The 59,304-nt window shown below is 41.1% G+C and overlaps 1 protein-coding gene across 1 annotated transcript; it reads right to left on the bottom strand.

Annotated features, from left to right (window-relative positions):
• Nucleotides 1-11,802: 11,802 nt before the first annotated feature.
• On the bottom strand, nt 11,803-55,798 carry ENOX1 (ecto-NOX disulfide-thiol exchanger 1; the record flags this gene model as incomplete). The annotated part of the gene is made up of 6 exons (XM_009574144.1): nt 11,803-12,756; nt 15,908-15,993; nt 18,979-19,081; nt 35,228-35,284; nt 40,016-40,123; nt 55,614-55,798. Coding segments are annotated over 6 exons (671 nt in total), but the record flags the coding sequence as incomplete, so codon positions are not given.
• Nucleotides 55,799-59,304: the final 3,506 nt, after the last annotated feature.

Genomic DNA, 59,304 nt, shown 5'->3' with positions numbered 1-59,304 from the left:
TGTGAATGTGAGTCTGCTCCTATCTGTCTTAGATGAAATCTAAGGAATGGGAGGGAGTTTACGTGATATGAGCTAGCACAGCGCTGTATAGGGTCATTAAACAACTATTTTTAGAAACTATTTTCTTTTAAGATGCATTTATGATATGTATCTATACAGCTTTCTCCCCTAAGTGTCTGGGATTGGAAGCAGTATGAAAAGTCATTTCATGTTTAAAATACCATCACAGTCTCCTGGCTGGTGATAAATAGGGAATTTGACACTAGGAAATGCTCCTCTATTAATCTGATCAGCTTTTTTGTTTGTTTTTTAATTTGTCCCTTTAGAAATGTTCTCGTAACCCCTTGGACACAATTTTTTCTTTTTCCTCCTCAGAGATCCTGAGATGATATTGAGTTACTTGGGAAATTAGATTTGTCAGCTTTATTTCTGGTTGCTGTCTACATTAATTTTATAATTAAAACCCAAAGATGTGTGTCTAATATGTATGAATCTACAAAAAGCAGAAAGAGGAAGTATGCTTAAGCCCATACAAAAGAAGCAGTTTGACACGTGTCAGTGTTACGTTTCAGTGCAAGAAAGGAAATATTTTTTTTGGCACAGAGCTCAAAGAACATGTAGGCAAACCAAGCAAAAACTCATGAATCTGAAAATTAGTCTGTGAAGTGTTTGTAGTCACAGTCAGTTTTTGCTAAAACATTCAAATACAAATTATTGGATTGCAGATTTGGTATGCATTAAGGGGTTTGCTCATTTATACATCTATTACATATGTTACATTTTGTATTTAAAGCTGGGATAGGGAAGGAGAAAAAAGTTTAATCAGGGAACTCCTCTCCTACCCACATCCTCTCAGCTACATTTTCCCCCTGATTCTGATCATTCAATAAATTTTAAGCAAGGGGAAATACATGTTTTCCCCTCCTCTCCTCTATTCTAGAATATCTGGCATTATTATTCAGCACATACATTATAACAAGCTATTTGCTTTGTCTGCAGCACCACGACCTTTGTGTGACTTGCTTCTTTCGGAGGTGGTGTGAATAAATCACTACCTGCGAGTGTTGGCAGTGGCAGCGTTCTCTGCTGACTGATACCTACCCAGAGCGGCATTGCTTTCACGGGGAAGCAGCAGCAAGGTGGTGCTCTGCAGATTTAGGAGCATCCTGGGCAACAGCAGTCGTGGTCCCCATCACTGAAAACCCTGCTTCAAGTGGCAACATTTACCAGCTGTTCCCTTGTTTCACTAAAATTGGAAGGCTCTAGGGAGGCTGACAAGCTGTGGTCTGGCATTTCCAGTGAGCCACAGCTGAAGTTGGGTCCATAAATTCAGTACCCCCTTAACGAGGTGGTAGTGCAGAATCCTGGACTGGATTGAACAGTAGATCTGTCTGCTTGAAAACCTAAACTGGGGTGAGATAAAGTCATTGCCACAGACATGCTCTGTGTTTTGAATAAAGTAATCATTGGCTGGATATTGTAACCTTTGATTTTCTACCAGCTACCTGTGGGGGAAGACAAAGTGCACTTTCCCCATTCTTGTTCCCCTTCCGATAACTGCAGTATCATGCACCTTGTCATGATGCCTGAAAAGCAGAGCATCCTGAGGGAAAGGTGGGAGCTATTTCTCCTTTTCCAGCATGGTTGGACTGTGAAGGCAAGGACCAGCCCTGTTTGCACGGGACCTGTTGAGCCAAGGCTGGATTCTGCCCCTACCTGCCAAACGCCAGACTGAAGTTTTGTAGCTACTTCCCCAGTCATATGGCAGGAGCCTTGAGTCACACTTGCTGTCTTGAATTGAGGTGCTGTAGTGGTGTCAGTGCCTGAAACTAGGTACTGGTAATCCATGGTCTAAGTCAGGCACTACAGTTTGGGTTTCTTCTTTCTCATATTTGAACTAAAATTTAAGTAACTGGTAGCTTTTTGGTCTGTCAGGACAAAATGACTCTGAGTAGGTAGCCTTTCATCTTTCAAGACTAATTAATATTGTGCATTTATATAAATCTTTATAGGTTCTCAGTTGCAATTGCTGGTTCCTTGCTTCTTTGTAAATTGGACAGGTTGCCATTTACATGTAGATTTGCCCTAGGTATGAGATTGTCATTATATGTATTTTATTATGTGGCTTGGTAGACATTTTTCCTTTGCAATTCCCCTCTACCCGTATGACTTCCAGTAAAATAAACAGAAATTATATAATGAACAAATTAAAAGGTGTGATGTGCTGAGGAGATAAGCTATAGTCCACTTGAATGGTCTTGATACCTCACACAGATACGTATACAAACCCACATCAATCTGTAGACAAGATGAGAGGTGATAAGGGCTGGATTAAGAAGACCTGAAGAGAGGTCTCCTCAGAAGCCTCCTCCTTAGGAAGAATGTCCTACCCGTCCATGTCCTCTGCTTCAAGGCCTGGAATTCCTGTGTTTCCATATGTTATGCAGAATGCAGGTGAGTGATTCCCAGACTTTGAATTCAGAGGACCATGGTTATCAATCATGGCTACACAAAGGTATGCCACAAAAAGATATCTGAGGACTAGCTGAAAACCCAGCGGTGGCCTTAAGGGTGCTGAGCAGTGAGGTGTGTACCTACAGCTGCAGCTAGAGGATCAGTCTGGCAGGTGTCCTCAGAACATGCTGGATGGATAAAACCTTGCACAAAGTGATGGAAACTGGGGCAGTGTGACAACTTGCTTATCCAACAGTTCAGCAGATAAAGTGCTCACCTGGACAAGGAAAAATCGGGCTCTGCTCTCCGGACTATGGCATGAAGTGGTGAGTGCCTCCAGTCACAGGATATTCTGTGAAGTTAGTCGAGTGGCTAAAATCTCTCACATCCTTAGCTCTATGTCCACATTCCAGTGAAAATCCTGATATCGATGGCTTTTAAAAGCAAATTCTTGGTAGGAAACATGCACTGTCTGGCTGGGTTTTGGAGTGTTGCTGAATAGCTTTAAAATTGGTTTCAGTCACAGATTCCCTCGCTCGTGTATTTGTTTGGTGACAGCTCTCAGACACTCAGTAGTTCAGAAAGTGAAGGGGCTGTGGCTTAGCCCAAGTCTGTATTGTCATGTAACCCATCTGTGATTGACAAGAACTTTTTAGTAGTGAGTTATACTTCTATGACATGGCACAAAGTGCTAATTTCCCAACACCTCTGCTGGGAGAAGAGCCTTGGTATTCATGTATAGCTTTAAACTTGTCCATCTCAGCTGCAAAACTGAGACTTTGTGTATCAAGAGTTATTTTCTTTGTTACTCAGCTCTTGATGTGTGCCGTTTAGCTGGGCTCTTGTGGGATTTTGTGTTGCTTTTTTTGCCAGCCTAAACATTCTCATTTGGTTTGTTTCACAATGCATCAAATAAAGAGAGTTAATGAAAACCTTACTTTAGATTAGTTACACAGAAGAACAGTAGCATTGATCTTGGGATTGCCCGCAAGGGACCTCTTTGTAACCTTCCCAAAGCTTTGAATTACCCACATGACTTAAACTCTGGAACAGCTTTTGCTTTCCTCTGAACGTTGTTGCATGCCTGGATTGGGGAACCTGGGACAGGTACAAGCCAAATGGGTCTGGGAGCTGAAACCTTATTCTGGTTATTTCTGGAAACCTTTTTGCTGCTCCACCTCCTTTGGAAATTGGCAAATAAAGTCATTTCAAGGCTTTTAGCAAATTTAGGAAGAAGGTGTCCAGGTTCTTTTTTCAATTAGGATCCACCCATTCTTGCTGCAGATAATTCATAGTGTTCTGTTGACAATACAGCTTGTTAACTGCCTGAAACAAGGCTTGAACTACTTCAAAATAAACTTTTCAGAAGAAGAAACCACATAGAAAGAAGAAGTCCAGAAGAAGAGAGCCCAGACGGTAGCATATCCCTTAATCTGGGAGCAGTAAGTAGAGTATATTGAGCTGGACAGAGGCTGTACAAACACAGCTATGATGTCTCCTGTGGCCAAACTAGCCTGTTCATGGCTAGCGTGGATATCTCTGCACAGTACTGTGTGACAGTCACATCACTAGTTAGCCTTTGATTAGGGCTCTTTGCCCAGATCCATCCAGTTTACTTTCCATTGTCTTTCTCAAGGCTGTGTATGACAGAAATCTCATTGTTCTTGAAAGACAAACAAAAATTTGAAGTCTGAATCCTGAACATGTACAGATTTCTTGCTGGTTGCACGACCAATATACATCATTGAACTTCTGACCATCTGCCCGTGTTCTATTGCTGTAAATAAAAAGCTCTGCACTGCAGAAAAGCAACAGTTCTGAGTTGCATAAACGAGGGCCCAGTTGCCTTTCACCCGGACACGCACCTCCATGTTTTTCTTTAGACGTTTGAACTGCAGGGACCACAAAAATCAAAGAAAGGCTGTAAATCCTGCTCTTGACTGTAAGGATTTGAAACAATAGGGATTTCAGCCTCCACATTGAAATCTCTTCAAAGAGGAAGTGAAGTGCTTATAAAAGATAATACTTTTTTTCATTGCTGCTCCATTTCCCCATACTAACTTTTGCTTTAAGAGCATCTCATGGCTATAAACTACAGAGGGTTTTCTTTAGACTTAAAAATCATCGCAAAACATTCTGTGTGAACATAACATGAGCTCTTTTTCTGTCTTTCTAATAGGATAAACCTCTTCACCAGCTACGTACTTGCGAATCTTCTTGCTCATTGTGAAGGTTGAGGGGTAGAAGGGGGTCATCAGGGCATGCTTCTTCATTTGTACTTCAAGAAAGGCTGCCTTCCCCTCCTCAGACATTGGATAACTTCCTACTAGGACAGCAGGATATCCATTTTATAGATCAGAGATTTGAATCCAGCCCTGAAACCGAACTTTTAACTAGCAGAAGTTCTGTGGCCTCAAATCAGGGTCAAATGTGCATCCTGCAGATGTCTCCTTCCTCTGCAGTTTGCACAGATGAGGCAAGGACTTCATAGGGATGGAAATGAAATGGCAGGTGATTTCTGTACACCTCTGCTGGGACAATATTAGATGTCTTCCCTGTCCTGCCCTGTGGACAAATAAAACATCTGTTTCCACAGTTGTCAATCAAGAACCTCTCAGGGTAGGAAACTTGTTTTAGAAAACTTCTGCTGTTGAGCTACCACCTGGCTTCCTTCTCTGTCGATATGTTTTATTGTGCAAAACGGGCTTCCAGTATCATCCTGCAAAGCAGTTCCTGCCTTGCAATTCTTTATTAGACAAATCAGCCTTGAACTGGTGGCATGATGTTTATCCATGGCTGTTCATCTTCTGAAGACAAAAGTGTAGATTCTGCTCTGATGAGACTTTAGCTTTTTTGTCTCCATCTAACCACGTGACAAGTTCCACCAAGGTGACAGCCAGTCAGAGTAGAGGTGTAGAAATGACATCCTGAAATGAGTTTTGACTGCCTGGCAAATATTCACTTTCCATGAGTAATATGTGTCCTGGTTAGCCTTCAAGGACAAGAAAAATTTTTTTGCTAACATCACCATTCTCTATCAACCAGTGAACTGTAGAGCTAGAGATGCAGATTTCTCTTCCTGGGGGGCTCCTCTGCCATTGGAAGTTAGTATTATTTGAGTCGCTTATTTCTGGGACAGGGCCAACTGCAGAGTGGTTTTGGAAGGTTCCTCTTTAGAGAGTGTCAGACACAACACCCGCCTGAGCTGACTCCATGGGCACAACCAGCTAAGGAAACACACAAACTCTCATGCATTCAATAGCACCATACTTTGCAATGATTTTTACCATGAAATCTTATCTCTTTTTCTTCCCTGTTGCCCCTCTTACTTTATAAAAGGCTTCTGGGATGTCTTGGGATTTGTGTGGGTTTTCTGATGGAACGCCAGGTTCTAACAAAATCCCTCCAGTCTCTATTTTTAATCCTATTTTATGGTCTTCTGTTGCTCCACTCCCCTCTGTGAAATGCAAGTCAGCTTTTAACGTCAGCAACCCGATCTGCAGAGTGTACAAGTTTTCCAACCTCCTCCCCAGACACGAACAGGCTAATCAGCTGTATTCATGAAGGAGCAGTGGTGAAAACAGAAATGCACCAGAGGGTTAATTTTTAAATATAACACCTCTCATATGGGAACATTTTTCTGGGGAAGGTTAAAAAAAAAAGAGAAAACTTACCTATTTAAGTGTATAATACTATTATACAGAGCTATTTCACAGCAACTGCTTGAGAAAGAATCTCTTTCTGGTCTTAGAGTCCTGGAATAGCCCTTTAAATTCACAGCCTATCGTCTTCCAAATTAACTGGTCTTTGCAGACAAGCCCTTGGCTAACTTATTCTAAAACTCTAAAATAGACAAACCAGTGTCAACGCCAATGCCCAAGGGCCTGACTCAGCCATCTTTTCACATTAAAGGCATTATGCCTTGACTGCATCAGACCTTTAAAATGTATCAGCTAATATGTGCTAATGACACGCATTTAAACCCTAGTCTAGACAAAGCCTGTGCAATTGCCCTCTGAATGCTTGATGCCATCAGCTAACATCCTGACAGCACATCTGATTACCCCATTTTAATCACGCAAGGCTATAAACATCATAGAATTATCCAGACTTTCCCCGTAGCAAAGAACAAACCCTGGAGGCCGTGCATGGGCTCTAAGCCCCAAAATACCCTCATGGGGTGAGACCTTTGCCCTTGCACAAACAAGCCTACCAGTGGGGATGGAAAAGCCAGGCTTTAGCATACAGAAACACATCTATGCAGAGGAATCTGTTACACCAGAAGGATGAAGAATATGACCTAACAGCGATTTACTTGGACTACTGCTTTGACATTTATGATTAGCTAATAGTCTGATAGGAATAGGAGGCAAAGAGCTGAATGGGAGCAGAGATGTGACTTCATGTCTGTACACCGAGTCGATCAAACTAATTCATGTAACAGCTTTTCTCTGCACATTTTAAAACAGGTGTTGAAAAATTGGAAAGGATATTAAAAAAAAGGATGCAATGATTTGAGGAAGAGAAGAAAAATGTTTTATAGCAAAACACTTAAAAGCTCAATCTGTTTAGTTTATGAGAAAGAATACTGAGAAGTAAATAGACTACAATATCTTCACGGGGAGAAAATATGCAATACTAAAGGATTATTTAATCTTGCAGAGAAAAGCAAAACTGGCTAGAAGAAGCCAGAAAAAATCAAGTTAGGAAGTAAGGACACAATTTTGACAATGCCAATCTCTTCTAACAAACCATCAAGCAAAAAAATACCTTTTCCATCGCTTGATAACTTTGATTACGGTTGGATGCTTTTATGGGAGATGTATTTTAATCCACCATATGCTATTGGGATCACTACAGAATTAACTGTGACAGGGGTAAGATACAAGCAGTCCAAGTGGATGATTTTTTTTTTAGGCTTCTATGTTATGTATATAAAAGTACATAAATTGGCAAGAAGTACTTACCAGCCAGAAGTCTGAGCAAATGGTTATAATATGGCTGTGGTAGGATTGCAGGAGTGCTCCCTGCTAGGTTTAAAGGAACACATATTTTTTTCCTCTTGCTGCCCCCCAAATATTCCTATTGAGAGGGAGCATGACATTGGAGTCAGCCCATTAAGTCTGAACAGGCACAATATTTATTACCCAGTGTGAGGCAAAACACTTAATCAAAGGTACTCCTGAGCGTATCCATTTGATTTTGTTTACAAATTAGGATTTGCACGTATTCAATGTAATGGGTTTATGCAGTCAGAGGATCTGCAGCTTGTAAGCATAATTTCCTGATTCGGCTGCTTGTTCAGTTGACTTACTTGTTTTTGAAACATTCAGTTTTAACTCAGTAAGTAAAGATTCACCCTCGGCAGTCCAAGCAGTCACACTGACTGTGCTCTGGAAGAAGGAATGGCTTCCTCCAGATCGTGTCCTGCCTTATAGGCACTTAATACCAATAAATGTAGGAAGATTTCTTTTTTCCTGATCATCTCAGCAGTTGCTGCCAGAGGAGATTGACTACAGAACAGAACCAGAATGAATTTGCTGCTGTTTCTACTTTCTTTTTGAGGGAAAAGTTAGGGTAAAAGAGCTGCAGATCTTATCAGGATAACCAGAGTGACAAGTCAGGGGACAACTTGTACCCTTTCACAGGAAAAAGAAGATAAAAGCTTCGCACTTCAAATGCTGAACTCTGAGATGCATTTGTTAAGTGGACAAAGTGGACATCAGTCCTGTGTCAGACCTGGTGACGACCGCTACTGGAGGCACAAAAAGAATCTATCTCCCAAACCAACCAATTCCTTTCCCTCTTCCTCTCCCCAAACCTCGTTCCCCAAATCAACTCACATCAGTGCAGACCATTTTTGTCATACTGAGTGTCAAAGCCACTCTGATTTTAAATAAAACAATGCTTGCAAGAGCAGAATTTTGACTTAAACAAACCACCCAGAATGCTCTTACAACAAATTTTCTAGCTTTAGATTCCACAGCATTTACTGTACATGATCTGTAGCTAAATGTAGCATAGCTTGATACAGGATTTTCTCTAACTTTCAGTATAGCTGTTCCTTAAGTGAATGTGATGCTCTGGCAGTCGTGAACATGCAAGTTTAGCCTGAAACACGCACACTTCAATAAACAATTAGACTCCACTATGTGCAACAGCACAAGGAGATATTAGAAATTTCCTTTTTAGTAATGGGGATAATGCAGTCTTCATCAAACATTGCTATCTCTTGTGGGCATAAAATGCAGTTTAGCAGAGAGGTTACACTCATCTCCCTTGAATGTGCATGGTGAAATGCACATTTGTCCAAGAGGTTTTGCACAGCGTATCTCTTAAGCCTTCAAGTGGGAATCAAATGCAGTGCAGTAAGAGGCTGATCCTCTAAACTGATGGAAGTCAACCCTGCCACCACTCCAAGACAATTCAAAGCCAAGGATGAGCTAAGAAGCATTCCTGGGAGGAGTTCAGGCCAATTGAGCTTACAATTCCCTGAAAAATACCCTCAGCGTGTTTGGGCAGTTAGAAATCAAATCTTTTCCTGCTCCACTAGTCCCTATATGAGAAGAGGGGACACTGCTATAACTTTCTGCCATGATGTGCAGTTGCATGTCAGGCTATTGCACAGTCTCACCTCTTGAGCTCGTGGTTAGCCTGATGATGTGGTGTCTCTTTGGCCTTTCCTTCCCCTCTTTTCTTTCCCACTACCGTTGTGAGGATCCTGCTAACTGTAAATGGCTTTGAGTCTTTGCCAAATATGCATCCTCCTTCAACCTGACTCAGCTGGAGAAATTTGCTTTAGGTCTTGCACTGCCTCATTTCACTAAGTACCACTTGGCCACCTCAACATCTTCCTTTTTCTGGGGGAGAGTACGCCGACTCCTGCTGCAGCTGACCAAGCCTCTGTTCTGGTCATCAGGATAAAGTGACATAGAGAAAGACTAGTTGTCTTTTCCACCATACTGACTTCTTCTTTTATCATAGTTAATTGGCATCACCTCACGCCATTTTCACAAGTTGCTTTGCTGCAATCCCCAACAGTGCTAAGAAGAGCACCATCACCCACAGCCACGGCTCCAGGGGCTTACAGCCATCCTCCAGTGATACACTTCATATGGAGTACGTCTTTCTGGGCTACGATGGCATCAGATTGACTGACACTACTGCTCAGACAAGCTGCTAAAGGGTGCTTTGCCAGAATTTAACGTTGGCTTGCAGAACATCACTATCTTCTCCATATATCAGTAACATAACTGCAAGAGATAGAATAGACTGTAGATTATAGACTATTTCAGTTGGAAGGGTCCTATAACGATCATCTGGTCCAAGTGCCTGACCAATTCAGGACTGACCAAGTTAAAGCATGTTATTAAGGGCATTGTCTAAATGCCCACTAAATGCTGACAGGCTTGGGGCATCGACCACCTCTCTAGGAAGCCTGTTCCAGTGTTTGACCACCCTCTCGGTAAAGAAATGCTTCCTAATGTCCAGTCTAGATGTCTTTCAAAGGTGGCTTCCTTGATATTCATCCCATTGTATCACTTCAGGACCCCTAGCTGGATCCCCCAACGTTATTATAAGGACATTTCAGCAGCTAAGTGATGGAGCTGAGCATTTCAAGCCAGTTTCCGCCAAAGCCACAAGCACACAATGTTAAAGCCAATTCTGGGGCCCAACCTAATCCTCATGAGGATCCCCCTGAGTTTCAAGGTCTCAGCTGATATATTACAATATTGCAGGATGCCTACATGCTATTTATACTTAAAGTTTAGATCTTCTATGGTGGTATCTAAAGGCCAGTGAAGGAGGTTCCCTTTTAGCTGGTATACACAAGGACTAAAAAGTCACTCTCCTAAAGCACTTAGGATCTAGACAGACGTGAAAAACCCAGGAAGGAAAAAGGAAGAGAAAACACATGCAGAACAAATATGGTGACTAGGTTACAAGATCCTGTCAGTTTTAAGATGTTTTGTGGCTATCTGGGATTGGAGTTGTTTTGTGGGAGAGGAGAGAAGCTGAAGGGAAAAAAAAGGAGGACACAAGAGAAAAGAGAGGACAGAATATAGTGAATAAGTATGGCACGAAGAAAGCTGAGGTGAAAGTTTTCTCACATGTCTTTTCCCCAGCCTAAGTGCCATCCATACACATTTATGTTACAGTACTTAAATAAGAGCTGTCAGACCTAACACACTTTTGCCTGAATTATTCATAAATCTGTATGATGACAAGAGAAGAAAGAATTGTTATTTGGATTAAACTAGTTAATTTTGATTAACATAACTGGCATATAATTACTAGTTTCACCCAACTAACTTATCTTAACACAGGTTCTGTAGTAACCATAATAGAGATGTATGTTCTTTAAAAAAATTTTTGTGTGTACTGGCTGAAAGCAGAATTGTCTCCAATCATAGACCTGCTAAGCCTCTTTCTTTTTCCCTTTTGTACACAACTAACATTTCATTTAATATTTCTATATTCCAGGTAGATACCAGAAGAGAAATAGGTCCTAAAGCAGTAATCACTAACAGCCATGTAGGAGAGTTCCTTCATGACTAATTGCATTTGACATTAATTGCTGTTTATTGAAGAACCTGAGCGAAACATCACTCTGACATGTATCTGAATACTCCCTGCATCTGTTGCAATTTGCCATATTTCCTGCTGTTGGTGCCCCACTTTATAGGGCCAGCTCTCTTGTGCCTGGCTCCTCTGCCTACATAGAGGTGTGACTTGGAGGGGGCTGCTGTTTCTTATCCAGCACCATGCTACATGCTGTACTGATGCAGTTCTTTGAAGTAGGGCTCTGGGAGGAGCGATTCCTTCCATGCTCTCCTGGCTTGGTTGATACGCACACTTCTGCTTTCACTGGCTTTTACAGGAGTGCTGGAGTACTGTGTGTTTGACAGTAAATCCTAAATGATAATTTACATCGATGTCCCTACTTAAAGGACACCACCAAAAGTGAGTTATTCCTTTCCTCGGCTGGCCAAAGGCCAGAAGCATTAGCTGGGAGTTACAAGGAGTAACTAATTGGATGCATCGCGACTGCCCAACACCACACTGAAAATGAGAAATCTGAAGGTTCATTTTTAACCTGACTGCTTGTCTGAAAAAACAAATTAAATCTGTTCAGCTAAACAAAGGTCCACGCTGGTACTTCCTCTCACTGATATTTGTAATTATTTTAATCTTAGCTAATATTGCAAGCTCTTTTTTGATTCCTAATTAATTTAACCAAGTTATCTGCAATTAATAGCTTAGGTAGGAGAAAGATAAGTGCCAAGAGACTCTTGCTGGATTGATAAAAATTCAAAAACATCAGAAGAAAAACTTGCACAAACAATATGGTAGAAGTCATATTTATTGATAAAAATTAATATATCTGCTATAAAATTTGTAACAGTAATGCAACTGAATATTTATTTTGATGCATAAACCTGAATGTTACATACCAAATACAATACAGTAACACTGGTTTCCTCCTTATTTACATGTTTATGAAAATTGATATGCAATCCATGTTAAAAGAACTTGTAATGGAGAATAGTTACATTAGAAAAATAATATTCTTGATAAAGCATTCTTGAGGACTCCAATCACATTTTCAGGCCTCTTTCAATAAGGCAAAAATCCCTGGTACAGCATATAACTTAATTTACAAAATACAATAACTTCAGACGCATCTTCAAGTTTTCTTTTGGTATGCTTTTCCTCACTGTAAAATTACTCAATTTTCTCACTAAACAGAAAGAACTTTCAATAACAAAACTTAATGAGTTCTACTACATATTACATATACATCGCTGTAGCTTAGCGACCGTAACTGGGCAATCTTTCTCCTTAACTGTTTGCTCAATGAGCTTTTCTTAGATGTAGGACATGTAGTATCTTGAAATCATTATGACTGTGGTATCTTTCTTCAGTTTTCATAGGAAACAGATCTGTCACATTTTGAAACTTTTTTTTTTTAAATTTTATTTTATTTTAGGAACTGGTGCACAACTACATTTCCACTCACAAGAGAACGTCACAAATGTAACTAAAATTAGGCTTGGATAACTTTGAAAACATACTACTATGTGCCCAAACCCAAATTTCTTACTTTAATACTTTATAACCCTGCCATGCTCTAGGAATTCTTCTGCATAGCTTCATTACTAGTCACAGTCAGATAGTTTTAATTCCTTCAAAGGCACAAAACTTCCACCTCTTTTCCAGTGTTGCTCCTACACCAGTGAATTCTTGTTTAAACATGCGTGGCAGTCTCATCAAAAGCATTTCTATCTCATTTGCAGAGATCTGAGAAAGAAATAAAGGTAAAATTAAAGTGAGAAAGCCGCCCTGTAGATTGGAACGAGGAAATATGAAGAACAGAAATAAGAGGGGGGGCAGGGGGTGGAGAGGGAATCGAGGCCAGAGGAAAACAAGCAACCATTACTATTTTTTTTAAACTTAGCCTGACATGAATTTCCAGACTCCAAAGCAAGTGTAGATTCCTTGCAGGAATGATTCTGCTTTTGTAAGTGGCATCGCACCATAAAAGAATGACAACTGCTATGTTGGGGCTGCTGCCACAGAGTGTGGTATGAAATCCATCTAAGAACTACAGCTGCAGGTATACTTGTGAGGAGGAGGAAGCAAATGGGACCTTATTCTTCCTTCTCAACCCACGAGCTCTTGAATCCTTCTCCCAGCTCCATCAGTTTTCCTCTTGCAAAAAAATTAACACAGGGACTTTATTTTTAATCAGTATACTTTTGTTACATAGGGCTGACTATCCATGGAGCCATCTTCTCCCAGTTTGGCCCAGTTCAGCAGCCCCAGATAACTAAGCGGTAAAGTTCCTGACTCGGCATTGCTCAGGATGTTTTTATGGTTAATGACCTCAATGACTGGTCACCTTCCTAATGGGAAGGGTGCTCTCATTGCAGAAAACACTTTCACAAAAGCAACCTTTCTTGTATAATCAGTAGGGAAGTCAAGAAATGAACAGTCATGGAAAATGAACCATTTTATCTTACTGCTACTTCTTCTAAAGTGGTGGTCATGAAAGGAACAGTAAAGAAATCTGTGGGTGCTGCCTGTTATCCACAGGTATCTCCATGGTTTGATAGGCTTCTCTGGCAATTATGATATTTCTGTTTATTCATATTAGTAGGAACCTTCCATGGTGAAAAGTTTTCTTTTTAAAACAGTATGCTAATTATACCTCATTCCACCCAAGGGAGGTGAGAAAACATCTATCACCTCTTATTTTCCTGAAGAGGTTAGTGCAGCAGAAAGATTAAATGATTCGTTAAAGGTGGTGCCGAAAATCAGTGCTGGAGGCAGTCTAAAGCCCCAGAGTAATCAGGTCCATCTTTTACGTATTCTCATGGCAGTAACGGATAGCTGGTTACCTTTGGGTAATGTATCTGAGCTCTATACCGAGCCCTCAGCCCGCACGAGTATGCTGACCTTATCATTCCTGTTCAGGTGAGGAATGACAGGCTAACCATGGAAAGTAATTGAAATTCATCTCTGAGATTGCATCTCTGGATTGCGCTATTAAAAAGTAATTTGTTGCTACAAGCAGTTACTTCCAAAATAAACCAGCGAGGTCAAATTTTGCGGCTTGTGTTTATTATGCAGCAGGTAGGTCCCGTGGTAGCTGCAGGGGCTGGTATGTTGGCACCTCGGAGAGATGGAGATGATGCTCCTTCCACGAAGGCTGTGTTTGCAAGTTAAGGGTTTGATCCTGGCAGCCTCACAGAAGCCAACACGTTACTCACGTGAGTAGAAATTCAAGGACAGAGCTCACAGACATGCAGAAGAAGGGACCGCAGCAATGAAGGAGAAGAAAGTTGAAGAGCTCAGTGGGCAGAAGCAATGAGCAGCAGGGCTGGAGCCCAAGGAGCGGGTATTTTAGATGATTGCTGTTGTCACTCAAGAGATACAGAGCTGGAGGGGTCAGCCAGGGGAAAAAGCAGTTGAAACTTAGCCAAACGCTGTGTGTTAAGGAAGGACTTAAAAGATGAGATTGGGCAGACTGGGTGCTGCAGGAACTGGGGACAAGATGAAGGTGTACATGTGGCAGAGGCAGCGAATAGAGAAGCCGAAGAGGAATGCTTGCAGATGTGAAGCTCTGGATGTATCAGGTCTTGATAAAATCAGATTTAAAAAAAAAAAAATTGAAATTCACCAGTTTCTCACCTCTTTCTACCATCCTCATCCCTTACTCACTTTTCATTGTGGGTAGCAGTGGACTGTAAAGCACTAGCAAATGTGAGCTGCTGTGGCCTGAAGCTAGTGCCTAAGAACTTCATCATCCTTCCTCACTCATCCATGCAACCTGTCTTATTTCCAGTGGGCTTCTAGCTCAGGATCTCCTCTGCTTAACTATACACTTTTTCATAGAAACAGAGGAAGGATCCTCCAGAGGCATGAAGAAGCCCATCAAAGCAGCTGGAAGGTGATCTTGGCTATGAGTGGCATGGCTGGAGAGAGTGTTCAGGAACAAAATATTAGCAGGATCAAAGGAGTTGTGTCTAACGACTGCCACACAAGGAGTGCCGCTCACATTCTGAGTCTAGGTGCACACCATAGCTACATCCTGACTCCGTGTTGCAAGAAGATCTAGGCAAGCACCATCATCCCCATGTCCAGAGGAAGTATTGGCAGACGTGGATCAGAGCTTTGGCTAACTGCAGGGTGACCCCTGCATGTGCTAAGTACCTCATGCAGTCTAGCATCCTGCAGGCCATTGTTTAGCACTTAGAGTAGCATTCACCTGATCAAAGGTGGCTATTTCACAGCTGCGCTTCTCACCCTTGACTTGCTTAATACTCAGTGGAGAGGAATAGGCCCTTTTGGGGCTTGATTTCATCTCATTCATACAGTAGGGATTTAAAAGCAAGTCAAAGAATCTTACCCTACAAGCATTGGCCTTACTTTTGCATTGGCCACACCTTCTCTGAATTTAGCAATAGGGTCAGCCAATTCCTTTATGAGGCCCTCTCCGCTTCCATATGGAGAAGAAGGGTACACTTCATGGTCCATTCATGGATTCATGAAAGTTCATGTTCAGTATGACCCACGGCTAACAACTTTTAGAAGAATAAGGAATCATCTCCTAAAACTCTGCATAGTTTGATGGCCATGGCTACACCTGCCTCTTGTTCTGCTTTCTTTCTCCTCAGCTGTATTTCAGGATCATGTATCATAAAATCAGTTGCTAGTCTTTGCCATTTAAAGCTCTGCTCTTCTTTGCCACAAAGAATAGCTGAGCAGCGCGAGGCAAAGACCTCAACACAAGCACGTGCACTGTAATTTGCGAATGAATAAAGACTGCAAACCCCCAAGCCCCATATCCCATTACCTTTCTAATGGAAACGCACAAAGAGTTTAACCTGCAGTAAAGAATAATACAATATTTCTATAGAGAAAACAGATTTTGATTAAATTTTTTTACCCTAGAGTCCAACTGCTGCATATAAGACCAAAGATATTCTATATTGGCTCCAAAAGGGTGGACATGAAGAAATGTGGATATGATACCTGTGTTAAAAACAAATGCACACAAAGTATTGAAATTACCTCAGGCAATATATCATTAAAATAAGCAAAATAATTCTGAATAGTCTGTTCTTGCAGGTTTTTCAGTATGAATTATGATTCTTATTTTTCTTACACAACCCAATAAACATAACAAAATGGCACATTTTTAATACAGTCATAATAACATGGTAAACACAATAGCTCATCTTCAGGAATGACAGCAGTTAGCAAGTAAGTGACCAAGATAATATACTGATGAATAAAGGAATTTCTAAACAAAGACTTGCTGGAAGCATTTCAACTACCAATTTTATGCTTGATTTACCAATATAAAATTGTGGATATTGTAATGGTAAAATTATTGCTTTTTTCCCCTTCACAGGATGCTCTGTTGTGAAAACGTTTCACATAATTGTGTCAGAAACCTCACTCCCTCAATTTTTTCTCGTAATTATGCTGATGCTGGTTATGAAAAGTGTTCAATCCGTATTACCCCTAACTGCTGCTGAAGAAAACACAAATCCTTTATGACATATTTACTTATTTACTTTCTCTTAAAAGAGAGCCAGTTCTGTCTATCTTCATTGTTACTTGCAGGATCGTTGTAAAAGGTATGGGAATAAAAGTGGCTTAGGAGGAGTCAGGATCTAAGTCTAGAGATTTTTTCTGCAGTGAAAATCAAGTGACAGCATAATAACGATGACTAGAGAAAACAAGATTTGTGGCACCAGAGTTACTATTAAAAGCACTATCCAATTTCTCCTCTTCTAAACAAACAGTGAAAATACAAAATGCATGTGTGTTACTTACTGTTTGGGAAGAGTTGAACTGTAAGAATCAGAGCAAATATTTTCAACTCTGTTTGGATGGGTTTCTTAGCTGAACCACCCTAGGGGAAGTTCCTTATATTTAAAGCATAAACACCAGGATTAAAAATGCTTACAAATGACAAAAATGGGTCACTGTATCTTGTGTACTGCAGGCCATACTGCTTTCTTGATGCTGAATGAATTAGGATAATCTTGGATTTCATTTTTCCCCAAATACTGGCCATGGTTGAAAATGATAAGTAAAATTTAACTCATTTTAGACTGGCTTTGCAAAGAACACCTTTTTTCCTCCCTCATTTTTCCAATACCATTTACAAACTTCTGATTCTGCAAAGGGAGGGGCATGTATTTAATTTTATACTATGGCGAGTCCTAGCTGCAGTTGCCTTTTTTGTGCTGTGCGTGACCGTAAGCACACACACAAGAGCTCTTGAAGCAAAAGCCAAGACCACCACACTTGGATGGGTTGACTGGAAATCCAATTTGTATTCAGATCATGTTTTACCAACGGCTTTGTGTTTGTTATGTGTGTTCCCAAGGCTTTTCAGTTCAGGATGTTCAAAGCTAGGTCTTTCATATGATGTAAATAAAAAGTCATTTGAAAATATTTTGTAGTTATTGACTGGAGTTCCATGATAACTTTTTAGTATTTTTTTTTCTTTTATGCTCTTTTCCTTTAAGACAGTATTGAATTTTATAAAACATAGACAAACTTAGTGAATGGATGGAGGTAAGGCCCGTTTTTCCCTGCCACACCTGAACATGCCTCAGAGGAAAAGATAACATGAAATCCATCTTGAGAAATCTTTTGCCTTTGAACTGTAACAATGAGCCAGTTGTGGGGATATTATGACCAGTAATATCTGGACTGAGATTATACTGTCTATCTGAGTGGGCCACTGGACAGCTGGTGGATGGGACCCACTTTGGGACACTGCCACCACTTGTTACAGTCAAATGAGTGACCTAGAAAAAAAAATTTCATTAGTCTGTTCTTAAAATTCCATCCTTGCTACCCTTCTCACAGAAGTTATCTTTCAACAGGTCAAATACTGTCCATTGCAATTAAAAGTTCCAAATTTTATTATAACAAGCAAAATTAAATCGATTCTTACATTTTTGTACATCCCACTGTTCCACCTCTCACCAGTCACAGGAAGTTTGTGTACTAAGCCCTTTAAACATTTAAATACATTCTTCACTTTTAAATGACCTTTTTCATCTGAACTGTCTGAATCCGTGCCCCAGCAATAAACCAGCAACTTTCCTGGTGCTTAGCAGATGCAAATGAGTTGCATTTAAACAAATTAAAGTAGTTTTGGAACTATCACCTACCAGGGTACCGCTGATTCTGTAAAAAGGCCAAATCAAAGAAATGAAACCTGATTTTTCAGGTCAGCATTCCTGTGAATGGCAACCATGCCATAGGGAGCACTTTGGACTGTGGGCCTTTAGGGTCCATGAAAACCTGCCCCACTGAAACCAAATGCAAAGCATGCACGGATATAAATGGGGCACGTTCCCTCCAAGGGTAGATTGGGTACAGCCAGCATTCCTCTGTGGCTAAATGCTAGGTACCAGTTACCACTGCCTATAAGCTTTAGCTTTTAGGCACTCTTTAAGAGTTTATTTTAAAGATTTTACTCTAGGTAAAGGATATGATAGTCCTTGTGGTATTCTTTATAAATATTCATATTGCTAATTCCCTCACCTAATGTCAAAAGCATAAATCTGGCTTGCTTAATACATCCAGTATACATATATTTTGCTTGGTAGTTTGCTAATATTATTTCCATCCCCTTCTCCTTCACCATTTTGTCTAATAATCAAATAACAAGTTATACAATTCCAGCCTGCTAAATCTTGATGTAAATAAAGTCTTCATACATTCATGCTGCAAGTCTAAATGCAGATCCTGCAATTTTCTTCATACCTGAAATCCTTTCATTAAACTCTGCAGAATTTTTCAGAAAGGAAAAGTTCACTTGTTTTTAGGATTTCTCTTATTAAAACCCATTATGAATACAGATGAAAACTAAAAAACATCTTCTTTTTTCACTTTTATTAGCACAAAGATGCATGTAAACACATATGCAAAACAAAAACTTGTTAAAAGGCATTTTGTTCTCAGAAATCTTCTTTGGGGTTATCTTACCTATTAATAGTGCCTCTTTCTCTGATTTTAGACCTGGGCTTCGTTTTTCTGAATTTTTTTCTCTGTCTTGGTTGACCAATGCTACTGTCAATACGTTGATTTCCTATAAAGTTTAAAAAAAACAACAGGTGGTCACGTAGATTTCATTTACTTCAATTAAACCTGTCTGCTTCCTTTCAACTCTATAAAAAAGATCGTTACTTTAATTCACATCTAAAGACAAGACAATTATAAATAATTGATTTGTTTGCAGAATATTAAGACACCTTTTGAAGTACCATTATGCCAAGAGCTGCCAAGACGAGAAATTTTGCTTGTGGAGTAAGTAATAACTTTGTTGCTAGTGCTTCTTCATTATAACAGCTTGAAAGATGTGCCATAAAGTGTAGGGATGGTCAGAAAACTCACATTTTCTAGCTATTAAAGCTGTAAACAAAGACCGCCTCTAGGGAACATGGATGGAAACATTCAGCTATAGCTATAAGAGTAAATCCAACAGTCACTAGCAATGTTTCTAGCTACTAGAGCACAGTCATCTACCCTGTTATAGTCTTTGACCAGTACTTGGCAGGGTGTTGGCCCCTGCCCCAAACAATTCCCAGGCATGTTTTGGGGGTCAGCACATTTCAGGGACCATTCCTAATGTGGTTTGCATAAAGCTACCTTGTTTTGAGGACTGAAAGAGAGCCAGCCTTAAGGGCAAACAAGTCAAGGGTCCTGGTTTGAGCTCCTTTTTCTGCAACCAGGTGGCCTGAACCATCCAAATCTCAGCCAAGCTATCACATGTTAGATGCTCCATCAGAAGTACCCAGGCAGTGTGTGACACAGATTGCTCTTCTCCTGGGCATATGTGAAGTAAACAAATTATCTCTATTTCTGAGGCATGTAAGTGGCCTCAAAGTGCATTGCACAATATTCAAGCATATATACACGGGCTGTTTCCATGGAGCAACTGATATGCAGTAACTCATTCCTTGGTGAAGCAGTGACTCACGCTGCTGCATCTGCTTTGTGAAATGCTCAGCAGTTTCATGCAAAACCTTGGAGGCAGAGAGCATGGGGCTGGAAATATGGTGGTGTGACGTGGGACTGTGCAGGAATGGTGCTCTTGTTCTGGTTGGGGGAGTCAAGGTAAGCAGCTGGAGGTTGCATGGGACTGGGCAGCCTTAAATGCAAGCAAATTTGTACTATTCAGTGTAATGTGAATCTAGAACATGCACTGGGGTGGTGCCTTGCTCCAAAATTCTTGGCAAGCATTTTTGGCAATAAAAGAGAGACACTGGGCTTGGGTCGCTCTAGGGAATTTCTGAAGGTGTGAATAAGGCAAAAACTCCAAAATATGTCAAATGTGCCTCTTTATAGATGACTAAAGGCTCCACAGTCTGTGAGATTGGTAAAAAGAGTCAGGCACTTCCGCATTCTCAATTAAAAAAAAAAAAAAGCAACACAAAAAACCCCAGCAGTGTACTTTGTGCTCTTTATAGGCTGGCTCCAAGGAGCAGCTGCCCGATGGCTCAGATGCATCATGGGTTCAAACGTTCCCTCGTGTTGTGAAGAGGAACAAGTTGGCATGTGTCAGCTAAGAAACTGTATGTGCATTTGAGTGACATACACGCATATGTGTATCCTTAGCCCCCAGCAACAAGGGGCTCTGACAGACTTTAGCCCACAGTGACGGAGGAGTGAGATGCACTGAGTCACCTGTGGTTTGCTGCAGTTGTAGTGGCCAACTGAGGCATGTCTCCTGGACAGAGATCTATGTGTAGTTGTGTACATGTAAGCTAGTCAGCCTTTGCTGCCTTTTTAGTCAGTAGAAATGAAATACCTCTTTAGTCACATATTTTAGTTATTTACTTTAGGTTGAAATCAATTGGATCTTAGAGCTGCCTATTTTATATTCTTCAATGGCTGCAAAGAGAAACTTATAGTGTAGATTTAGACACCTACAGGTAGGAGGGAATCTGCAGTTCAAGAGTTGCAGTGATCCCTTCTTAAAATAATGGTGTGCCTGAGTGCTCTGGCAGCTACATCACCTTGACGCTAACACTCCTGTAGTGTTGTAATGCACAGGGCACATTATAGCAGCAGGAGTATGCTCTAAGTTGTCCAGTAGTGTTGATTCCCCTCCTGATAGAGCCAAAGGCTAATGCAAATACTCATCTGCTGCCGGCCATGACATCTAAGAACAGTGAAAGGAAAGCCAGGCAAGAAGCAGAAATAAGAGACGTGTTCACATGAATTTCTCCATAAGGGCAGTAATGACAAGGGGGTTACAGATCCGAAGAAAGAGCTGGATGACAGATTTCATGATACTGCAGCAGAAGAGCAGAGCAGCATATGCCACCAGAGCTTGTATAGGTTAAGATGTAACTTTTGACTCCATCAGAGAGAGAAAAGCAGTCTAAAAATAACAATTCCTGAGAGGGGAAGGAGAGAGCAGAGAGATGTGTATTTGATATAACGGCCCCAAACACAACACACTAGCAGTTTCAGATGGGATTAGAAGTTTTGTCAAGCAGTGATGCAGAGAAAGAAACTATATTCCCATTGGGAGCAACGAACAGATGGATTCTCATTTAATGCCTAGATTTGAGCCTGTGCAGAACATTTTGTATGATTTATAGGACAGTGTAAATGGATGCTAAAGGAAGTCACATCAAGTCTTCCTTAACTGTGTGTTGGTACAGAGGATAAAAGAGGAAAAAACTGGTTACGGGCGAGCCTGAGGAAACTAAGAGTGGCAAAAATAGCTACTCAGCAAACGACTAGCTTTAGAAGAAGGTTGCAGGTTCTTGGGGGTTTGGAAAGGAGGGGTTTCTGCCACCCAAAACTGCCCGCCTCACAGAAGATAGTAAATTAGACAACTCTGATGTACTCAGCTGCCAAAATAAGCTTGCACAGGCCATGTGAAAATCCGGGGTGCCCATGGTCACATAAAGGATTCAGTAGCAATGCTGCTAGGAATTAATAGTCATTTAAGAGAAATGGGCATAATTGTGTCTAAAAAATGAGTGTGAAATTCACCCAGAAACCAGGCTAATTATAGTGTAAGTGAAAACCTTAAGTATCTGACTACACACTGCAGATACAAATCTGGTACCTATGAAGCCTCTACAACAAATCCTCATGCGGTTCATTTGCACATTTTTAGAGGCACTACTTATGCCAACCCACAGAAACAAGACTTTTAAGAGTACAAAGGTGAATGAGGGAATAACTAATTGGAAACAAGTTATTGGGTCACCTCTCTGACATGAGAAAAAGCTACTGATCACCAGATGCCTGAGGAAAATTATTTAATATATACTACATTACAGTATTTCCTTTCTTTCCTGGAGACCATCCTTTATTTGGCAAATTGTATTTTCTGAGGCCCTAAGCAGTCTCCTTCAGCGGGTTTCATTATAAAAGGAATATTTTGTTACCATCTGTCAGTTACTGCATTAAAGGACAAGAACACAGCTGAGCATGTGCAAACCAGTACTTATTAGAAGCAAAACGACCTTGCAAGAACTAAATACAGCATGTGGAAGGCTTAATCCAGGTTAAATCACACCTGGAGATCATTAGGGACCTGGCCCTATTCATTATTCACAAATTATGTCAGGTATCGGAGAACATGGAGGCCCAATTTGATGATGACATCTCCAGAGCTGCTCAGCATGAACGCAACCATTCTGTGTGATGCTCTCACCATTGCCAGTTTGGAGCTTTTCCCCACAAATGACACTTTCATCCATCAGCAGATGATGAAAATACATGAATTTCCCTTGCGGGCTTGATAAGCCCTATGATTCTGCAGACACTCCTTGGGACCAGCATTTTGATTCGGGGCTCCCTGCTTTTGAACCACAGAGGGAAAGACAGAGAGAGAGTCCTTCTGGAAAACTTTCAGGAGAACTTGGTGGATAAAAGAGAGGATGGCAAATAACAATTTTCTCACACGGACTATTCATTTCCACAGACAGATCTCCAACACCACCACTGACATGGAGCTGATGGCTGTGGAGAGTCATACATGGCAGTTTTCGCACATGGATGCATACCTTAGCCATGTCCTGGCTGTAAGGTGGGACAGAAGTTGGGTTTGTGTTGTTCTTTTATGTACCCTGGCTTCTTGTGGAAGCAAAAGCAGAGGCATGGGCAAGCGGATTGCTCCAAAAGGTGCCTGATCTCACTGTCCACCATGGCCCACCACAGAGCAGCTGGGTCCCACGCTGTAGACACAGCAAATAAAGGCATGACTCCTGAGAGAGCTGCATTTGTCAGAGAGAGACACAGAAGTCCTGAAGAGTAGAAGAGATGTGGTGACTTTCTACAGAGGATAGTCGCGGTACTATCCTAAGAACAAAACGCTAGCTCTGCACTCCAGGGGACTAGCAGATCAGAAAGCCCCAGATATTTAGGCTGGATGACTTGGGTCTTTCAGTCCTTCATTGGTTTCTTTTTCCCCCCTATGGGAAAGTATGATATTAAATAAAAAGTTCTCAATCCAGACATCACACATCCTCTACAGGCCAGCCTTGCACCAGTGCAAAAAACGAAGACAGAATATAAAATGTCTGCTCTTGCCTGCAGCTTCTCTCTTTAGCAAAAATGGTTCTCTTTAGCCTAAAAAGTTCTGTGATCCTGAAAACATATGCTAACCACCGTCCCTAAAAATGGGGGGGACTGAGGACTTGCCATTCCCCATAAATGCTGACCAAGCAGGGCTTGAACAGTAGCTGCCTGGAAACTACTCCTGCCAGAGTGCAGTTCCACATCACCCATTGTTCAGGACTCTGCTAGAAAGGCAGAATATGGGATTTAATGAATGTGACATTGAAGACACCTGGCATGTGATCAGGATGCAAATGACAAATATCCAAAGAGCTGAAATACTTCATCCGCTATCTGGGTAATCCAAATATTTGATAATTACCTTTAAATCTAGGGGAAATGATGACTGCTTGCATATTGTCTTCAAAGACCTCATTCCCTTTGTTGTAGTATATGGCATTCTGCAGAATTGTGTGGTGAGGGGGTGAAAATAATATTCTGAAAGACCTGGTAAAAAAAAATCCTACCAGACTCTCGAATAGTTTGCAGGATATATTGGTGTTTGTACTACATGTACAAAGCCAATTGTCTGAGGCATTAAAACAGTAGCAGAAGAAGGAAAGACTAGATGTTGGAAACAGCAGGCATATGACAGAGCCACTGCTGAATGTTGTTAGACGTAACTAACTTTCTGATCAGCCAGGGGATTTATGAGAGAAAATGAGTAAGAGGAGAAAAAACTATGTATCTGAAATATAAGCAAAAATCTTGCAGGCTATTAACAGCAGTGCAGAGAAATGCTGTAAGCTTGAAAAGAAAAGGTAATTTTATGATTTTGATAGAAGAAAGAACCATGCACGTGTGATACCAAATCTGCAGTCCTTAAGCTCTTGAAAGATATCCGTGTACCTGCCCTGAGTCCACAGAACTGGGCTTAGACTTCAGATGTGCTTGCCCAAACTCCTTATTGATGGCCAGGCAGGTTTGATGATTCTACTGCAAACATAGGTAGAAACTGGCCTGCGACATGAAGACCGCACGTTTAAAATTTATTTTCATTTACCTGGGGATCTCTTAAAGTCTGGTATAGTTGTGTTTGCTTTGCTGGTCTTTCTTTAAATGTACTTCAGACCCACATCTGAAAATTTAATCTTGCTGTTTTAACCTGAATGAAGCCTAATTCAATTTCCAATCAAGCGAATGGAAGCCTTGCAATAGTTTCAATGCACATCAAGTCAGGCATCTTACATTTGTGGGGACATGCAAGGTTGAGGTATAGGACAACTTCTGACAGCTTAACATGGTTGTCAGTTGAGAATGGGCTACTGTCCTTGTCTATGTTCTTATCCATGGTGAATACAAAATGATTCAATCCAAGTTTAGCTAAACTACAATGAAAGAGCTTATTTAAATTTAACTTAAATCAAATTTCCTTGCAAATGTGGCAATGTATGAGTACACTCACAGACAATGATCGTGACTCAGATGATCACAGAATCGCAAAATCACGCAGGTGACGTTGGGAGGTCCTTAGTCCCACCTCCTGCTAAAAGCAGGATCAGCTGGGGGGTCAGAGCACATGGATGTGCAACAAGGGGTAGTAGTCCAATGGCTGGATAAGCCTCAGCAGTTTCTCTGCAACATCCCAGTTCTGCACCCTCATCAAACAACATGTGGGATGTGTCATCAACAGATGGGTGCCTCCGTCCCCTGCAGAAGGGATTTTCCATCACTTGCTGCTTCCTCCCGATCCTTGTGATTAAAGTCTTATCTCCACGAGCACAAAGAAGGACAGAGGCACCATCACAGATGGGGAAAGCCCAATAACCTAATCAGAGAAAATAGCGTCCCCTGACACAGTTCCTCCCAGGGCTGTCACAGGAGAGCATCAGCCCCAGGGGTTGAGCGTGACACCTAACAAGACCAGTCAATGGAAATGCTCTCTGGATCATCTTACAGACTGAGGGGGGCACTGCCTACAGAGGTATGGGACTTGTTATAGGATGTAGGGGAAGAGCATCTTGGGATTGTACAAAACTTAGTTGAGGGTCCTTAGCAGGAAAAGGGAGGGATCATGGTGGTTTGGGAAGGGGATAAAAGGGACTGGTCGCATGTAAACAGGTTGCTGGTCAGTATACTTGTCTGGCCATGCCATACCCTGATCAGTGCATTACACTCATTAAACTCAATTTCTAACTCTTTTCCTGGGTGAGGGACTCTCTATTCTGTGTGCATGGGGGGGTGTAAGGGGGTCCGAGCACAGCAGCTGGAATGGCACCAGGGGTCAGACAGACGTGTGTCTGGGGTGCCGCAGTTAGAGAGACCAGAGTGTGTGCGTATGCTGCTCTGTGATCACTGGTGAGCATCAAGCCAGACCAGCCACTGAGTAGGATTACAAGCTTGGGAGCCACGTATTGAAGTGGCCATAGGTCTGGGATGAATCCAGGAGAGACCAGAGAGATTGTGCATGACCAACTGCAGGGACCAGGGGGTCCAAGCCAGCGACTGGGGACGTCATAGGATCTGGGGAATGACTAAAAGACCTGTTTGTGTGTGTGTGTGTATGTGTGAGGGAGGGGCCAGCTACGGGATAGACTGAGTCAAAGGCCAGTTACTGGAGGGATACACATTGTAAATATGTGTAAGTCTGCATATATATTTCCCACTAATGGACCTTTATCCTGATCAGCCAGAAAGGGGAGCAAGATGAGGCCATCAGTGCTGTTTGTGTTTATGAATGCTGAGTTTGTGTTGATCTGTGTGGCCAGCCATGTGTATACGTACGCATGTCATGCATGTGTTGTATATGTGTGTTTGTGCACATGCTCAGCCGCGCTGCAGGTTGGTCGCACGGAGCTATGACCACCTTGCCTCTGTCGGGCTGCAGGATTCAGCAACTCCCGACAGCAGCAATGCTTAGTTTGGGTCAAATGGCTCTAATTCTTCCCTTAATGGAGCTTGTTCCTCTTCACAGTCTGCTACGGCACTGTGCTGTGATGTGACGTGTGGAAATCTGGTTGAGTGTCTGAACTCTGAAAGTAACTCAAAATTCTCCAGGAACATTGCATGTGTTACACAGCTCTTCTTTCAGCATGTCCTCTTACAGTGACTGTTTCTGACTGCTTCTTTAAAAAAACTTTAATGACTAGAAAATTTCTCATAATCTTTGATTAATATAATTCCTTTGTTGCTGCAAATGAATTGATCTTGTGCTAGCAAATTAACTACTTCCTAGAAATATTGTATTTTACACGGTCCTGGTTCCTCACAGCCTAAGAGCTGATTTCAGTAAAGTGGCTGACATTAAGTTAGGTGGTCTTGCTGACACACGGTCTATATGTAGAGAGGTTTCTTGGCCTTTTCTATGTGCGCTGGGATAACTCAGTTTACGGTAACAAATTACAGTGTTGCATCACGTATAAAAAGAATGAGGCAAGAAATGAGGCATGCAACCATCTGCCCAAAACCAGAGCTCTCACAAGCAGCCTGCGCTACTTTTAGACTTAGCATCATGTCACCAATAGAGTAAAAAACCCTTTGGTTTTCAGTGTTTTTTTTCCAGGGTCTCAGAGGATCCCTCTCCTTCTACTATCTACCTAGTGATGCAGAAGTACGTATTTGCCATAAGCTACACTGCTGGTGAATGTTGTAAGAGTTTTTGCTTGTGACTGGTCTATCATTAGAAATGATACAGACCAGGTGTCACGTTTTCATTCAGGTCAAGCCTAAACTTGATAACTTATTTTGTGCTATGCAAGAAACCAGCGTTGGTTTTGTCAACCACAGCACATTGTAATTACTTTTAAAGTACACTAATACAGAAATTTACTTTTAAAGTAGACTAATATAGAATTTACCAGAACTGTAAATTTAAGAGTGCACTGGCATTAACAAATAAACAGTTGACAACTGGGTTGAAAAATTATCTGGCATTAAAATTATAGGAACAACAATGAAGAAAAATTAGAACAGCGAATATAAGACCTTGCAAACGAGGTACTTCAAACGCACCTCTATGCATCTAAGATTAGTTTGTTTGATTTATCCTACATGATAGAAGTGTTTTCAGGAGTGAAGATTAATCGTATTATGTTGCTTTTGACATCCTATTTTTCCGATCCATTTGCCAGAGAGATGCTTTTAACTTTTTCATTACAAAGCTTTTACTACTATAACTTTCACCTGCTGAGTTTAGACAACTAGCAATAATCTGAAAATGCTTTTCTCATTGAAACTATCTCCTTATACTGTTCTCATTGTATTTGAGCACATCTATTTTATGGGAATGTACATATGCAAAATACAGATGACTAATACGAAAGTTACTTCATGCTTATTTTTGAAAGTATGATCAGGTTGCTTCACTTTCTAAAGCTGGATTTATGTGTAGGTTCCTGATGACTTAACACAGATGTTTTATGTGATGTGAAGGTGGTTGTTTTGCAAGGGAAAAGGTAATTGTCAGTTTGCACACTTTGTGTTAGGGAATTGCAGCAAACCAATGATTGGCTGAACAAAAGCATTGCCTGCCCACCAGCTCTGCTGAAGTCATTGTAGGAGGCGATACTTCGTGTTTACTTGAGACTAAGAACTTATGAAAGCCCTTTCAAATGGTCTTTAACACAAATATTGCTCTAGCAATCTCCTCGACAATGATGCACTTCTAAAAAAAAGTTAAAACGAGAAAAAAAAGGCAATTCGTTTCCTTTCTGGGTTGTGTAGAATTGTTTTGAAAGTGTCTTTGTTGAAATAAAAGGAAGTAATTGGGGGAAAGAAACCAACCTTAAATGTTTTATGAGAGTGAATGGTTTTCAGCATGGATTTGTATTTGAAAAATATTAATTTTAGGTATCTGAAAACCCAGGGCAACCCCCATATTCACAGGAATCTCCACATCTGAATATATGAAAAGTAATTGAAACAAACATTTTGGAGCTCTCATTCCTTTGGATTGGATCTTGATTAGGATGATGAACTCTTCTTCCAAGAAGAGTGTCTCCTAGGGATATTCAAGTTCCTTTCCTGCTTCTGTCACTTTTTGCTGTCTATTCCTTGAAGGACTTCAGCATGTTGGAGGGAACGTGAATGTGATGTACAACCCCTAGGACTACAATAGCAGGCTTGTGGCTGAAGCAGAGGTGGCCCATCATCCTTCACGTGGTTGTGGGGGAGCCTGAGTGCTCTGACAAGTCAATCTGCCTTGTGCACTGTGTGTGGGTTAAGCACACAGCTGCATATGTATAAGGCTGAAATGATGGTCCTCACTAGATGATCCTCACTAGAAATGATGGGATGACTCCTGTATATGTGTGCAGTATAAATACTTGGGGAAAATGCTTTGGGATGAAAGGCTGCACATAATGATCAGATATTATTAAAATGTCAGGTAGCTCTGGGCGCTGAAGAACTGTCTCCCTGTGGAGCTTATATGAAATTTAAAGTCAAAAAACTTTTGTGATTTGCTGAGTGGGTGGCTGAATGGGTTTTATCATTGTTTCTCAGAGTTCTCTCTTCTCCTCCCTCAGATGATGGGAATTCACTCCAATCAAAAGCCAAGATATTATGCCACTCTGACACTTTTAATTAGGGAAGTGGTGTGATTTCTTGCTGCATGTTAACAAAGGGGTTATTGCTACAGCCAAGATCTGCTTCAGGTAGCACCGTCCATGTCAGAATATACCTCGGTCTGCTGTAGCCATTTGCTCCCTGTAGGGTTAGATCGTGGCTGAAACCGCAGAGACCGTGATACAGCCAGCAGAGAGATCTGCACCACACTAATGAAACTCTAGTGCTGTCCTCTAATGTGCCGAGCGATGGCTGTGGTGGGAAAGGGGGGACCTCAGGGGGACTTGATCTATCAGTGTGTAAGAACTTCTGAAGGCTGAGCAGGCTTTTCAATAACATGGTCCTAAACAGCCAGTTAAACTCCCGTTATTTTTCAGGCCTCACGGTATTGAATTTATGAGGTGGTCATTCCTCATGCCTGCCATGGTAAGTAGGAAATCTGCTGATCTGCGAACGGTCATAGCTGCTTGAATTTATCATACTCCCATGCCTTAAATTGAAGGAAATGAGAAGAAATGAGTGATGGAAGGGCTACAAATAAATGCCTGGAATGGAAAAAGCAGGGAGTAGAAAGAGGCACAGCCATTCCTCACCCCGTGGTCCTGGCCCTACCAGGACGGAAGAACTTGAATACAGACAGTAAATGGGTCTCTCTAATCCCTGGGGGCTTTACGCCTCGCTTCAGTCAGGGTGCAGCGTTCTTGCACCTTCTTCTAACAACATAACACACCCATGACGAGAAACCAAACCCCACATCTCTCTCTCCTCAAGGGGCTATCCTCATCCTTGCATTGCACCATTACTCTTGCTTGTTCTCTTTAGGCAATTAACTACATTTGTTAAATGAATTAGTCGACCGAATACATCTTGCAAAGGGGAGCAGTTACAACGGAGGGGCTGGAGAGTGCACGTAGCTCATGCTCGTCTCAGGGAATGCAGCTTTGAACCTTCTTGGGTGGAGGAGAGAAGCAAACCCCAGCTTCTGTCATCCCTTGTGAGGGACATAACCCTTGAGCTCTCAGATACGGAAAGGCTGCCAGCACCCTCTCCCTACCATCAAACGCACCCAGCTGTTATCACTTCACTTTTTGCAGCACCCACCTGCTCCTGTGTGCTCCAGAAATGCCTGCTGCAAGGCCAGAGGACCCCAGCCAAGCCGAGGCAGCTACTCCCTGACTCACGTCAGCTTGCTGAGGCTGAGGTTCACAGCTTACAAAGCCAGGAAGCTCAGATAGAAAAGAAACACACATTTCCTGACATGTGCATGCCCTACACTGCGGTTTTCTGGCCTATAACTTTAGGCCTAAATTGCTTTTATATTAGCCATGTAGAGCACATTTTTTTGTCACAAACCTGTGTTGGTCTGCGAAGAGCAAGCCTTTTGAAGAGTGGGCTAGCCAGGAAATGGCTGTTGCACTCACAAGGAAGTGAAGCAAAAGCATCAGCAATTACTTGGGATCTTCACCAATAAAGGCGACCAACTTCTGTCCCGTAGTCCCGAACCACTGGGAGGATTTGAGCAGGCCTTGCACTTTTCTAGCTCCCTCTCCTCTCCCTGTATTCAAGGGCCTTTTTCATCTCACTTGGCTTGATGTGAGGCAGCCACACAGCACGGAGGTGCCCCATCCTATGGCAGGTGTGTACTAATACATACACTGACATGGAACGTTCACAGCAGGTACCCTTGGGTGCTTCTATTAAAGGTTTGCATAGTGAAGTACAAGAATTGAACTCTGATGAGGTTGATGGAATTACAGACTTCTCCAAAAATTTAAATCTTTGCCCAGCTTGTTGCAAAAATGAACCTCATTTAAGAGCTGTCTTTACTTGTCTTTGGTAAAGATCATCAGTGATTAACCATACTATGTGAAAAGAAAAGACTAGGGTATAGTCAGGAATAACATCACTTTCAGTGTAGCATAAAGTGAGCAATTTAGTAAAATGGTTGAAATATTTCACCCTGGGTATACTACTCCTCAGAATCAGGGATCATCTGGTAACTGCTTGAAAAGCAGATACAGAGGGGAAAAATTAAAGAAAGAATCAACATCAAATGTAAGATGCTTGGTTGAACTTGAGAAATGCTCTGATAACAGCTTCAAACATTCAAATGGAAAAATGCATCCCTACTTAATATTATTGATTTCATGTCTGGAGAAAAACCCACAGACTATTGTGTCCAAGCTGCTGGAGATGCTAACTGGAGGCAGACAGACAAATGAGGTCAAAGTCATTACTTTGTTCAAACAATGAAACTCAAACGGAACAAAAAGCTGGTAAAAAAACTTGTGGTGAAATCAGTTTCACTCTCACTCTCTGAAATACATTCGTTTTATTATGCCTTAGTGATAATGAAGTCACCCTAAAAGTCTTTTGGTGAAATCCTGGCTTTTTAACCCACCAAGAATTTAATTATTGACTTCAACAGAGTCAGGACTTTACCATGCAATTGCAATCTGGGCATTCAAAATGATTCTGCGACCATGACCCGTCTCTTGCTTTGGTCTGAACTTGGAGGACTGATACTCTTGACTACCATTTTATGGCACTTTTACAAAGGGTAGGAGTCATTCACAGGAGCTATCCTCCATCTAAGGAAGGCAGATAGCTGTCAAAGGAGAGTGCCAAACTCCTGGAAGAAGATCACTGAGCACTTCTAAAATGAGGCTTGTCTAAAAAAATCTCCCTTTCGCCATTAACAATAGATGGATACCATGGATGTTAACCTTCCCACCCTCAAAACAGGGATATATTCACCAAGGCTATATAACTGTATTTGCATGCAGTGCCCTATGTATACTGAACGCAGCAGTGAGCAAAAGGAGATCTTTGAACAAAACACAAAATTAACCTATATACAAGAGGCTCCACAGAAAGCCACTGAACTTACAGAAACAGTGGAAGAATAAATTGGCTTTACAGAGTTAGCCACAAAACATGTGATTAACATTTTCAGTTTGCAAAAGGTTCTCTATTCGAGCACACCTCCCAGGCAAGATTTTTTTTCATGTTGGGACTAATCAGGTCCCAAGAGTCTGGGAACATCCTGGAAGAGGATTATATCTGAAATTATAATTATCCATTGGCCATTATTTTCTCTTCAGTTAAGACAGAGATGTGAATTAAATATCATTATATGCAGCAATGAAGAGGAAATTAAAAGGGGGGCAGATCAGAAGCAAGAACCAATCTTTTCCTAACTGCAGGGCTGAAGGAAAAGAACGCTCAGTGACAGCACCTCTGGCAGTCCTGGGTGTTGAAGTCTCTCTTAACACCAGGCCAGGATCCCGGGCTCTATGTGCTGCTTGAGCCTGACATTTGGCCTTTCTGGCCACAGAGTATAGCTGGGAAATGTCACCAGCTATAACAAATATTACTGTACCTGGCAAGTCATGAAACACTCTTATGACTGTTTACAGAGCCTTGTAAGATGGTTTTGCTTTCTGGAAATAACAGATGTACTGGCAATACACTAACATTTCTACTTTTTTTCCCCCAGATTTGTGTGTGAACTGCCATGGCAGGGAGGGTAACATTGCAATTGCTCCAGCCTCTTAGTTAACTGTGCTCAATTCTCCTGCAAAAACAAGAGAAAAAAATGAAGATTGGTCCCTTTATAGGTTGGGCATATTTCAGAAGGATGTTGGTTTTTTTTCCAAAGTGTCCAGATCCTTGTTTCCCTTTCAGGATCGTCTCACATAATGGAAATGTAGAAGACACACCAGGATAGGTCTATGTATATATTTCCATCTGTATCTGCTTTTGCTAAGAAAAATATTTCCAAGTTTTATTTTAAGAAACAATATTTTCTGATGTAAAATATGATGCAGACCAGTGCCATCAGCAGAAAGGATGAGGACTGCAGAAAATAATCTTTTTAAGATTACAGTATGGGCTTTCTTGATGTGTATGCGGTGTGCCTAAAGTTTCTACTGTCCTTTCTAGGAGCCTGATTTTCTGCAGAGTAACTAATCTAAATATGCCATAGTGTGAAGATTAGATTGTGTGTTCAGCGTATAGACATACGTTGCCATTTTTCCTTACCAACACCTCCCACTATTGCTCTGCATGCAAAGGTATTTCATTTGCTGAATTCAACCTGTCAACTGTAACAAATATGTCCTAATCCCATTATATGCATCACAGTTCACTAACAACCACGTAGGAGCCACCAAGCCTTTTTCTCTTTGATCATCCCAGATTTGCACACTGGCCAAGGGCAAGAACCATGAAGTCTGCTGAGAATAGATGTGGAGAGACAACCTGCAAGGCACAACACCTGAGCACTACATATTTGATGTAGACGACAATTGTTTAAAAGGTACCTCAACTTCCATTTTACAAAGTTCATTACGGTAGCAAATGCATTAACATCCATTCTTTCCCTCTGTTTCTCCATTTCCATTTGTGCTGCTATGCCTTCTCTGATTTCATGGTGGCATAATTGTTGAATACATGGCTGCAACTGTGACTCAATAATTGTAGCTGTCTGGTTTCCCTCTTCACCATTAATTTAGGTATTGACTTCTTTTCTTAGGAGTCTAATATTGCTGTGAGATCATCATGGGAAGAGCTCATGGCAAAGAGGGGCAGAAAATAGAGTTTCTATCCTATGGAAAATTCAGGCATTTAAACAATTCCTGCAATTACAAACTGGAACAAAACATTACATTTTGAAAAATTTCCCATTAACAAAAGATTCTGAAATATTTTGTTTTAGATATCTGGGAATGCTGTACTGAAAGACTCTCTTTATACAATTGAAATGTTTCATTTCAATGCTATTTCAATCTTTATATTATATAAAAATAAAACTTTCAGGCTCTTCAGTTTTATCCAGTTACATATGAGCCAGAATGATAAAAGTTGAAGCATTTAGATAATTTTCCTTTAAAACATTTCACTCTTGCAAAACATTGCTTCATCCGCATTCTTGGAGAGGAAGCAAATTCCTTTAGAAAGTTTCTAAGTCTTACATTTCTAAATTCCTTTAGGAAACCTGCAACCAGCTGTTGAACAAGGAGAAGTTTTTAGGTAGCAAATGTGTGCATTTCAAGATCACGAGTGGATTAACGTCTTTATTTTGGTTTGCAAACAGAGTCTTTCAAAGGGGCAATGAGATGCTGTGCAGACAGACTGCAGTTGCAGATTTGTTGGAGCTGTGAGACAATATTGAATGTCTCCTATCCAAATGCTGAGAGCTATGAGGCTCTATCGACTTCACTGCAGAAACAGACCACAATGAACGAGATTCAGGAAAGGATTAAAAAAGAGAGGATAACATTTCCTTATCACAAAGCAGTTCACAAAATTTGAGCCTTCCATTCAGGTTTAAAATAAAACTGCTTTCCTGGCTGTGCCATTAGACAAACAGATGTTAAAATATATCAGTGTTGAGACTGTTGCTAGTTCTCTTGGCTAGGAGAAAGATATCATATATAATCAGATTTAATTTTCATATGTTTATGATAAAGCGCAAAGCTGCATGGTTTGGATGACAAACATCACAGGAAAGTTTTTCTTTTTTCTCTCTCCCCTTATCCAAATTGCTGTTTTGACTGCAATCATTAAGGGAATAACAGAAGCATTTTTTTGCCAGCGGGTTTTAAAAAACATGACCTTAACAAGTCCTTTAACAATTTTGGACAAAATAATGACTCAATGAATTAATTTAGTCCTCTTGTGCAAATTAACTGTTTTCAAATTATATGCATGTATATGAATCACTTCACTCAGAAGTGAAATATGGCCAGACTTGCTCAGCTGCAAGGTGGCAGCCACAGAGACAAACGGTGTAACTTTGTAGCTTGAGTAATCCTGGACAGGACACTAAGGCAAAGCACTTTTCTTGCAGTCGTTTCCATGGTATCTCTAACACCTACATACAGCAAGTAGGACATTGGTTGTTAAAGTCTCATCCAAATAAATCCTACAAAGTAAATTGCATGGAACCCAATTTATCTACCTCGAAATGAAGTTTGCTGGGATTTGAACCTGTGGCTTCAGGAAAAAAACCAGGCACTTCAAACCTCATGTGCAAATCATTCAGCCATTCTATCAGCTTTAAGACATAAATAGTAAATTTGAGACCATACGCATGCACATATATATCTCTCTAAATCTATACATAGATAGCTGTACCTACATTTGCCTGAGATTCGTCATGCCCATTGATTTCTGCTAATTCCTTGGCGCTTTTTAACTGCAAAGAGTAAACAAAAAACAAAACAGAACAAAACAAGCACATTACTTGAGTATTTCACACACTTACCTTTGATTCATTTGAAGGAGCATTTTATAAAGCTTCCAATGAGAAAAACAGATGGAGCATATAATTCTAATGAGTTTTTGCTCAAACCATTTTGAAACCAACATACTTAAGGCTTGATAGGTTGGCAAAAAAAAAAAAAGGAAAATAATAAGACTGGGTCATTATTTTTTAAATAATAAGATTAGAAAGTAGTTTCAAGGCATAAAAAGTGTACAGAATTGGCTCTCAAGAATAATAAACGATTTCATTTCCCATTCTTGTTGCTAATAATTGAAACTTTACAATATTTGCAAGTTGCCACTAGCTAAATAGTGTTTTGCTAATGATTACTTTTGAATGATATATTTTGAGCTGTTTAAGATGCTAAAGTGCTACTGTATGTTTCCTTCCTGAGGAAGCCTCTAAATAACTGACATGGCTCCTGGGTATGACGGAAAAGGAGGTGAAGAGAAGAACAGCTCTTTTATTTAACCAGTGGCAGGAAGAACTGAGGAGACACTGCCAATTCCAAATACATGAACCAAAACTTTTTTTTCCCTCCTGAATTAGCTTTTTGGGGAAAATCCATGATTACATTGGGGATTGTAAAAATCGTTCCCAAGAGATTTAAGGAATGTCCTAGCTCATGTCTCGAGCCACAGTGAAATATGCAGTCGTTCACGCTGTGATTGAGCAAACACAGAAAGGAAGAGACACCGCAGCTCTCCTGAGCCTATAAGCCGTGGAGGTTTGTACACTTAAATGAAGCACTTAGAATCATTTACTCTTTAGGTAAATCTCTGAAGAGTCATGCTTTTATTCTAGCTTAATTCAGAGTAGATATCTGGGGTGGGGGGAGATGGGGAACAATAAACAGAACTTTCCTCTGCATTCCTTGTTTTTTTGCCAAAGAAGCTGGAATTGATGTAACTGTTGATGATACAACTGTGATCCTGAATGACAACAGTCCTAAAATCCAGGTGAAATGGAACGCTATTATGTTTCAATTAGGTGTCTGACTCAGAAGCGTTGGTGGACTACCACCCTAGGGCGGCTCGGTTACCTCCATCATCTTTTTGCCACGTGGCAGCAACAGCTAAACTGCGTGTGATTCAGTTCCCAGCTTATCACAGTTTCCAACCTGACAATTAAGGTAAGTAGGCCATGGTCTCGGTGTACCTTATTACGCAGGGCTGTAAACTGCATCAGTACAGGAACTGCTGCTCAAGCCACTAAACTGGTCCTGATGGAGAGGGAAGGGGGTGGCAATCCCTGATAAAACAGTACAAAGAATAGCTGGGGACTTCAAACTCATCAGGTGTCCTGGTTCAATTCACTGATGCTCATCTTTCAATACCCTTGAAAAGTCTGCAATTTGTACTGACAGCAGGGTGATGCATTTCCAACGAATGCTACGTGTTTTCCCTGCACTGAAAAAATAACCATCCTGTGAAACCACCTCCCTGTAAGGATGGCTGCTAGGAACAAGCCAAGAGGGCTACTCGCAGCCAAGCACCAAAGTTAGGTATTTCTGCATCACGGTGTGACCAAAGGAGACATTTCCTGATTCTGCCAATTCTTCATTATAGAAATTCACCTCATGTGAGCAGTCCTGTTGAGTTCAACTGAACTACTCATCTGAATATGAGGTCAGGAGAGCATGCTCGGGTATGTAAAACTGCTCTGCACGCTAATACCATGTCCTGAGCGCTCGGGGAATGCTGTTCATTACCTACCTTTCGCCTTTCCTTTTCCAAGCTCATAAAGTGCCATCACCCCTTGGTCACTGCCAGCTTCTTAGGCAATGCTCCACATGCATTCTGCTGGTGACATACCACTCCCCCATCAACCACATGCGCATTTGAGGCTCAGCCTCTAGCCTATGTTGGTCTAGTAGGCTTTCACCTCACCATGGTTTCCCACCATCACTGCCCTGGCACTGCTCCACTCTAATGCAGTTAATCTAACTCTAACGCAGACAGGATGCTTGAGCTTTTCCATCTCTTTTATTGCCTGCCATGCTCAGAAAAGGATGCCAATGCTCAGGCAAGAAGGCGCTAGCATCCACATCTACACGAGGACCACTGCAGTAGGAGGTGGAAGTGAACTGGTGGAGATAATGGTGGAAAACTTGTGTGTAGAGAATGTGCAGCTGCATTTCCACAGGTTAAAGGGGTAAAGTCCCTTTTTTTCCAATATTGTTTTTTTCTAAATTAAAATTTAAATTATATTCTTCTCTCACATCCTAAATAGTGAAATGTTGGAATAGGAACCTCAGAAAAACATACAATATTGGAAAAATGGGACTTGCCTTACCCCCTAGGCAGGCTCCATTGCAGGTCAGTGGTGAACGTGATGTTACCAGCAGAGAGCATGCTGAGGCAACACACTGAACTAGTGCCAGTAACAACCAAGAGCCTACCTGAAAGGAAAGGAGAAGGGTTGAGGAGTTAGAAGTCTCTGATGCATCTAATGCTGTGGTGGGGTAGTTCTGACACAAACCAGCAGGCGTGAATCCCTCTGACAAAAAGAGCTGGTGGCCACGGGCCAGATCTGATCCAGAAGCCTTTTGGCTACAGTAATGCAACATGGTGCATAAGCAAACGGGAACTTTCCCAGCAGGACGTCCCAGCCTGGACGCGGCTGGGTTACTGCAACTGGATCAACGTGAGGTGCTGCTGAGCCAGCAGACGTGCTCAGACACAGCTGCACCTCTCCGTGCAAGCATGCCCCTGCTGAGGCAGGGAGGGATCCTTCTGCCAGCTTGAGATGAATAGGCAGATTTTAGCAAACGTATCACAAAAACGAGTCATATAATCGAGGCGGGAGCCCAGCGCTGTATATTTTTGAAAGAAATGTTCGTATTTACTTGACTCTCCCAGATGATTTTCAATACCCGTTGTGGATAAAACACACAGATGAGCTGTGGCGCTCGCAAAGGAAAGCTGTGAGCCTTGGCAAGTGGGGGTCATTACTGCTAGGGCTTTTGCTGTTCTGGAAAGTTTTGGAACTGGTTCAGGGTTGTTGGAGAAGCACACTGGCTGCGTAGCGCTCCTTAGGAATTCTGGCTACTTACAGTCTTGGCCTTAGGCGTGTTTCAGAGCTAATTCTCAAGAGAAATGCAGATCCATCCTGCCTTTCTTCCAGCTACTGTTTCGTCTGTCTGCCTAGCATGAGCGCACATTTGATTCGCAATCAGTAGGAGTCTGCAGAGATTCAAAAGTCTGCCCTGGTGGTCCCTACTGAGGACCAGTATTGTTAGATCCTCCTATACATTTTTGCAGCATTTAATTGCTACCAAGATATAAAATAACTTTATGGAATTTCTTTTTTTTTTTAAAGTGTTTTAAAACATTATACCTTGAATGGTGTGTAAAAATGTAAATGAGATGCAGTTAACTCAAGAGATCTGGTGGATTCTGTGTTTATAAAGATTTTGTCGTTACCAAATCCATTCTTCCTCATGATGTTTTCTGTAATACAGTCTTGCATCAGCTCTTATTTAGAAGGCTGTTTTTGTAACCGTAAGTGCCAAGAACATGTATCTGAACATAAAAGCTTTATTTTTTCCAGAACCTAAATTATTAGTTTCTAGAATATATTTGTCACTAGATATGTTCAAAGGCAAATGTTAGATGTGGAACAATGTCACAGCTTTCATAATGAGCATTAAAAAAATCTGAAATAAGCATAATTTACTTTTTCCAATATGTACATAAAATGTATAAATTTGTCTGCAGACATATTCAGACATACATGCTGAAAAATCTGGACCATAAGAATCATCAGCATTTTGAATCTCTGCCATCTCAGCAATTCAGATCCCACAGTCTTTAAACTGCAAATACTTAACCAAGTCACTAAATATTTTACCTCAAAGTTTATATAGAAAGGATCAAAATAAGGTCTCAGAGAGGAGACTGTACCTGTGCACAGGTGGGGATTTGTGATTTTGGTGTGTCCAAGCCACGTGGTTTATACAGACAACATGTATTTGTGCACACTGTGCTTGCACACAATGCACTGTGTCGTCTCCAGATTTACAGGTTTGGCACCAGATTTCCTTTTTGCTGTGTAACTATCCATCTTACCATGCTTATAAAACAATACTATCAAATATACTTCTCAGCGTCATAGAACACCTTAGTACCAAAGAAGGTGTGATAATCAGATTTACAGGGGTTTGTTTCTCACTGCTTAAATAAGTGCATTGATAACTACTTTTTTAATGCCATTATGATAAAGTTTTTTGTATACTCATATCTGCACGAATAACTCAGGAGATGCCACGCTCTTTTTTTTCAATACTAGTCTTAAAAGAAAGAGCAGTTTTGTTTCAGGTATATTTAACTCCCCCAACATTTTTTTTAATTCAGAGCAAAAACACATATCACTGATATCTATGTAGAATAACGTAAGAGGAAATGTTACTCAAGACATGAAATTCAATATTGGATAGTATAAAATAAGGGTCCCTTTTCACTCTGTTTTCTCAAATTCTATGTTAGCCTCAGCTGCATTCACAAATGCTAATCAGAGCAGACACACAGGCCACATAAGGTTATGTCTTGCTCACAGTATACTCTGTGGTCAGAGCTCCTATGGATTTTGGAGGTGAAGCCATGAGTTCTCCATTCCCTTAGCATACCTAAGCCAGCATTTTTCTCCGCCAGAAACACTCACCTGTTCCTGCAGGACTTTAAGCATCGCTTGTGTATGTGTTTGCTCTTCCTTGGCTTGCTCCAGTTCGGATTTTTTGTTATTTAATTCTTCCTGTATGCTCAGCAATTGCTGCACAAACAAGAGAAGTTTCTGGTTAGCATCGTCTGGATCCGAAGCGGTTTTAAATCCTCAGTTTGATACATCCTCATTTCAAGCAATGCTTTGCAGTCTGCTCCTACATTTACTATTGTTGCATAATCTGCTTTGTCTAAATGGACCAGAGGTAAATTATTTTCATCTGCATCTCCTTCTGCAGCAGCGCTCCACGAGTAATGCATCTGTTAATGTGTGTTAAGCTATTTGTTAGATTAAAGTAGAAACTCCTGGTACAGTATATCACCCACAGAGCGACTGGCACATTCATCTGAAGCAAAATCTTATTTGTAGAAGTGTATGCAGTGGTTTTAATAATACTAGGGTAAACACTATGGTACATAAATAATTTAAAAGCACAGCCCTTTAATATAATTAGTCATTGGCCCACAGCCATTTTCATTCTATGCAAAGCAATATTCTGGAAAGCTTTCACACTGAGTTCCAAGAAGACAAAAGCTTCCATTTTTTTCCCTTGTGCTGTGATATTTTATTAGATCAGGAAGACTGTTGCCCTACAATCAATATATCTGCCAGGAAGACTGCTGATCTGAACTATCAAAACAAAAAGCTATGACTGAAAACCTATTTTTATGAAGAGAATTCTGGGATGTAGGGACTTCTTTAAAAGCCCATGTCCCCTGGTCTTGGCTAGCTTTAGGTTCTGCAAAGATTTATTGGGACTGTCAAGAGCAGGTCAGTAGATTCAGTTAATTCTGAAATTATTAAATATTTTTGTATTGATGTGATGAATGTTAGACACTGCTGAAGAGCAAGAGGAGACAAACATGAAATTAAAAAGGAGTTTATGGTGCTTTCCCTTAGTGATCAAGAAACGAAACTGATTTCCTGGGGCAACATATTGCTTGTAAGCACAATCCTTTTTAAGGACTACTTGAACGAGGAATTGCTTTACTAACTTGCGTTACTGATCTAACCATGTATCTAAGCATCTAAAGCTTAGTTTATGCTTGTGCTTAGGACGGGTAACTCTGACTCAAACCGATGTTGCAGGTGTTCAGCATCTTGGTAAGTTACAGATAGCGAACCTAGAAATAGTCCCTGGCCTTGTTCCACTGCACTGGAAGTCCCAAGCATCAAAGGACTTGGCACCAGTATTGTTTTCAGAACTGCTCGGAAACAGATGACATTTCAGGGACTGATGGAGTTATTGGTAGTGTATTTCTGTTGTAAGTGAACACCAGTATGATGGATTAATTCAGCCACTGAAGTAAAAATACATGTGGGTATAAGTCTGATTATATCTCACACACTCTACAGTCCAGCTGGGTTAGTTTTTTGACAGATCTTGCCACCTGGACTGCTCCCTGGGAGCCTTCAAGAGACATTCAGGTATGTGTATTCACTCCACCACAGCACAAGAGCATTTCGAATCTCAAGATTTTATATGAAATAACAAGGTTTGTTCCACTGCGGCTCTTGCCCAGCCAACTTTTGTGTGGGAAGCTCTACTTTGGCATTTCCTGACCAGGGATGGATTGCCACCTCAGGCCTGTGTTCATCTTGCTTGTTGGGTACTACTCCCTATGTTTTCAGAAGATACACTGAATTTGTGTATACTGTCGTATGTCACACACTGATACCCATGCAGGTCCTTAGCACAGCTATAGCTTTTCAGACATTTTGTAACTTTTTAGCCCAGAAGGGACCATTTGGTCACCTCATGTAACCTCCTGTTATTACAGACCATTAAGCTTCACCCAGGATAGCTCTAGCTGTTGTCTGCAATTTAGAAATAAGGGACTCCAATCCTCGGAAGAGAAGCAGAGTATACAAGACACCAGAAAGACAGCATAAGTCCTTTCAAGGCTCACTAGCTGAGACACCTGAGGTTTGGTAAGCAGATGCGTCACCTAATAGGGGCTGGTGAAATGTCCTCTCCTTCCCAGCTGCAACCTGTTTGACCTTACACACCTGAACATGGCAAGGGTTGTTAAGAGAAAGGAGTCTTTGCCTCCCGTCTCAGAGTCTTCTCTGAGCAGTTATGTCTCACCAGTGTGGCCAGCTCTGATGATTCAAAGGGAGGAGCCAAAATGAACGAAATGATCCTCACACAAAGCCAGGAATGCATCTAGCCAATTATGTACTGGGGGGGGAAGCCCTTCTTTTCATCTCCAGGCAGTCAGCTGAAACTTTGAAGCATGGGATTTGATTATTGTTATTGCCTCAGTGCAGTGCTACAAGTACTAGGGAGCCTGAGGAGGACCTCACAAAAGATCTCCACAGCCTCTGAAGGAAGTGAATAGCCATGCACATCCAAGGAGAACATCATCACCATCCAGACTGCACCTTCATCTTGGTTCAGAAATTTTACTCCAGCTTCTGGGAGAAACCCTAGAGCCCGTGCTTCTGAACAATATAAACTCCCATCTGGAAGATCCCAAGTGATTTTTCAGTCCATCTCTGCCCCTGGAAAGCCTTTTCACTACTGAATGACTGTTACAAATGGGAAACCAAGTTTCACTCATGGGTTGAACTTGTTACACTTCTGCCAGAACTGAAATCTCCTTCCCCATCCTATCAACCCCCTCCCCATGGCTCTTCCATGGCCAAGTTTTACATACCGCAGATCAGCTCACAAACTTCCACTGTTTTATTTTCACATCTCCCATTGCGATCTCCCACTGTGATTTATTCTAATTATATTCCTCTTCCTTTGATCCTGACTTTTTCTGTTTTGTGTTTGAGGCAATTTTTCCAAAATTGTCCGAGCATGGGAGGAAGTGGTGTGGCAGACACTCTCTGAGAGCACGAGAGAGAGAGATGCTCTCTGCTCTGCATCTTTGTGCTTGGCTCTGGACCATCCAGGAACAGGAATCCCAGGAAAACATCCAACATGCTCAAGTTGCCCCGGGGTAAAAGAGTGTGCATTCTGGTTGCAGTATGAGCTGCAAAGCACTTGATATGAGATAAAACCTTCCAGCAGTCTTAATGGTTAAACTGTCAACTACTGCAGGCTTACTGTGTGTGCATAGGCTCATATTTTCAAAGACAGCAAATGGGTCTTATTTTCACAGGGGTGGAAAACAGAGTATCTATATCTAAGGTACCATATTCCCAGTCACACATAAGGTTTTTCCTTCACAGAACTGGGACATTCCCATTCAACCCCCAAAGATGTCACAATTGTTTAAACCTTGTAGCCATCCCCTGGGGGTTTAACCTTCTTTCTTTTTCTTTCCCTCATATTTATCTCTAAAAGCTGCAGAACCTGCTTATTTTGCATGGGCCACGTTCTGAGCTTTCTTTTTCCCGAGTGGCTTATGCCACCACCAGGAAGTTGTAACATGGAGTTATACCTGCCAAACAGCATATTTTTCCCTTCTAGTCCCATTTTGGAAAATGAAGAAATAGCTTTGACTGAAAAAAAAATCAGCCTAAGACAGATGAACAGCCTGAAAAATTTCAGCACAAACACGTGATGTTTGGCAAAATTAGAAGCAAATGGGAAGAGGATCTTATACTGGCAGGAATGAGGCAAGTTTCATAACAGGGACGGCTGTCACGCCTGCTTATTAACAGACAGCCTCTCCATAAAGATTGTAATGAATGATGCCAAGATGATGGTATTTAATTATTCAAAATTATTTTGTTTTTCACATAAATGTGCTTATTAAAAATTGATCCTATAGATATTTCTGCTGCCCTTCAGATTGCCTGCAAGTATACACCACAATCAATGAAAATAAAAAATTGTTCTTGATTTTAATGTTTGTGCTGTCTGATACTGTTCCATCTCCTTTGCCATCTCATTCAGCGTTTCTGCCAGAGCTTCCCCCCATGCCCACCCACCCACACACATTTGCTACCCCGCTTCCCACCTGTTATATCCTGCTGTCTTGTCTCACAGCTAGTGCCAGCACAGCTATCAAAGTGTCCCTTCCGTCAATCTTGTCTCTGGCCATTTCGTTTAAGCCCTGATGTCCCCAGCTTTGTGGCACAGCCATGGCATTCAGACAGCAGTTCCCCAGTTTCCTCAAGCAAAGGACTGACTTCTTGGTTACACAGCCAGGAAATACCTGGCTCATTCTTCTGTTGTCTTCCAGTAGTCCTCCAGTGTGCAATTCTTTGGGTCTCTGAGGGTACCCTGCAAGTTATGCAAGGGTCTTTTCCCTAGGCCAAAATGCCAGTGTCAGGAAGCAGAAAAGCATCTCACGGTGCTCATTGCAGCTCTGAGGATCCTGGAGAGAGATACCTGCACGGCCTAGAGCTCCACCAGCACCAGTCTGGAAGCTCAACTGGTCTACGTGCAACCAAAACCGTTTGTCACCATGGCTGCCAGGTTGACCCTAAGAAATGAAGCCGTGTAGTAGGTCCTGATCAGATGGGTAGGCATCATTGATATCCTCTTACTGGCATTTCCAGAGAGGAGACAGAAAAGGAGAAAGAATTAACCTACACGTTGTCTCTCCAGAGATCAATCAATGCATTTTAGACAAAAAATTGCAAGACAGATTGCTTGTTTCCAGTGGCAGCTCTGGAGCTGCTCTGTATAGAAATGGTAAATATCACTCTCCAGTGTTCAGCTTCCTTCATTCATGAGGACCAAATCCTCACTATACATAAGCGGGTAGCTAATTTCTTTATATGGGGGGGAAGGATGTGTGTGTTTTATTTTGTTTTTTTCACACATTCCCACCTCCAACGCTGAATCTGTCAGAGACAGTTCAGCACCACCCATATTGCGTAGATCTCAAAAGTGCAGACAGAAAATTACCATCTTAAACCAATCGTCGCAGCTTCTGAAACATTAAATATAGATGGCATTATTGAAGCCAGCTGAATTACTCAGACTGTGTACAATGCGGTGCCAGTGTGGCCAGGAATGCTAACAACCGAACAGCATACAGTGCCTCGAAATATATGAGAAGCCCTAAAGGGAAAGTAATAGCTTGCTGTTGTGTACCACTGTGCAGCCATGAAATACTCCTTCTCTTTCCTCTCCTCCTCCCTGCCCACAGTTCCTCATTGCTCCCCGAAAGGCAGTTACATGTATACATTTAAATATAAATTATGGACATATCTAGAAGCGTGGTCACACACCGAGCCTAGCAAGACAGAGAAGGGTCTCAGAAGGAAAGCATGGTTTCCAGCATGAAACCATCAACTTAGCATGCTAAAAAAAGGGAGGCAGATCAGAAGAGACCACAGGGCCTGAGGCTATACTAAAGATACTGTAAGGCTGACAGAATAATGAAAAAGGAAAACCAGCATTTGCCACAAGTTTAGCAGTTATACTGCTGAATGGTCCTGCCCCTGTTATTTTGGTTACGGTTTTCTCTACAGCTGCTTGAAACAAAGTATGAAAAGGCTACAAAGACCTTAAAGAAAGGGAAGTAAAGAAGAGCAGACAAAAGAACAGCTCTGAGGTGGGAACACTGACTTTGATCGCAGGTTGGGCAGGCAGTTTCAGCAAACCCAGCCTGTTCAGCCACGGGAAGGAGGCACAGACTCTCTCTCCCATTTCTGGAGTAGCTGCAGAGCGTCCAGGAAAGATCTGTGGCACACTCTTCTGTAATGAGTATATCAGTCGAAGAGGGACGGTCTTACACAGCCTAACTGAGCCAACTCAGTTGAATGGCCATCTTAGACACCTAGTGAACTCAGGCAAACTGAATTCTCCTATCCGTATAATGTTCGGGGGCAGCATATTACTCTCCACTTACTACCTATAGGGAATATATCCCTATACAGGAAACATGGGGAGATCTGATTCACTAGGTGCCTAAAATGAAGGCAAAACTTACGTGCCTCAGATAGGCAGGCTGTATCCCAACCAAGGCTACCTTTTTCAGTCCCAGTGAAACCAAGGCTTGCACACTAAACAGTAACCCCAGGAAGCAGTTCTCACTTGTGCAAAAGTACAGCCCTTTCCCCTAAACTACACTGGAATCAGAGATATAAAAAGTATGAAATCACAGGCATTGAAAGGACCGCAGAGTTCACCTAAAAATTAAAACACTCACTTACGCTAGCAATTTCTGAGGCTTTATTCTCTTTTTTTTTCCCCCAAGTAAAACCTTACTGTGTCTTTTCTAACTTTATTTTATAGAAAGAAAAAGAAGTTAGAGTTTGCCAAAGGGAAAAGGACAAAAATCAGCAAGGAAAATAAGTGTTTCAAAATTCCTAGAAGCTGTTCACAAATAGAGAGGGGAAGGATGGTAAATATTTCTTTTCAGAATCCTCCTTAGGTAGAAGGAAAAGAAATAATGAATCAAAATGAAATCGCCGGTACAAAGCCAATTGCAAAATAAAAATACAAATCCCTCTCCCAGTACTTCCACAGACCGTCTGGAAGAGTGTTTTTCTGTTTTTGTAAGACAGACAAGATTTCATATCACAAATGGCCAGCACATGGCAGGCTTGAATAATGAGAAAGTGACTTCCCAGCTGAGCAAATATGCATTAGTAACAAGATGCTGATGAGGCCAGACAAATCACCAAGGAAACAGGAGAATGTGAAAGACAAGTCAAAGAAGCTTTAGAAATGAGCCCTCAAGGAAGTTAGCCATGTTGCAGCAGTAAGCAGTAACATACATGCCAACCTAATGTATGACAAGGCATTATTCAAATAAAGAGTATGATTGTGGATTTTTTTAAGGGAGTAAAAAGAAACACAGTGTAATAGTGTGATGTTTCTCACCCCTCCCACCTCTTAGGGACCGTTCTGTGTCATATGAACTACGCGGATGGCATTATTTGGATGGATCATGGGGTTTGCAATGATGAAGGAGTCCAAGCCCTGACTCCCCTGCCCTGGACTGGTGAAGAGCTGCACGTGGATCAACAGCCCAGCTCCTGCTTGTTGGGCATCTGCCTGCAAAGTGCGTTTTCCTGGCTCTCTGGCCAGAGGCAAAGACCATGCTGAACACGTTGGCTCCACAGGTTAACCACCTCAGAGGGGGCCGGGGAGCTGGACACACACCTGATGGGTGAATGCATATGGTGGCACTACTGAAGAACTTTGTCCAGCTGCTTCCTTAGGGAGATGCTCCCCTCCCCCTGCTATTAGATTGACTGCAGAGGTCCTACAGCTTTACAGCACTCAGAGTAGGAGGAGGCAGGATTGAACCTGAGAAATATGCCAAATGAGATTGATAGCAGATCACAGAATCATAGAATCATAGAATCGTTTAGGTTGGAAAAGACCTTTAAGATTATCAAGTCCAACTGTTAACCTAGCACACAGACACACTGAAACTACCTAAAGGGAGGTTACAGAGAAGATAGGCTTTTCTTGGAGTCAGGCTTTTCTTGGATAAGGGTTGAGGGCAAACAGACACATATTCAACAAGGAGCATTTCTATTACATATAAGGAAAATATTCCACAATGAGGGTGGCCAACCACTTGAACAAGGGCTCTGAGAAGCTGTGGACTCTCCCTCCTTGGAGGTACTGAGAACATAGCCGGACAAGGTCCTGAGCAAAACTGAGACAACTCCAGAGCTGCCCCTGCTTTGAGCAGAGGGATGGTGTACATGACCTCCAGACCTACCTTCTGACTTATGTTCTCCTATGATTCTAAAGAATACCTTGGAGATATCAGATAATTAGCTCTCAATTTCTTTTGTTTCTATGAGGCATAGTAATTCAGCCACAGCAGCTACAAGAGGCAGTGTTAGAGGTTGGACAGCAGATGAAAGGAGACCATGGATGGTGCAAAGAACAGCTTAAGAGCCAGTCTACAGCTTTCCTTTCCCAAGTGATTTTTAAGTATATCTCTTGCTCCTCAAGAAAGACAAGTTCTCTTCAGTCAGCTATGGACTTTTGCAGCAAATAAGGAAAAGACCCAAGTCCTTAGGAACCTTAGAGAATCAATCCCTCCTCTCAGAAGTTAAATTCTCACAATTTACTAATAGATACTTAGTGCTATTATCAGGCATCTGACTTTCACAGCGGAGTACACAAAGTCTTTGATTTTGATGATGGCCTGTGGAGGGGAGAAGTCTGACCAAAGCCCGTTGCACCTCATCAATAAAGATCCCTCCAACCTTTGCTAAATGAGATGATTGGCCTATTACATAGCCCTTGACTTTACTGGCAATAGGTGAGTGGGCAGGTGAGGTTACAGTTTGCTCTGATCCTGATCAGAGGAAGAGGGCCGATCCCAGATGAACATCATGTTCCCTCTGCTCTCATATCTGTCCTGCAAGGCAACCAGTTGGCACCTGGTACAATGCACAGTCAAAAGAAGACATGATCATCCATTCATAGCAACCTCATCCTCTCCAGCCTTTCACCTGTACCTGTCCATTGTGGATGCCTCCTCACCAGGCAATGGCACTTGAAATGTATGATCCCATCTCTCCTTTCATGGGACTGCAAATGAGCATGATACAGCATGCTCTTTCTCAACAAACCAAATTAGATTTTTTAAATTTTGATTTCCTATTAAAGAAGAAATATTTTATTTATTTTGAAGGAGAATAAAAAGACCTTACACATTTTAATTAGAAGAATGACATTAGGGAAGAGAATCAATTTACCTAGTGTAATTCCCATTGAAACACAATTCCTAGTAGTGGAAACAGAGTTCCTAGTAATGATAGCATCAAACACATTTGGAAACTATGTAATCAGCAAGCCAACACTAGTATTTAGGATCTTTTAAAGAATTCACGTATGATCACTGGACTGTAAAACTTATGAGATCTGTCCTTCACCACCACTAGACTACACAAGCGTGTTAATGAAGATATTAGTTGATTTCTTTCATATTTTAAATAAAATGTGTGCACCCGATTATTTCTCTCTGAAGTGTTTATTCTTGCTGCCAATCTCAGTTTAGCTTTACCAGTGGCAGCAGGCAAAAAGATGCTACCCTCCACCATCTTACCACTAGAACAGCTATCAAGAATATGATGCCTAAAGCATCTGTGGGCCCTTATTTACACTTCCACTAATATTGTTGAAGTGGTGCTGGCAGAAGTGGGAAATTAAACACTACTTTCAATAAGGAAAGGTTGTTAAACACAGAGGAGAACCCATTTGGCTTGTCTGAGATCTGGTAAATAATTAGCACTTAATTGCCAGCTGCTCTTTTTTTTTAATATAGTCAGAAAGAGTAAGTATTTTCTGGAAGTTTGAACATGGACAGTACTGTACGGAGCCCTGAAAAGCACAAGGGAACAAAGATAATACTTATGGGAACATTTCTCTCTGTCCTGGGAGCAGACATATTTCTTAACCAGTTTCCAAATATCAGCCACAGGGTGAGAGAAGAAGGGACAGGCCTTCAAGTGAACATTGGGTCCAATCCCTTGCACTTATCTTGTATCCATTCCCCATAAAATGATCAGTGTTGATCAATATTGCCATTACTACTCCAGTGCCACTTTTATAGGAAAACAGAAGGATCTAACTGGAATTCATACTGCAAGAGTAGTAATAAAAAACACTTCTAACTTAAATTATTCTGGTCTGTTTATTCAGCAGGCAAAACACAAATACAAGGGATAATATTTTTTATCTCTTTTATTTACTATTCTCTTTAATACTGCATTTGGAGAAGAATCAGCTTATAGTTGTGCATAAGTACATTGGGTGGGTTATATGCTGAATAGATGTTTGGCGAGCAAAAGGTAGGTGGATAAAAAAAGACTATAAATCTCCTCTGCATTTAGGCTAAATTAATAAATATAGCCATAACATGCTTCATCTGTTCAACAATGATGTTAATGATGCTAAACGGCTACTAGAACCTGTATATTTAAAGGTAAATGGTTGTTATAACGGTCATGGCACATGGCACCAGATTCGGCAATTTTCAGGCAACAGCATATGTGTCTGCGACTGCTGACATCTCAGAAAGTTTGTATGTGAGAGGAAGGAATGGCTGTGACAGTTAACAACATCTGTGAAGGATCTGAGAGCTGCAGACCTAAATGCCAGCTGAGGCTTATTGGAATTTAATAGGTGGTAGATTGGTTAGAAGAGTGATATGGAAAAAAAGTCTCACGATGCCCTACCCTACTAGCTGTTGAAGCCTCCTGGACAGAAACGTGCTTCTCCTCTCTGCTCCCACTGAAAGAAAGTGGACTATGGGAATAGTCAGTTCTTCCATTACTTGTATGAGAAAAAACTACTTTTCGTATAGGATATGGGAGGAAAGACCTGAGCAACGTCATCTTTGCTTGTAGAAAAAAAATTCTGCTAGCTCAGTGAGGACATCTGAAAATGGACTAGCTCTGCTCCAGTGGCAGGGAATGGTAGAAATCCAATTCATTTCAAAGGCAGCACAGTGAGGCCAACACTAGCTGCCTCTGGCTTTTCTATTCAGAATGGTTACTATACGTTAGAGGTATATGATCTTGCTTGAAAAGCTGAGAGATGACCCTTGTGCTATCTCACTTAGACAAAAGCGTCCTAATCCGTCTCCCAGTGAGTGTCCGTACTGTGGAAGCTGTGTGCACCCCACAGTCCTCATTACGAAATATGTACCCTGGCCATCCTCCTTTGAGGGAGCAGTGAGTGGAAGGACGGAGCTGCGATGCACTCCAGCGGCTCTTCTCACCCTCCCAATCACAAGGTGAGGCATATCACAGAGCAAACTGTCCTTCCCTGGAAGAACAGTGAAAGCCCGAAATGATTGCTACTCATCTGGCATTCATCAGAGCCCTTTGAAATAAGGTGTATCAGCCTCAGATGCACGTGCTATTTATTTTACATGCTAAATGATTAGTAAACTGCAAAAGCTAGTCCTCAGTAGGTAGGAAATGTCAGGAGCAATGTGGCCTTTGCAGTAAGACCTCGTGTTGCATATTGAACAGCCAGAACAGGAAGGTATTGAATAGGTGATGATTAACTGTGCATTCTCTGTCTGCAGGGGAAGGAGGAAGGGTCTCTGAGGTATATGAAGCAAAATACACAGGCGGTAGTTCTGGCAATTCCTGGCTTCTGACTGCTCAGGTTCACAATCTGCATTGCTATTCGACTGAAATTGATACTGTTTGGGGAAAAAAAGAAGGCAAGACAAAAGAGGACTTTCATCACGGTGCATCAGAGTAACACCCATGTGGGTCACCGATAGGGCCAGAATACGTTCAGTCTCCTGCTGAGACATCCCGAGCTAACAGAGTCGGTGGCACCCGCAGCAGTGTATCAGCCTTTATGTCAGTCCTACGCCTACCACCCACGGCTGCTCCTATTGTTCTTGCTTTCCACCCCGAGCACTAATTTTAGGAGAGACACCCCCATGTACCCCCTGCTCATGCAATAACCCCATGGTTAGGCTTTAATGCATCACAGCCAACGAAGGGGAGCTTGTGTTGTCATTGTGTGTTAGGAGTATGAGCCCGAGCTCAGCTAATGAATCGCTCTTTTTAGGGGATCGGGGCAATGAGGTGCCTCTTAAATGTCCCAGATACACCTCCATTTGCAATAGCAGAACTGTAGGCACTTGTGTACATTTCCTGGAGAAAACATAGGTGGAATCATGGTTTAAGTGGGGATTTCTGGATGACACCCTTGCCTGCAGGAGCTTAAATTCAGCCCATCATGCTCATGGAGTTGTGAGAGGAAAGAACATTATCATACATTTACATGATGCAATGAAGCACCGTGCAGAATTACCAGTCTATCAGCAAATGAACCAGTTCAGCAATCAGTACAGCTATGCAAGCATGGCCCCATACCTTGGCCAATTAAGCCTGATGAAAAGGTGGAACTAACTTGTTCAATTAGAGAGCCATGCTAAAGGAGGCGTGCTCTGTAGACTTAGGACTAACTTGAGGAGTAAAACATTGCACTGATGGCTGTGCTATGGAGGTGGTTCATGAATAACCCCGTATGACCAGTAAAAATGTAAAATTTACTTGGATATGTGCTAATAAGTGACATCTCCTATGTGGCATTTTTCAAAGGCTTGCAACGTTATCAACTTCAGGCAGATTTTATAAAGCATGTGGAAATCACATCATTAATTTAATAGAGACTCACTGTCAAATTCTGAGTCCTTGTATCAAGGCATGAAGGTGGCATGTGCATTTCCTCAAGAATTTTCTTTGGTGGACAACAAACAAGAAAAGCATAGTTTTCACGCTTTGTTCTTGGAATGGCTGAAACATTTTGATGAGAATTTTTTCAAAAGAATTCTGCTTGCTACTCCACATGCATTATGCTAACCCAAACGGCTAAAATTTGGAGAAATTATATACCCACAGAAAACTGAGTCTTATAATGGCAAGCATTACGCAACACTACTAGGTGATATTTTCTGCATTACCTATAGTCATGTATCTGGTAAAACATTTCAGACAGAGAGACAAGATTTAAAAAATTCTTACAGCTGTGCTGTGAAGTATTGTAAAAATAGTTAAACTAAAACATCCTTCTTTGTGATCATAGGCTTTGTTAGAGAATACCAAACACTACTGGAAAAACAGAGCCATTCAAAAAGTGATCTGGTTGGTATGTGTATTCTCATATAGAAATAAATTGAAGGCAATACCACCTATGCAGCAGTGACAAGTTAATTCAATTTCCATCTCAAAATCAGGTGAAGTGTATCTCATTTGTTACCATGGATACAAGACATTATTTCCATTTGTTTGAGATCTCACAGTGGATATGAAATTAAACTGTGACACTGTTTTATGGAGGAAGTTGACTAAAAACCCCTTAAGTTCAATGTCATTAGTCCAAGGATTTTCTTTTTTAGACACAATAAATAAGCAGGTTGCTACTACTGCCCATAAGGTATACTTCATAAGCAAACATCTGTGTGATTTTGCTGATGCTACTTTGGTTCAGTAGGAGTGATGGAAGAGAAAACAAACATTCATTTCATCAGTCCTGCAAATGTGGGAAAGAAACCTGAAAAATATCCAGGTGGTAGAAGTACATTAAAAATACATCGGTGTTGTGTATTTTGCTATTGTTTGGCACCAAATGTGTTTACAAAAAAATTTCTTGATTCTGAAAATGTATCAGATAAATCTGCTTTTCAGGCTGCAGCTCAAATCACTTTTTCTCTAGTTTTCAAAGTTAGAAGAAGAAGAGGTGTATGAAAAAGCGGGGGAGAATGAAGAGGAAGGAAGGAGGAGGAATACATGTTTTTAATGCTGACATATATGCAGGGTTCAGGAATTCAATGGCATTCAGTTTACCTTGTCTGAAATTAATTTTAATATATACAAAAGGATAAAAGGGAATACAGGTCTTCTTGTTAAATTATTACTACTCAAGTCCTGGCTATATGTTTAATATTTCATAGAGAGACTGATTTCCATAGATGCTGAGCACCTGCTATACTGAAGGATTTCAGCTAAGGTTGTCATGTCTCAGCATTTACAAAACCAAGCTGAGATAAAACAGTCTACCTAAATCAAAGGTTTATTTCTAAATATTCATGCATGAACTGCATGAAAAGCACAAAGGTTATGGGATGTCATGACTATGGCTAATCATTGAAATCCAAAGCCAACATCCAGCTGCTTAATTGACTGATAATTTCCCACCAAATATTCTGAACTCCACCTCCCGTGCTTCTGTGTTGCTGCCCTCCTCAGCATATTGTCAGACTGGATTATCTGCAATGTCTTCTCCAGTTCCTTGGGCCATCTCTAATTATATCCCATTGGGAGTAAGTAGGTCTGACCCCAAGATGGCAAACTAAAAAAATTCAGAACCTCACAGAAAAATTGTCGGGAACATAGAAACTCTCAGAGGAATAGAGACTACGGTGTCCGTTGCTAGCTGAACAGAGAGATAAGGAAGTCGCTCTCTGTTATTGACTTGCATTATTAACATTTGCTTGAAGTTACAATAAAAATCTATTTATATTCTACAGACTTGATTATCCTTCATCCAGACCCCAGGTAGGAAATTATAATAACGCAAAATGAGCGTTAGGGCTCTAGCATTTTGATTTAGTAATATTTTGTGCCCACTTTTCACTAATTTTAATGGAGAATTAGCACCAGGCTGAAATTTAGCACAATATTTATATATGCAGTTAAATTTAATGAAGCCAGTGATATTTAAGTATCCATTTATATAAGGAGAAGATCGTGAATAGACCTCAAGCATATCTAAAGTATACTGAAACCTCAAGTATTTCTGATTAATGACTTCATTCCTAAGTTTGGGAAAGATTTTATTCCTGAATTATCAATGACTTATTTTCTATTTTTCAAATATTTTGTTCAGAATTATTCCACTGTACCATAAATCACCCTAATTTTGTAAAACTCTGCAGGCTTAAAGGGGTTTATGTTCATATAAACACACGTGTAGGCTTGTCTTGTTCTCTGTTATTTGGTGTGAGGTGGGATTTGCAGACTTGCTGGATTCGATGGGTACCATGATAGCCATGCAATTCCTAATCCAACCAGGCAGCTCATATGTAAATGAATGTTTCCTGGTTTTAGTCATTAAAAAACAGCTCAGTACAATCTGGAAGTGGGTACAACTTGTCCCCTTCTGGAATCTAATAACCAGGAGTGATAGAGGAGCACACGCATTGATCAGGCACAGATGAAGGCGGCAAAATTAACCTCTGCAGTGACGTCTTGGGAAGCTTCATTCTAGATGGGAGCCCAATCCAGTGTCATGGCGAGCCACTGCCCTTGCACTCTGTCATGTAGCAGCTGAATACAAGCGCCTGGGCAGGAAAGAGGTCATACATGTGCGTGTTGAATGAGAGCTGCTTATGTGTTCCACTAACACATATGTGTTACGAACATGTCAGACGAAGCAGTGGGAGCAGTCTGGATACGCTTGCCGAGACTTGCCCTGCATAACGTCGGGAGCACACTGACAAATAAGGGAGAATGGATAAGATAAACTGAATGCCCCCCAAAAAGACACATTGCAGTTTCTGTCTGACTGGTGTCAGAGAAAAAGTTTGTTGCTGCACCGAACCACTTAAAAATTGCCTGAATGAAAAGGTTATTTACATCCATGGGTCAGCATAAATGATAAAAGCTCAGGAAATAGCACTGATGTTGCTATCCACTTGCAAGTTAGCAGGAGGGTAGTCTGGACAGACTGGAGATGTCTCAGTTATCCTCAAACAAGAGTCAGCAGAAAAAAGACAGAGCTGAGAAGTGGAGATGCATCTAAAGATGCAGATGAATGCAAATGAAGGCGCCACAGAGCACTGACTATGCCTCGCTGGACAAACTTTCTTGAACTTTTGTGCAAGGCCAATTGGATTAAGTGAGGAGAGCAACAGGGGACGTACTGAAGTAATTTGCTCCTAAATAGAACATGCATAAGGAGTTTCCTTGAGTGATCGATGGGTTTGCAGTTTATGAATTCCTAAAATGACTATTCCTAAATATGTCCCCAATTCCTCCTCCCCTTTCCCCCATCTAAAATCCGTAAGATGTTGACTCTGAAAAGAAATTAGGCCCTTTATGGCTAAGAGTCTTGAGTACAGCACAGCCCCATGGTACCACTTTCCTAAAAAAGAAGACCCGTGCTTTCCTTCCATAGCAATACCTGCTGCATGCCTTGCATTGTCTGCTGCAGGAACTGCAGCTGCTGGTCCTTCGTCAGGCTTTCTTCCGTTCGAAAGAGCTGTCCCTTCTCCTGTTTCAGGAGCTCCACTTCATTCCTATAAGCGTCCAGCTGCCATCGAAGACTATCGTTCTCTTCCTTTAGTGCATACGCTTGGGCGGCTAGAGCTAAGAGAAAATGAAAATGTGAAGAAATCAGTAAAATGGATTGTTTCCTTACAAATAATGCAGAGGACATTGTCAGGGGAGATGACAATACAGCTGAAAGCCAGTGAGACATTGCAGAGCTGAGACAAGACTCAGCAGAGCTGCAAATGATTAGGTTCTGGCAAAGACTGTTGCTGGGAAGTTATTTTCTGGGATGGAAGGAGCCATAAAGCGACCCTGGGTAATTCAAACGCTACTTGCAATCTGGCTGCTAGATTTAGGCTTATATTTTAGGAAGAAACTGGCATGCAGTCCAAGGGCAAAGCACCCACCAACTTTACAACATTTTCTCAGTGATGTTATAGGAACTTATACAACCGTTTAATAATTGTACTAGTGTAGCAGCCAGATGTTCCAATCAGATCTGTGCTAAGGAATTTTCACTGGATTTAATCCCATGAGAGAGGAAACAGAGAAATTCCTCTCCAACCTCGCTATGAACTACTTCGTAGGAATGGTTATGAGGAACCATTTAGACAGAAAAATGATGTAATAGAGTAAAATTATATAAAATGCAAATGCTCAAAAAAAGTGTTGGCACTACAAGAACATTACTACATTAAAGGCATTGAAAGACACTTAAGTCATTTCCTTAGGAAGCTCCATTTGGCCCCTTTTCAATTTAGAATGGCATTTTTATTATCATAACTGATAGCAGGTGTTTGTGAAGAAATCGATTAGTATGCAGGGATGGAAATTACATTTGCCAAATGACTTGCACAGTCTGCAATATAAGCTGAAATTGTGTAGCAAAAGGCAGAAGGTTATAAAGCATGTACTAGGAACATTATTTAAATAAATTATCCGAACATAAATACATATAGGGAAGTTTGGCTTTCAGTACTTTAGGGATGTGGTTGTCATCCTATAGAAGAATCCACTCCTGGTAGTATTTATGCTTGGCAGTAGCTGTGGTCATTTGGCATAGCAAACTGCCATACTATACTATTTTCCTTCTTGGAACCTGGTAACACAACAATATTACAGAGCAGCTGTAATTAAAAAACAACAATCTACCATAGCCAATTCTATCAACGTTTGGTAACTGAAGCACATAACTAATTTACATTCCTGATTAAACGATTTCAGGCTTGGTATCACAGAATTCTTTCTTGTCCACCTACAAGAGCAATAGAGTTAAACTCCAAATTATAGGAAATCGTGTATTAACTCCATTTAATGTTAAGCCTCTCTTGACTAGACCTTCCACAGATAAAGAGTCCCCTGTTCCCTGTGGTAACATGATCCAACACATTTGTGAAATTATACCGGCGCTTAGATAGAATGTCACAATATTTCATTACCAATAAAAATATTTTATCTTTGGTAGAACAAATCTACCTTTTTCTCAGATAATTTTTACTAATTTTAAAATAGTACAAATGCGTTATCCAAAATAAAGTACAGTTAGCTACTGCTCAAATGCAGACATGGATTGGTTATTGTGCTTAATTTGGATATTCTACAGAAACTCTCTGGAAGATTTAGCAACAGTTACAGTATTGTTACATCAAATTAAATCGTTCCGAAAAGCATGTAATCATCCTTCCATGACAAAATTTACCCTCAAGAAATTGCAATGATGAGTCCAATGGGCAAATAAGAGGATGAAATCCCTTTGTTTTTTGTAAGAGCCAACAAGCTATGCTAAAACTAAAAAAAAAAGGCCAAGCAAATAAAAACCTCAGTCTAACAAAAACTCAAGTCAAAATTAAATGATTTGGGTTAGAAAGGGCCTTTAGAAACCATCTAACCCCCGCTGCCACGGGCAGGGGCATCTGTCACTAGATCAGGTTGTTCACGGCCCCCTCCAACCTGACCTTGAACACTTCCAATGATGGGGCATCCAGAACTTCTCTGGGCAACCGGTGCCAGTGTCTCACCACCTTCATCATAAAACATTTCTTCCTTATGTCCAATCTAAACCTACCCTCTTTCAGTTTAAAACCGTTGCCCCTTGTCCTGTCACTACAGGCCTTGGTCTCTCTCTGTCATTTGTACTCTCTTACTCATACCAATTAGATTCTCCCTAAATTAAAAAAAAAAAAAAAAAAAGATTTTTTAAGTGCAATACTCAATTCCAGCCAGAAACTGCCTATCCTTCTGCTCTCTGAGAGCATGAAAGGAGACCATCACGAGCATACTCAAGTTCTTATGGTGGCTTGGGAGCAGTAATTTATCTGCTGTCCATCACCTAATCCAGCTCTTAAACTTCAGAGAGCTGCTGTATAAGTGGAGGGCATAAGGCCTACGTACTTGTAGGTACTTGACCATCCCCACTGAAATGTGGGTTAGGACCCAGATCCAGCTGAGGTTCAGGCTGCCCTACCTGGAAAAGCTGCTGTCGTGTATTTTCTGGATCACACTACAGCCCAGTTGGAGATCTCCTTCTCCTTTTGTCCTCCTGGGTGAGTTCAGGCTATTGAGTGGGGCTAGGGACAGCACAAGAAGTCTGCTACAGGGGCAGCAAATCAGGGGAAATGGAAAGGGCTACGACATATTGCAAAAGTAAGTAACCTGTAGGTGATGAACGTACTAGGGTTTAAAAAATAACTCATCCAAATGGAGCAAGTCACATTCCACATAAGCAGTGAAGGTAACCACCCCTTTTTCCTTTATAAATAAACCACAGCTTTTTCACTGCTAAAAAATTCAGAGTTGCACCTCTGAATGCCATTATTTTATTTTATTATTTTCAAACTATTTTTAGTATACTGTATTAAAACCTATACGACAATAATTACATTACAGTACTACCAGGAAGTCCCATGCAAAGATGGGTGCCCTGTTATTCTGGATTGAAGACACCGAAAGACAAAGGCTGTATTTGGAAGAGGTTACAATCCATTTTAAGACAAAATGGAAATATCCCAAACAACCTAAAGCGAGAGAATAAGAATACAGCAGAGATAAGTTTGTGATATTAGGCAGGATTCCCAGAGGTATACGATTTCTTATCAACATTATTACACACTCTGGTGATCTTCCTAGCCACTCATAGTAAGCAATTAAAGACAGAGTCCAAGGTAGAAATATGTCCTTAAATAAGGAGGATGCAACACATATAGCAGCAGTGTAACAGAATACTAAATTGTCACAAGCTTTTAAATGAATTAATTATAGGTAAGAGTCCACAAACAATATGGCATTAAATACATGTAGTTCTTTTGCTACTTAATTTAAAGCTACAAATAGTCAGTTCCTAACATGTGTGGTCAGAGTTGTTAGCAGAAAAGGAGAATAAGTCAAAGACAGACATCTGGCAGGCCCCAGGGGCTCCAGCTCATTCAGCACGGGTATCTGTTTTAAACAAAATCAGAAACATTCTTTATGTTGACCTAACTTAACTATAATTTTAAGATATTTATATTTTAGTGAACTGGATTCTGGATTCAGACCAATGTCTCTTTTGATTCCAAACAAAATATCTATTATATATAAAATGAAGTATAATTTAATTTTTAATT

Source organism: Fulmarus glacialis, unplaced genomic scaffold (genome assembly GCF_000690835.1).
Source record: "Fulmarus glacialis isolate BGI_N327 unplaced genomic scaffold, ASM69083v1 scaffold3343, whole genome shotgun sequence".
Classification (NCBI taxonomy): Eukaryota; Metazoa; Chordata; class Aves; order Procellariiformes; family Procellariidae; genus Fulmarus; species Fulmarus glacialis.
Note: the sequence above shows the minus strand (reverse complement) of the source record. Positions and strands in the feature narration are given on the sequence as shown.